The sequence below is a fragment of the Chiloscyllium punctatum genome, chromosome 30 (genome assembly GCF_047496795.1).
Source record: "Chiloscyllium punctatum isolate Juve2018m chromosome 30, sChiPun1.3, whole genome shotgun sequence".
Lineage (NCBI taxonomy): Eukaryota > Metazoa > Chordata > Chondrichthyes > Orectolobiformes > Hemiscylliidae > Chiloscyllium > Chiloscyllium punctatum.
The window spans coordinates 45,950,017-46,022,105 of NC_092768.1; the positions used below are offsets into that span (position 1 = coordinate 45,950,017).

The window sequence follows — 72,089 nt, forward strand, 5'->3', positions numbered from 1 at the left end:
TGGTACAATTCCAACATTTAAGAGGCATTTGGATGGGTATATGAATAGGAAGAGTTGGAGGGATATGGGCCAGGTGCTAGCAGGTGGGACTAGATTGGGTTGGGATATCTGGTCGGCATGGACGGGTTGGACCGAAGGGTCTGTTTCCATGCTGTACATCTCTGTGATTCTATGACTCTATGATTTTGGGAAAGGCCAAGGCTTTCAGGTAAAAACTTTTAAAGAATGCATTAAAAGACATTTCAATAAATGTACCTCCAGGTTTGGGAGTTGAATTGCCTAATAGATATGGTAAGGTCTTCAAGGGATTCAATAACAAAAATGTGAATTTTGACCAAGGGACAATGTAGATCAGCGAGAACTGGGAGTATTTCTAAGTGGGTCTTGTTAAAATTCCACATCTGGGCCAAAATTTATCGCCCATTTTTCATTGCCTTTGAAGCTGGTAGTGAGCTGCCTTCTTGAACCACTGTAGTCCATGTCCTGAAGGCAGACCCACAATGCTGTTAGTGAGGAGGTTCCAGATTTTGACCCAGTGGCACTGGAGTAATGTGAATTATTTACAAGTCAGGATGGTGAATGGTTTGGAGGGAAACTTGCAGATGGTGCTGTTCCAATGTATCTGCTGCCCTTATCCTTGTAGATCAAAGTGGATCTGGATTTGGAAGATGCTGTTTAAGGATCGTTGGTGAGTTTCTGCAGTGCATCTTGTAGACAGTACACACTGTTGCTACTGAGTGTTAGTGGTAGAGGGAGTGAATGTTTGTGGATGTGGTGCCAATACAAGTGGGCTGAATTGTTGTGGATAATGCGAAGCTTCTTGAGTGTTATTTGAGCCTTTGCAGTGCTGAGTGAGAGTTGCAACGTCAAAACAATGATCAAATGCATGCTAAAGATCCCATGACCCAATACAGTGAAAAAGGAGGGAACAATCCTTGATGTTTTGATCAAGTGGGATTCCACTATCAAAGTCACAAAAACCAGATTATCTGGTCATGAGTACATTGGTTTCAGGTGTCTAAATAATAAAGGTGATATTTTACAGCCTTTTGGACATAATATTGAGTTCAACCCCTTCACATTGTGAACCAATTCCCATTTCTTCCCTTTCTTTTCGCTTTACTCGTTACATTCTTTGTCACCATGTCCTCTCTCCCCTCCCCTCACCCCAGTGGGACTGTCTGACCTTTCCAGTCTGGCTGTTAGACACACCATTGTTCTATCATTCTCACATTCCGATCACTTAATCTGCACTATTTTCTCCACTGGCACTCTACACTCCAACAGCCCCCCTTCCCAGCTCTCCAAACTACTGCATACTACTCCACACTTCACATCAGCTCTGATGAAGAGTCATCTAGACTTGAAACATTAGCTTGCTGTCTGTCTCCATGGATGCCGTCTGACCACTCTGATCTTCACTAGCATTTGTTGTTTTCAATATAAATGCACGTCTTTCTGCTTCCTGTGAATTGGAAATTTTAAACTAATTGATGGAAAAGGCCACAGTGACACTAAGCAATATTTTCTATACAGGACTTTTACAGTAGGATCCTGAGTGTTTCTATGAATAGGGACACATCAGGCTGACTAATCAAGTAGTTCAGATTAAGATAGAAGTTAATTATTGTGAGTTGTAAATTTGTATAGAAGACTGAAACAGAACAGTAAGCAATACAACATTCATTTTAAATCAAACACTCAATCATTGAAAATAACAAAAGCATTTGAAACTAAGTCTAGATCTTTCCCAGAACATGAAATGAATCTTGGAAGAGTGTAAAGTGAATGTACCATCAAGATTGATGGTCTGAGGGAACACAGGTCTGTAAGGACTCATGGCCACTACCTCCAGGAAAGTAGTCCACCCAGAGAGGACAGTACAAAATTCCCCATGGTATTCGTCAAATACCTGGTCTGAAGAGGATCTACCTATAATTCACATCCCCAACTGAAGCAGGGTCCAATTTTACTTCACATCCATTCCTGAGAACTGGCTCACTTTACTAACACACACACACACACACACATAGGGTGAAACTCTCCGAGAATATTACAGAAAGTAATGATGTGGGAGCTGGCTGATCCCATTGTGAATGGCAGTGACCACATCTGCAGCAAGTGTTGGTTGCTGGAAGAACTCTGGCTCAGAGTTGATGATCTGGAATCTGAGCTTCAAACACTGCGGCACATTCGAGAGGGGGAGAGTTACCTGGACGCTTTGTTTCAGGAGGCAGTCACACCTGGGAGATTAAGTAATTTACATTCAGCTAGTGATCAGGGACATCAGAGTGTGACTGTAAGTGAGGCAGGTAGGGGGAACCTGAGTTCAGGAGTGCAGGAGCCTCAGCCCTTGACCTTGTCCAACAGGTATGAGATTCTTGCTCCCTATACGGATGAGGAAAAGGGCTCTGGACAGGATGACCCAGCTGACCACGGCACCATGGTGCAGAAGGCCATTCAAGAGGGGGGAGCAAAAAGACAAGTAGTTGTTATAGGAGATTCTATAATTAGGGGGACAGATAGTATCCTATGCAAGCCAGATCGGGAGTCTCGCATGGTGTGTTGCCTGCCCAGTGCCAGGGTGCAGGACATCTCTGACCGGCTTGAAAGGATATTGGAGTGGGAGGGGGAGGATCCAGTTGTTGTGGTCCATGTTGGGACTAACAACATAGGCAAAGCTAGGGTAGAGGACCTGTTTGGGGATTATCAAGCACTAGGAAGGAAATCGAAGTACAGGTCCTCAAGGGTCATAATCTCCGGATTACTGCCCGAGCCACGTGCCAATTGGCATAGGGATAAAAAAAATTAGGGAAGTAAACACGTGACTAAGGGCTTGATGTGGGAAAGAAGGATTCCATTTCATGGGGCAGTGGCATCACTCTTGGAACTGGGGAGGATCTGTAGCGTTGGGACAGTCCCCACCGAACCGATCTGGTACCAATGTTCTAGCGAAGAGGATAAATAGGGTGGTCAGTAGGACTTTAAATTTCTGAGCTGGGGGGAAGGAAAGTGAAAGTGACAGGGAGTATGGAGTTAAATGGAAAGATAAGCAGGAGGATAACATGTGTCCAGGCGGATTTAAGCTTGAGGCAGACTAGGAATGCAACAAAAAGGAAGGATAATTTAGGACATCTTATGACTTCCAATATCTCTAATGATAAGAAAGTTAGCATTAAGGCACTTTACCTGAATGCTCGTAGCATTCGTAACAAAGTAGATGAACTAACGGCACAGATCATTGTGAATGATTATGATGTGGTAGGCATCACAGAGACGTGGTTGCAGGGGGTTCAGGACTGGCAGTTAAACATCCAAGACTTACAACTTATCGAAAAGACAGGGAAGTGGGCAGAGGGTGGCCTTGTTAGTTAAGAACAAAATTAAATCTATGGCACTGAATGACATAGCGTCGGATGATGTGGAGTCTGTGTGGGTGGAATTGAGGAACCACAAAGGCAAAAAAACCATAACGAGAGTGATGTACAGACCTCCTAACAGTGGTCAGGACCAGGGACGCAACATGTACCGGGGAAATAGAAAAGGCATGTCAGAAAGGCAAGGTCACGGTGATCATGGGGGACTTCAATATGCAGGTGAACTGGGTAAATAATGTTGCCAGTGGATCCAAAGAAAGGGAATTCTTGGAATGCTTACAGGATGGCTTTTTGGAACAGCTTGTCATGGAGTCCACAAGGGAGCAGGCTATTTTGGACCTAGTGCTATGTAATGAACCAGGCTTTATAAAAGATCTTAAAGTAAGGGAACACTTAGGTAGCAGCGATCATAATATGGTAGAGTTCAGTCTGCAGTATGAAAGAGAGAAAGCAAAATCGGATGTAATGGTGTTACAGTTAAATAAAGGTAATTACGAGGGCATGAGAGAGGAACTGACAAAAATTGACTGGAAGCAGAGCCTAGCAGGGAAAACAGTAGAGCAAAAATGGCAGGTGTTTGTGGGTATAATTGAGGAAACAGTACAGAGGTTCATCCACAAGAAAAGAAAGATTATCCGGGGAGGAATTAGACAGCCATGGCTGACAAAGGAAGTCAGGAAATGTATTAAAGTAAGAGAGAGATCCTATAAAGTGGCCAAGAGCACTGGGAAATCAGAAGATTGGAAAGGCTACAAAAACAAACAGAAGATAACAAAGAGAGAAATAAGGAAGGAGAGGATCAAATATGAAGGTAGGCTAGCCAGTAATATTAGAAATGACAGTAAAAGTTTCTTCCAATACATAAGAACCAAACGACAGGCAAAAGTAGACACTGGGGCACTTTAAACTGATGCTGGAAGGCTAGTGATGGGAGATAAGGAAATAGCAGGAGAACTTAAAAAGTACTTTGTGTCAGTCTTCACAGTGGAAGACATGAGTAATATCCCAACAATTAAAGGGAGTCAGGGGGCTGAGTTGAGTATGGTTGCCATTACAAAAGAGATAGTGCTAGAAAAGGTAAAAGTTCTTAAAATTGACAAATCTCCTGGCCCCGATGGGCTACATCCTAGAGTTCTGAGGGAGGTGGCTGAGGAAATAGCGGAGGCGTTGGTTGAGATCTTACAAAAGTCACTGGAGTCAGGGAAAGTCCCGGATGATTGGAAGATCACTGTTGTAACCCCATTGTTCAAGAAAGGATCAAGACGAAGATGGAAAATTATAGGCCAATTAGCCTAACCTCGGTTGTTAGTAAAATTTTAGAATCCATCGTTAAGGATGAGGTTCCTAAATTCTTGGAAGAGCAGGGTCGGATTAGAACAAGTCAACATGGATTTAGTAAGGGGAGGTCGTGCCTGACAAACCTGTTAGAATTCTTTGAAGAGGTGACAAGTAGGTTAGACCAGCAAAACCCAGTGGATGTGGTCTATCTAGACTTCCAAAAGGCCTTTGATAAGGTGCCACACGGGAGGCTGCTGAGTAAAGTGAGGGCCCATGGTGTTCGAGATGAGCTAATGGCATGGATTGAGGATTGGCTGTCTGACACAAGGCAGAGAGTTGGGATAAGAGGTTCTTTTTCGGAATGGCAGCCGGTGACAAGCGGCGTCCCACAGGGTTCAGTATTGGGGCCGCAGCTGTTCACATTATCTATTAATGATCTGGATGAAGGGACTGGGGGCATTCTAGCGAAGTTCGCCGATGATACAAAGTTAGGTGGACAGGCAGGTAGTACTGAGGAAGTGGGCAGGCTGCAGAAGGATCCAGACAGTTTGGGAGAGTGGTCCAGGAAATGGCTGATGGAATTCAATGTGAGCAAATGCGAGGTCTTGCACTTTGGAAAAAAGAATACAAGCATGGACTACTTTCTAAACGGTGAGAAAATTCATAAAGCCAAAGTACAAAGGGATCTGGGAGTGCTAGTCGAGGATTCTCTAAAGGTAAACATGCAGGGTGAATCCGTGATTAAGAAAGCGAATGCAATATTGTCATTTATCTCAAAAGGATTGAAATATAAAAGCACCGTTGTGCTACTGAGACTTTATAAAGCTCTGGTTAGGCCCCATCTGGAGTACTGTGTCCAGTTTTGGTCCCCACACCTCAGGAGGGACATACTGGCACTGGAGCGTGTCCAGCGGAGATTCACATGGATGATCCCTGGAATGGTAGGTCTAACATATGAGGAACGGCTGAGGATCCTGGGATTGAACTCATTGGAGTTTAGACGGTTAAGGGGAGATCTAATTGAAACTTACAAGGTAATACATGGCTTGGAAAGGGTGGACGCTAGGAAATTGTTTCCATTAGGTGAGGAGACTAGGACCTGTGGGCACAGCCTTAGAATTAAAGGGGGTAAATTCAGAACAGAAATGAGGAGACATTTCTTCAGCCAGAGAGTGGTGGGCCATGGAATTCATTGTCGCAGAGTGCAGTGGAGGCTGGGACGCTAAATGTCTTCAAGGCAGAGATTGATAAATTCTTGATGTCACAAGGAATTAAGGGCTACAGGGAGAATGCGGGTAAGTGGAGTTGAAATGCCCAATAGGCATGATTAAATGGCGGAGTGGACTCAATGGGCTGAATGACCTTACTTTCACTCCTATGTCTTACGATCTTATGGTCTTATGGAAAGTAATTTCTTTAAAATCTTTAGTCTGGCTCCCAATTCCAATGGTCAGAAATTACACCGAACCTTAGTTGTACAAGTTATACAAATTGCAAGAATTTAAGCGATCACAAATCTGTTGCAGTGTCAATCACAACACTGTAGTTACCTGCAAACTGGTGATCACGTTTATCTATGGTGTTCAGTTTTAGTTTGGCACAGAAAGGATTGAGATAAATTAGTTTCACACCAAAATGACATTTAACACTGACAGCACAGGGCAGGTGGTCTTTGATGAGGTGAATAGTCACTGTCAGGTAGACTGTAAATAGAATGGGCACTATCACACTGCCTTGTTTGACACTAGTGGATTTTGAATGTTTGTTTTCAGATCTCACACTTATTACAGTTACAGTCACATCACTTCATCATGAAGCTCTTGCAGGATTGGACCGAAATTTCTTTGACATCCAAATCATCGGAGCACAATCTACACAACCTTGTGATTTACTGACTCAAATACTTTGGTCACATTGAGGAACATAATGAACAATTCCTGGTGTTGCTCTCAATATTTTTCTTGACTTTACCCAGTACAAAGACGATGTCAGAGGTTCCTTTGGCAGCTTGAAACTCAAGTCAAAGTTCTAAGTGCTGTCTGTATCACTTGATCCATGATGGGGGCTGTTGATGATAGACTGATCATCGATTTGTTCAATCAGTGATGAAAACACAGCTAGCACCATGAAATCACAAGACCCATCCATGAGTCCACAAACATTGCACTCATGTAAATCCTCTGGAGGTCAATGATGCCACGGAAGCTTCAGTGGAGACTTCACATTGACAGGGTTACTTTCCTGTGTGGATCCTCTGATGGACCAGAAGGTAAGATGACCTGGAGAATGATTTGCCACACACCTCGCATGTGAATGGTTTCTCCCCTGTGTGAATTTTCTGATGTGTGAGGAGATTAGAGGATCGGTAGAATGCAGCCCCGCAGACCTCACATCTGAAAGGTTTCTCCCCTGTATGAATCCTCTGGTGTCTCAGCAGTCTTGCTGATATTGGAAAAGCTTCATCACACACCTCACACTTAAAGGGTTTCTCACCTGTGTGGAGCCTCTGGTGGGCCATTAAGCCTGATGACCGTGTGAAAGCTTTGTCACATACCTCGCATTTGAAAAGTTTCTGCCCTGTGTGCATACGTTGGTGTACACGGAGGTACGATAATCGTGTGAATGATTTGTCACATACTTCACATGTAAATGGCTTCAGCCCAGTGTGGATGCGCTGATGTGCACGAAGGCCAGAGGACTGTGAGAATGATTTCTCACACACCTCACACGTGAAGGGTTTCTCCCCTGTGTGAATAGGTTGGTGTTCAAGGAGAGCCCATGACAACGAGAATGATTTATTGCACACCTCGCATGTGAATGGCTTCTCTCCAGTGTGAATGCGTTGGTGTGAGCGAAGATGGGATGACTGTGAGAAATACTTGTTGCATATCTCACAATTGTACGGTTTCTCCCCTGTATGGATGCGTTGGTGTGAGCGGAGATGTGAAGACTGTGCAAATGATTTGTTGCACACTTCGCAAAGGAATGGTTTCTCCCCTGTGTGAATGCGGTGATGCATCAGAAGGGTTGATGATTGTGCAAAGGCTTTGGCACACACCTCACACTTAAATGGTTTTTCTTCCATGTTGCTGTACTACACATAATCTTGTGTGTTAGAGGATTACATGAGCCTGCGGAGTCCTCCTCATACACCTCACACTTGAATAGTCTTTCATCTATAGGACTGAATCACTTGTTCATGAGGCTCGATGAGTGATTGAAGCTCTCACCACACTTGGAGCCACTCACACTTCTTCCCAGCCTCACCCTGACTGATCACCCACAGCCAAACCTGCTTAAAGTTTTGTTCTGATAGAAGACTCCACACCACCAACCAGGTTCAGATCTGACGATATGTCAAAGCTGGCGAAAGTGGGTACTGCAGATGCTGGAGATTAGAGTCAAGATTAGAAAGCTGCTCTGACCCGACCGGTTTCCAAATGATAGTCTCACTACCCAATCTTCTCTGTGTTGAGAAACGCTGCAAAGAGACTGGATGTCTTTCCACAATTGTGTAGTTGTTCCTTGGGTGATGGTCAGGATCTATCCGCAGTGTCTATCCTCTCGGTATTCTCTGCTGTAGTACAGTGCAACCCTTCTGTAAAACAGGAAAAGGAAACATGAAGTCCTCCAACTCCCTCTCCTCTTTTGCTGAAGGGGGTGTTCCACAGTAAGTGCCAATCTGCCTGTATGGGAGGGGATCAAATCCAAATCCCTTCTTTTCCCTCACTTGATTGTCACACACCCTCTGTTTCCAGCAGGGACACTGGATAGTGACCAAGAGCAGACAATGTGGCTCCTTTCTTTCCTCCACCAGAACCCCAGCCACAACAAAAGCATTGGAAAAGACCATTGGGCTGAGTGTAAAACAGGCCATAAATTTATGAGTAGCTTGAATCAAGTTGGTTAAGACCAGTTAATTCAATTGAGATTTTGAAATTTCTCCCTTGTTTTCCAGATTTCCCTGCAGGGCAGGAGGGGTTGGTGATGCTGTTTAATTCACAGGTTTTAAGCTTTTTATTTATAGAAAACTCTCACATTCCTTTTAGGTTTATTAGGGCAGGATTCAGGACTACAAGGTCAGGCAGTTATAAACTGAGAAAATTGAGGGGGCCTGTGGTAGTTGGTCAGAGCCTGTGATGCCAAAGGATTGTCTGGTGACCTCACTGTGATTTCAACCTTGTTTGGCCAGTCCCACACCAGAAGCTCCACTGTAGCTGACTGAAGGGTTCTGGTCTATCCTGGGATATTAGTTGCAAAGCACTCACTCATACTGAATGTCCTAAATACAGCTATCAGCCATAGCAACTGGACAACACTATCAAATCTACCCCCAGGCTTCTGGAAAAGGCTGAAGCCTTCAGGTAAAATTTTTTAAAGAATTAAAATATAATTCAATGAATATATTACCAGGTATGGAGGCTGAATTACTATGGTGCTGGATTAACAATACAGAAATCGAGAGTTCAAATCCACCCACGGAAAGTTACAAACACAGTGAGAAATGGGCGAATTGACCCAACTGGTCCACGCTGATGTTTATGCTTGAGTTTATATACGAGTATGTATGTGTGTGCATACATGTGTATGTGTGTGTATATTATATAAGCTTCCTCTCACCCTCTTCATCTCACCCTTGTCAGCAAATCCTTCTGTTCCTTTCTCCCCCACGTGCTTTTCTACTTTCCCCTTAAAAGGCATCTCTGCTCTTCACCTCAACTACTGCACGTTATGAAGGGGATTTTAATTAATTTTGGAATTTATCAAAATAAAAGTAACAATAATGAACAATCACTTCAAAGTCTCATAATAAGAGGAAAATCACAGAGTCCTGGAGAATCCTGACATTGTAAGATGAAGGTGATCTCAGGCCAGTGTAATCTGTAAAGTCTCTCTTACCAAGGTCTGAGGACAAGTCCCCATGTGAGGACAGCTACACTATAGGTCAAGTAGCAGTGATACTCACTGAATCGTATCAATCTGGAAACTCTCATTTTCCTCCATCACCATTCCTGGGAATGTCCCATCCAATTGGCAGGTGAGGAAGACCTCAATATAAACTCCATGGAAAACTAGCATTCCCCCTCTCAACTAAAGAATGAGTACTTCACTATGTTCTTCATTACAAGAGATGTAGGCGAAGGACAGATTCCTAAACTGGTGTCCATGAGGTGCAGTGAGCCATCAGCAGCAGCAGGAATGTATTCCACCACAATCTCACAGCTCAGCACAGCCCTCATTCCAGGATTACAATTACCAGTAGACAGACAGGTCAAGAGGAACACTGGGGTTACTTCAGAGTCAAGGTTTGAACTTAGCACATGCACTGCAAAAGGCTACATGCAGACTAAACACCAAAAGTAACAGGTAATAAACAAAACTAAACAGCTCCACAACCAACAGATCAGAACAAAGCTCTGTCATCCTATCACATTTTGTTGAGAATTGTGGATAACCACAGGAGAAGGCAGCTCCATGAACACCTCCATTCACGAGCATGGAGCCCAGCACATGAGAGTGAAACACTCCAAGAGCCCTCTTTTGAGCAGCTGGGAGAACTTCCTCCAGACCACTCCAATCCGTTCCTCCTACAGTTGAGAAGATCTAAGTTAGGAGTCTGTTGTGAATGTAAATTTTGTAAGATCACTATGCATTAAAATTTCTTTCCAAATAAAGGGGGCATGATGGCTTAGTGGTTCGCACTGCTGCCTCACAGCGCCAGGGACCCAGTTTCGATTCCAGCCTCGGGCGACTATCTGTGTGGAGTTTGCATATTCTCTCTGTGTCTGTGTGGATTTCTGCCTGGTTTTCTCCCACAGTCCAAAGAAGCACAGGTTAGGTGGATTGCCCATGCTAAATTACCCATAGTGTTCAGGGATGTGTCGGTTAGGTGCATAGCCCTGGGAAATGCAGGGTTGCAGGGATGAAGTAGAGGATGGGTCTGAATGGGATGCTCTTTGGAGGTTGGTGTGGACTTGTTGGGCTGAATGGCCAGTTTACATACTGTGGGGATCCTATAAAATACTCTCAAAAGAGCAACTTGTATGGAAGTTATATAACTCTGCCCAGCAACAGGCCAGGTGGCCTTGTTACCGTGGGGACAGGATTGAAATTGCTGAATAAGATGCACAATGATCACACTCCAAAAACGAGGGCAAGAGCAACTAGTGCCAATGGGATAGACTTTTTGTCTTTGAAATTACAGAGAGGGGGAGAGAGAGAGAGAGAGGTCTGAAAGAGAAAAACCAAGGACAAAAGCCAGTATGGTGAACAGAGGGGAGACTGTGATCTTCCTGAGGACTGCCAGGCAGAATTTGGGAGTATCTCTGGTTGAAGTTACCAAATAGGATCATTGCATGTCAAACAGCATATGCATCAAGTGTTAGACAGAGCTCAGCAATCCCACAACCAATGGATCAGATCTAAGCTCTGCAATTCTGCGACATCAGTTGTGACTGATGGTTGACATTTAAACTGGAGAAAGGGGCTCCACAAATATTACTGTCCTCAATGAGCAACATATCAGAGAAAAAAATAAGGTGAGGAGAAAGTGAGGACTGCAGATTTAGAGATTAGAGTCGAGAGTGTGGTGCTGGAAAAGCACAGCAGGACAGGTAGCATCTGAGGAGCAAGAGAATCGATGTTTCGGGCAAAAGCCTTTCATCAGGAATGAGGCTTGTGGGCCTCGGGACTGAGAGATAAATGGGAGGGGGTAGTGGGCTGGGGGGGAAGATAGCTGCGAATGCAATAGGTAGATGAAGGTGGCAGAGAAGGTGATAGGGTGGAGAGGAGGGTTGAGGGCAGAGATGGGAAAGACGATGGACAGCTCAAGAGGGCGATACCAAATTGGAGGCTTGGGACTGGGATAAGGTGGGGGGGGGTAGGGGAAATGGGGATACTGGTGAAATAATATTAATCCCGTGTGGTTGCAGAGTCCCAAGGCGGAAGACGAGGCATTTTTCCTCCAGGCAGTGGGTGGTTAGGGTTTGGCAATGGAGGAGGCCCAGGACCTGCATATCCTTGGTGAAGTGGGAGGGGAGAGTTGAAATATTTGGCCACAGGGTTGGTTGGTGTGGGTGTCCCAGAGATGTCTTCTGAAACGATCCGCAGCTTAGTGTCCTGTCTCCCCGAGGCAGAGCAGACCACACTTAACTGTACCTACCTCCACAAATGTCCTCTGTTGCACTCGGTGTGGTCTCCTCTTAATCACCACATAATCACAGTGGCTACAAGAGCAGGTCAGAAGCTAGGAATATTATGGTGAGTAACTCACCTCTTGACTCCCCAAAGTCTGTCCACCATCTACAAAGCACAAGTCAGGAGAGTGATGGAATACTCCCCAGTTGCCTGAATGGGTGCAGCTCCAGCAACACACAAGAACCTTAACTGGCACCGCATCCACAAGCATCCACCCCCTTCACAACCAATGCTTAGTAACAGCAGTGTATCCTATTTATAAGATGCACTGCAGAAATTCACAAAGACCTATAGAAGATCAAAGGCAGCAGATACATTGGAACACCACTACCTGCAAGTTCCCGTCCAAATCACTCACCATCCTGGCATGGAAATATACCATCTTTCCTTCACTGTGACTGGGTCAAGAATTCCCTCCCTAATGCTATTGTGGGTCAACCTATAGCACATGGGCTGCAGCAGTTTGATTTGAAAATATACTGCTGTTCCTTCACAGTCATTGGGTCAACATCCTGGAATTCCCTCCTTACTGGCATTGTGGGACAACCCACAGAAAGTGGACTGCAGTGATTCAAGAAAACAGCTCACCACCACCTTCTCAAGGGCAAATAGGGATGAACTATCAATGCTGGCCAGCCAGCGACACCCAAGTCCCACAAATGAATAAAATAAAAGTTCAATAAGGCAACTCAACATAATGGGTGGCACAATGGCTCACAGCGCCAGGGACCTTGGGTTCGATTCCAGCCTCGGGTGACTGCCTGTGTGGAGTTTGCACATTCTCCCCATATCTGCGTGGATTTCCTCTGGGTGCTCCAGTTTACTTCCACACCCAAAGATGTGCAGATCAGCTGAATTGGTCATGCTAAATTGCCCATAGCGTTAGGTGCATTAGTCAGGGGTAAATATAAGGTAGGGGAATGGGTCTGGGTGGGTTATTCTTCGGAGGGTTGGGATGGACTTGTTGGGCCAAATGGCCTGTTTCCATACTGTAGGGAATCCAATTTAATCATTTTTACTCGAGAAGGCAATGAATGCTTGCCAGCCAGCAATGCCCACATCCCCCTCGTGAATGTAAAAGAAAGCGGCACACCCTGCAATAATCTAAAGACTCTAGAAGATTCATCCTGTTGAGCCAAGAAGGATTCACTGGATGAGATCTCAGTTTTGGCAATCATAGAGTCATAGAGATGTACAGCATGGAAACAGACCTTTCAGTCCAACCCGTCCATGCCGACCAGATATCCCAATCCAATCTAGTCTACCTGCCAGCACCCGGCCCATATCCCTCCAAACCCTTCCTATTCATATACCCATCCAAATGCCTCTTAAATGTTGCAATTGTACCAGCCTCTGAAAACTAAAAGTGACTCAAAGTGATGATTCAGTGAAACCAGTCTAGGAAGGTAACAGCACAGTAGCAATGTCACTGGACTAATAATCCACGACCTAAACTAATGCCTCAGGGATGTGGGCTCATTTCAGATGGTGAAATATGAATTCAGTTAAAAGTCTGGAATTCAAAAGCTGGTCTAATGATGGCTATGTATTGATTGTAGCAACCTATCTAGCTGAGTAATGTCCTTTACAGAAGGAAGTCTGTCCTGCTTGGACTTCAGACTGACAGTGGCATGGTTGAATAATACTACACTCTGAAATGACCTCCTGACTCAGTTCAAGGCAGTTAAGTCTGGCCTAGCCAGTAATTCCCACATCCCAGGAATGAAAAGAATAAAGAAAAGGATATGAAGATAAATGAACCTGTTGGAAGATAAAGATGACATTACCTTGCTACCACGTTTTACAGAGAGCAGGATGTAAAGTGTAACTGTGGCAATGAAGTGTCCAATTGTGTTAAAGCAGCAAGATTTATTCTGTAGTTTAGTGTATTAGTTGCATACTAGTGTTACTCAGTTTGTTTCTGCAAAATTTGTTGGATTGACAGAGTAAAAGTCTTAAAATATGTGAGAGGTAATTTCGGTTCAAACTTTAAGATGTGCCTGGACCACAGACTGATCTATAATAAAAGACAAAACTTTTGTTTCTTTTCTAAAACATTTTGTATACTCAAAAGTAGAATAGTTTAAATTGTGCAGAATGCTGACAATTTGTGAGCAGAGTAAAAACAAACAGCCCTTGATTGATGAAACCATTAACACAGGCAGGGAAGAATGAGTCCTTGACTGATAATACTGCAGGGTGAGAGAAACAACTTTGGAGACTCTGAAGACTTTGTGATAAGGGTGCAAATCAAAGAATAATGATGTTTTTAAGAATGTGAACCTCATGGCTCGTTAGAGCCAGGAAGGGGAGGGTCTGGAGGCATTTGTTGCAGACTTTGTGATAAGGGTGTAAATCGAAGAATAATGATGTTTTTAAGAATGTGAACCTCATGGCTTGTTAGAGCCAAGGAGGGGAGGGATTTGTGCTGTATATAATGAGAAACTTTGTAAGCCTCAGCGCGCCTTTTACTCAGAAGGGTGCCCGACTCTGCAGACTTGCTAATAAAACTTTGTTTTCCTGAATTTGTCTAGAGCGATTATTAAGAAGCGATTTTCGTTTCTAACAACTTGGGGGCTCGTTGTCCGGGATCAACACTCCGGCCGCGGGGGGAGCTGAGGAAGGACATCGGAGAAGGTGCACCCTGCTGATTTCAGCAGTCCCTGATTCCTTGCTTGTCGCCCCGCGCGGCTTGAGCGAGTGATATCCGGGAGGCTCAGGAAAACAAAGGAGGGGTGTGGCCGAGGCAGTGGGGACGGTTAACGATCGAGTAATTTCGGTGCACCGAACCCAGGTAAGAAAAACTTGCGGGGACCGTGTTTCCGGACGCCTGGGTACCTACGGGGTGCCTGTGGATTTTTCTACAGAGACGTAGGACTCAGGTATCTAGAGACCGGGGCTGGCCTGTGAGGGATTTTGCAGAGACCGTGTTTGCGGAGGAACGTGTACCTACGGGGTGCCTGTGATCTGTGTCACAGAGACGTAGGACACAGGAATCCAAAGACCGGGGGTGCCTGCAAAGGAACCTGGGCGATCACGGGACCGAAGGTCCGGGAATTGGCTACATTGTGATAGATTATCACGGGAGAAATACGAAGTCCTCGGAAATGGGAAATAAGGGATCTAAGGCGATTAAGGGATGGGCTGGGGTATGTTTTGTTATTTGTAGATAGAATAAGTATAAGTAGCAGGAAATGATCTTGGAAACATATGTTGTAAAATCCATATAAGTGGGAGCTTATAAAAAATAATGGGTAAAGATGCTGCTGGGAGTTGTCCACAGACCCATCAACAGAAGCTTTCTTTGGGACAGAATAGTTCAGGGAGAAAATAAGGTGTGTAAAAAACAGGCAGTATATTTATCACTGGTGATTTTAATTTTCATGTAGATTGGGAAAATCAAGTTGCCTAAGGAAGTCAGAAGGACACTTTTCTAGAATCATATGTTCTACATCCAAATGGGAATCAAGCTATTTTGCGTCTGATAATATATACTGAGGAAGGTTTAATACATGATCACAAAGTAAAAATAAACTCTAAAGGTTACAGTGACCATAATATGATAGAAGTTAGCATTCATGTTAAGAGTAAGAAACTTGGGTTGAAAACAACTGTGCTATAAACTCGAAGAAGGTAGGCATTGTGCAGAGTTAACTGGAGTGGACTCAGAAAGAAGTTTAATAGAAAAGACAACTAATGAACAACTGCACACTTTTATGAAAATAGTTCATGACTCCCAGTTTCCTCAGTGAGGAAAAATGATTCCAGGAAGGGAATATCAAAGAATGATTAACCAAGGAAAAAAAACAGACAGAGTTGAAAGAAAAGTCATAAAAATGGAAAAGATTGTGAGAGAATCAATGTCTGGAAGGTATCAAAAAAAAACTTAAATTTTGCTGCAAACAAAAAAACATTTATGACAGCAACAGACACACAATGCATGAAAATTGGTCCTATCCACTTAATGATTCAAATGGTTAAACAAGCTTTTGGAGAACACAAAGGACATCATCTGAAAATTGGTTGTGCACGGAGAGAAATTGTATTATTGATAGCTACTGCTTGGATGTTATGCATTTTCCACCAAAGATATTTAATTGTGATTACTTTCCCCAATAATTGCATACAAATTAAGTCTGCAAAGGCTGCCAATTGCTATAACACCACCTTCTTGTGGTCTGTATGAAAATAGAATCTCTGTTGTATACTATTTATTATAAGGGAACACTGTTCCAACTACATGACAGAAAGGATAGCTGGCTTGCTTAACTGTAAGTATAACCTGTCTAAACAATAACTTCTCAGGATTAGTGACAACTGACTGAATTTCTGAATCATTCTTGTAGTGTGCAGAAAACTGAGAAAGAACTCCATTAGCAGCTAAAAGGGTGTAAACTACTCAATGTATAAAACATACAGGAAACAGTTTGCAGAAAAATTCACCATTGACACGTTTAATTGCTACCATTCAAACACCCAAACTTCAGAAATGTAGGCCATCATTTACCTAACTGTGCAAATGTCCAAATCAACTGGGTTTACAGAAGCCCCGAGAAATTCTAAAGGACTGTTGCAATTTCAGGGAGGTGGGGGGATGGAATGGTGGAGAAGAGAGACCAACTGAAAATGATATTACTTTGAAGAGAGTTAAAGTTTCAATCAACCTCTTCAATTGTTGGTCCACCAGAAGGGTCCTTTCTGACTTGTTCTGAGAATGGCCCTTCGGGCATACCTCCCTGGTAAAGTTTGGCAATGATGGGCTTGCATATTTTTTTTTCAAATCTTTCAACTGCTGCTCAAAGTCCTCCTTCTCTGCTGTTTGGTTTGCCTCCAGCCAGGAGATGGCCTGGTTACACTTTTCGATGACTTTGTTCTTATCTTCCTCACTGATCTTGCCTTTCGTTTTCTCTTCCTCCACTGAACTCTTCATGTTAAATGCGTACGACTCCAGGGAATTCTTGGCTGTAATTTTCTCACGCTGCATATCATCCTGACCTTTGTACCTCTCCGCTTCCTGCACCATCCTCTCGATCTCCTCCTTACTCAACCTGCCCTTGTTATTGGTGATGGTGATTTTGCTCTCTTTGCCAGTGCTCTTGTCCACAGCAGAGACATTCAAGATGCCATTTGCGTCAATATCAAAGGTGACCTCAATCTGTGGTACACCACGTGGCGCAGGAGGGATCCCACTGAGGTCAAATTTGCCCAAGAGAACTCCGGAGGAAAGGTCTCCTGGCTCAGACTCCGCCGCTCGACTTCCTCTTGCATAAGGTGGAGCCCGGAGATTGGGTACTTGTTAAGACCTGGAAGGCCGAAAAGCTCCAGCCGCGGTGGGAAGGACCGTTCCTGGTTCTGTTAACAACTGAAGCAGCTGTTCGGACGAAAGAAAAAGGGTGGGTCCACGCATCAAGGATAAAGGGGCCTGTTCCGCCTGAAGGAGAAAGCACTTGGACATGCGAGTAAGGGGACAAGCCGTTGGTGGTAAAACTGAAAAGACAGCAATAATGAACTCTACTTGGACTGTATTGGTGGGGATATTGATCAGTTTACTCCTGTATGTGGGGGAGGGTGAGGGGAGATGTGACAAATGTCGAACTACAGTAAGACTTGGGATTCGAATCTACTCGGGAACATTGTGTCCCATTCCTATGTGGACGATTGGTGTTACGATGTGAGTGCACGCCATGAATGTTGGGAGGGTGGAATACCCTATTATCAGGTATATAATAAAGGATACGGTGGCAAAATCCGTGGATGCCCTATAAATGACCGCTGGGTGTGTATTAGCAAAACTGGGAGGTGGGACCTATCCTCCGTGTTGCGCAGGGAACAGGTTGACAGAGTCAAGGAGACCAAGATACAGATCACTGATCGGGGGTTGGGGAAAGAGCAAGACCGTCAGGGAACGGTCGTGCTCTCTAAAGTGCCATCGGTATACGAAGAGGTAGAAGGAAAGATTGAACTCCCTGATGTTACACAAAACCTGTTTATTGATCTCACCTCTAGAATAGCCACTGTTTTAAATGTTAGCAATTGCTGGGTTTGTGGGGGGCCGCATATGTCGGAACAATGGCCGTGGACTGGTCAAAGCTTAGACATAGGGGAGTTGCTACAAACCACTTGGACCTGTGTCAACGATAGAAAAAGCCAGGGGTGGAGACTGACAAACAGCCCTGAGGGCCGGTTCTGTATTGAAGGCAAGGGGACAGTGGAGGTAGGGATTAGTCCCTGTCAGAATGTATTGGATGCAACCACGCGAGTATGGTGGCCTGAGGATATTACTTGGTACATTGCAAACCGGGATCATGGAAATTGCGTTCCATTACGTACTGATTCCTCCTCTGACGAGCTGGGGACTGATTACTGGAATTGCAGTGGTCCTAGTCCTTATGAGGGCGTCCCTGGGGTAAAGGAACTGTGGGATGATGTTGTGAGGCAGGGAGGGCCTGCTCCAGATGGCCTATTTTGGATATGCGGTAATCAGGCATACTCCAAACTACCCATGGGATGGGCTGGGGTATGCTTCCTGGGTCTAATACGACCTGCGTTCTTCCTATTACCCCGGAAGGAAGGCAACGATTTGGGAATTAAACTATTTGACTCTCTCCGTAGGTCGCCAAGGGATATCCAAGTCGGTGATTGGGGGGATGAGTGGCCACCGGCCCGGATTATTGCATACTACGGGCCAGCTACATGGGCACAGGACGGATCATGGGGATACCGTACTCCTATCTATATGTTGAATCGAATTATCAGGCTCCAAGCAGTCGTAGAGGTTATTACTAACCGGACTGCCCTGGCCCTGGAGCTGCTGGCTAAGCAGCAGGATCAGATGAGGGCTGCTATATATCAAAACCGACTTGCCTTGGATTATCTGTTGGCCTCGGAGGGGGGCGTGTGCGGGAAGTTTAACCTGACTAACTGCTGTCTAGAAATTGACGATAATGGTAAAGCGGTTTTGAAAATTTCCGATGAAATTCGGAAATTGGCCCATGTGCCAGTACAATCTTGGCGTCCTCTTAGTGGCATCGGATGGTGGGATGGTCTCCTAGCTGGTAGCTGGTGGCGCACGGTGTTGCTGGTGGTTGGGGGGGGCATGATTCTTCTTCTCGTATTACCCTGCCTAACTCCCTGTATTCAGTTTTTAATTCAGAAAAATATTTCCCGACTCCAGGCAGTGGTGGTTCCACAACATGGGACGCGTGAACTTAAAGTGATGTTGCTGCGAAAGACCAAGGATTTCCCGGGCCCTTGAGGAGGGGGGGGGGCTTATCTTGTTCAGGCACATCTTAAAAAGAGAAAAGGGTGGAATTGTGAGAGGTAATTTCGGTTCAAACTTTAAGATGTGCCTGGACCACAGACTGATCTATAATAAAAGACAAAACTTTTGTTTCTTTTCTAAAACATTTTGTATACTCAAAAGTAGAATAGTTTAAATTGTGCAGAATGCTGACAATTTGTGAGCAGAGTAAAAACAAACAGCCCTTGATTGATGAAACCATTAACACAGGCAGGGAAGAATGAGTCCTTGACTGATAATACTGCAGGGTGAGAGAAACAACTTTGGAGACTCTGAAGACTTTGTGATAAGGGTGCAAATCAAAGAATAATGATGTTTTTAAGAATGTGAACCTCATGGCTCGTTAGAGCCAAGGAGGGGAGGGATTTGTGCTGTATATAATGAGAAACTTTGTAAGCCTCAGCGCGCCTTTTACTCAGAAGGGTGCCCGACTCTGCAGACTTGCTAATAAAACTTTGTTTTCCTGAATTTGTCTAGAGCGATTATTAAGAAGCGATTTTCGTTTCTAACAAAATACAAAAATCATATCCTGCAATTTTTAAAATTGGCAACAAAGGATTCAAATCTCTTTCAAAGGTTTTCACTCTCTATAAACATTTTGCAATCCCTCTATCAACATCTGATCATTATAACCTGGTTGTTTGTGGGAGATTGTTGTGCACACCTCAGCTGCCAGGTTTCTGACATTACAACAGTGACCACTTCTAACGTACTCCACTGGCTGTTGACTTTGGAAATCAAATAGTCTTTTTTTCTTCTCTGAGGCAGTTACAGAGACAGGGTTGTCCAAGGACAGGCAACATCCAGATCCAAACAGACAGAAAGAGCTGACCATTCATAGACCACAGCATAATAACCAGCTCCCAACACACACACACACAACTCAACAAAAGGAAATCAATAAGAATCCTCAGATATTCTATACCTCCCAGATAATTACATCTCACCTCCTCATTCATTTTCAGGAATAAGACATCGACAAAACTCAGCCTGGAACTCAGAGGGAAATGCTTCCAATAAACACACTCAATATCTAACACACAGCTCCAGTCAAACAGTTCAGCACAAAGCACCGAGTAAACAGCTCTCTGAGCTGGATCTTCTCACACAGCATAAGGGACATTTCCACCCCTGATTGCCCACAGGATAGTCAGACTGCCTGAAGATTGGTGTGGATATTATGGGATACAATTTGTATAAAAGCTGCTCCTTCACTCACCATCTCCTCACTTGGTTTTCAGTCCCTATAGGAAGTGAACCAGCTCTGGAAGAGGAAGAGGAGACAATGGGCAGAGTGGGTGGACTCTCTGATTGACGTCTCTCACAGTCAATCCAAATATTTCTGGAGCAACATGAGTTTCCTGAAACTTGGGAAACTGACCGGGGAAATGGAGGTGACTTTGAGCAGCAGATCAGGTGGGGATTTAAACTGGTCACTGTCCCATCTGAATAAAACCTCACTTATTGCAGCTGCTGCCTCAGTTCCCCTGGTAAATGTTTGACAGAGATTTCTCGTGTGGGAATAGCATTCTTCATCCTCACGAACTTTCAAAGTGACATCATCAGTTTGGGATGTGTATCCTCGGATGTGTTTGACAACAGATCAGAAGAGGAAGACGCACAACATTCAAGGCACCGATGGCGTACAGTGGTGGGAACAGTGTATGTATGTACAGCAAAGCGGGACACAGGCAAGACATGTTTCTTGGATAAGAATAGCGCAGAGAGAGCGTATGGGAAAAGTGTAGAGAATGATATGAGTTCAGGGCTTGGGCTGGGGGAAGCATTAATGGATGTTTGTCTAGAGGGATTAAGGGCTTTTGCCCGAAACGTTGATTTCGCTGCTCGTTGGATGCTGCCTGAACTGCTGTGCTCTTCCAGCACCACTAATCCAGTATTTGGTTTTCAGCATCTGCAGTCATTGTTTTTACCTGGAAGGAGGAAGAGGCAGAGGCAACGAAGTGGATTGTTTCAATCTTATTTCCCTGAGCAAAGAGGTCAACAACCAGGCAGCCGAGATTTAAAGTAAACGATAGAAGGAAGGGAGAGTAGTCGAGGAGTAATTCTTTCACCCAGAGGATGGTGAGGATCTGGAAGTCACTGTCTGAAAGGGTGATTAAGGCAAAACCTGTCAACATATTTTTTTTAAATACTGATATGAACTTGAAGGAATAATATAATGGGGATAAAATAACTTCTCCACATTGACACTGTCCCATCAAGCATTCACAGAAAAGGGAGAACACAGATTAGACACATAGACAAGTTTCATCTCAACTGTTCTTGGGTGTTGGGTTAACCTAGGTCACTCACATGTGGATCAGGATGAAGATGTCCTGTATCACTAACTTTAATGTAATTGGATAGTGGTTTGGCAGCAGGACTGAGTAACTTGGGAGCCCTCCATCCGCAGCACATCTACTGATGGGAGGATGCACTGCACCTCTGTCTGCTTGGGGAATGCCAGAAATTTTCTGAGGGTGGATCTTTGCTCTGAAGTGTGGCTGTACTTGAGCCAGTAGCATTTAGAATGTTTTGGTTTTTGCTTGATATTGGGTTCCTCTGTCAAAACCCGAGAGCGTAGGTTGTTCCACACTGCAGGAACGTTGGACCCACTGTTCTCCATCAATTTCACTTCTCTTTGACACCGAGGGTGTTACACGATGCCAGAACAAAGACGATAGCAAGCCAATATAGACCTCACAATCAATGGCACAAAAATACATCATCTAGTTATTATCACATTGCAATTAATGAAAACCTTCTGCACATAAAAAATGACTGCATTTCATTCATTGTAAAGCACTTTTGTGAAAATTTGGATGTAAATATCTTTCTTTGGGAAATCTTCTGCTTCTTTTGAACAGGAAATTGTAAACCTAACATTGACACTGACATTGACCAATATATTGTGCACAGAAAATCATTGTAGAGTTCTGAGTTTTGCATTGTAATAGCCAGGGGGCAGCAACAGAAAGTTCTTTTTCTTTGGTTAAAATGAAGAAGCCACAGAAAGTGATTGGCCTGGATGGTGTCCCCAGCCATATACTTTGATCCTATGCAGCCTAGCTGGCAGGAGTATTCACTGACATCTTTAACCTCTCTTTATTTCAATCTAAAGTCCTCACCTGCTTTAAGAAGACCACCATCATCGTGGTGCCAAATTAGAATCATGCTGCTTACTCATTAACGACCATCTGGTGTCTCTGACCTCCATACTTATACAGTCATAGAGATGTACAGCATGGAAACAGACTCTTCGGTCCAACTTGACCATACCGACCAGATAACCTAATCCAATCTAGTCCCATTTGGCAGGAACAGGCCCATATCCCTCTAATCCCCTCCTATTCATATACCCATTCAGATGCCTTATACATGCTGTAATTGTACCAGCCTCCACCACTTCCTCTGGCAGCTCATTCGATACACGCACCACTCTCTGCATAAAAAAGGTTGCTCCTTAAGTCCCTTTTATATCTTTCCCCTCTTACCCTAAACCTATGCCCTCTGGTTCTGGAGACCCCACCCCAGGGAAAAGACCTTGTCTATTATCCTGTCCATGCCCCTCATGATTTTATAGACGTCTATAAGGTCACCCCTCAGCCTCTGACACTCCAGGGAAAACAACCCCAGCCTATTCAGCCTCTCTGTATAGCTCAAATTCTCCAACCCTGGCAACATCCTTGGAAATCTTTTCTGAAACCTTTCAAGTTTCACAACATCCTTCCTACAGCAGGGAGACCAGAATTGCATGCAACATTCCAAAAGTCGCCTAACCAATGTCCTGTACAGCCACAACATGACCTCCCAACTCCTGTACTCAATACTCTGACCAATAAAGGAAAGCCTACCAACACCTTCTTCACTATCCTATCTATCTGCGATTCCACTTTCAAGGAGCTATGAACCTGCACTCCAAGGTCTCTTTGTTCAGCAACAATCCCTAGGACCTTACCATTAAGTGTGTAAGTCCTGCTCTGATTTGCTTTTCCAAAATGCATCACCTCACATTTATCTAAATTAAACTTCACCTGCTACTCCTCAGTCCGTTGGCCCATCTGATCAAGATCCCATTGTAATCTGACATAACCTTCTTTGCTGTCCCTCTTATGGTTATATCCAAATCATTTCTATAAATGACGAAAAGTAGTGAACCCGTCACCGATCCTTGTGGCACACCACTGGTCACAGGCATCCAGTCTGAAAATCAACCCCCCAACACCACCCTCTGTCTTCTACCATTGAGCCAGTTCTGTATCCAAATGGCTCGTTCTCCCTGTATTCCATGAGATCTAACCTGGCCAACCAATCCCCCATGAGGAACCTTGTTGAACGCCTTGCTGAAGTCCATATCATGTCCACCGCTCTGTCCTCATCAGTCCCTTTGGTTATTTCTTCAGAAAACTCAATCAAGTTCGTGAGACATGATTTCCCACACCCTGGGGTGGGGTCTCCAGAACTAGAGGGCATAGGTTTTGGGTGAGAGGGGAAAGATATAAAATCAATCCTTGCCTTTCCAAATACATAAAAATCCTGTCCCTCAGGATTCCCTCCAACAATTTGCCTACCACCGAGGTCAGGCTCATCGGTCTATAGTTCCCTGACTTTTCCTTACCACCTTTCTTAAATTGTGGCACCAGTTTAGCCAACCTCCAGTCTTCTGGCACCTCACCTGTGACTATAGACGATAGAAATATTTCAGCGAGGGGCCCCACAATCTTTTCCCTAGCTTCCCATAGAGTTCTAGGGTACACCTGAATAGGTTCTGGAAATGTACCCATGTTTATGCAATTCAAAACATCCAGCACCTCCTCATCTGTAATATAGACAATTTTCAAGCTGTCACCATCTATGTCTCCACATTCTATATCTTCTATGTCCTTCCCCACAGTAATCACTGATGCAAAATACTTTTTGAGTATTTTTCCCATCTTCTGCAGCTCCACACATCGGCTGCCTTGCTAATCTTTGAGGGGCCCTGTTCTCTCCCTAGTTACCCCTTTGTCCTTAATGTATTTATAAAGTGCCTTTGGATTCTCCTTAACCCTATTGCCAAAGCTATCTCATGTCCCCTTCTTGCCCTCCTGACTTCCCTCTTAAGTGTACTCCTACTGCCATCATACTCTCCTCAGGATTCACTCGATCTCTCCTGTCTATACCTGACATATTCTTCCACCTTTTTCTTCACCAGAATCTCAATTTCTCCAGTCATCCAGCATTCCCTACACCTACCAGCCTTTCCTTTCACCCTAACAGGAATATACTGCTCTAGACTCTCATTTCATTTTGAAGGCTTCCCATTTTCCAACTGTCCCTTTACCTGCGAACATCTGCCCCTAGTCAGTTTTTGAAAATTCTTGCCTAATACCATCAAAATTAGTCTTCCTCCAATTTTTAATTTCAACTTTTAGATCTGGTGTATCCTTTTCCATCACTGTTTTAAAACTAACATAAGTATGGTCACTGGCCCTAAAGTGCTCCCTCACTGACAGCTCAGTCACTTGCCCTGCCTTATTTCCCGAGGGTAGATCAGGTTTTGCACCTTCTCTCGTAGGTACATCCACATACTGAATCAGAAAATTGCCTTGTACACACTTAACAAATTCCTCTCTAACCCTTAACACTATGGCAGTCCCAGCCTATGTTTGGAAAGTTAAGATCTCCTACCACAACCACCCTATTATTCTTACAGAAAACTGAAAGCTCCTTACAAATTTGTTTCTAAATTTCCTGCTGACTATTTGGGGGTCTATAGTACAATCCTAATAAGGTGATCATCCCTTTCTTAATTCTCAGTTCCACCCAAATAACTTCCTTAAATGTATTCCTAGGAATATCCTTCCTAAGTATAGCAATAATGCTATCCCTTATCAAAAACGCCACTCCCCCTCTTCTCTTGCCCCCTTTCTATCCTACTTATAGCATTTGTATCCTGGAACATTAAGCTGCCAGTCCTGCCCATCCCTGAGCCATGTTTCTGTAATTGCTATGATATCCCAGTCCCATGTTCCTAACCATGTCCTGAGTTCATCTGCCTTCCCTGTTAGGCCTCTTTCATTGTAGTAAATGCAGTTTAATTTATCAGTGCTACCTTGTTCTCTGCCTGCCCTGACTGTTTGACTCGCTCATTTTCCCAACTGTACCAGTCTCTTATTGATCTCTTTTATCACTATTTCCCTGGGTCCCATGCTCACACCTTACTAATTTAAATCCTCCTGAGCAGCTCTAGCAAATCTCCCTGCCAGTATATTAGTCCCCTGCCAATTCAGGTGCAAATCTTCCTTCTTGTACAGATTACTTCTATTCCAGAAGCGGTTCCAATGATCCAAAAAATGGAACCCTTCTCCTCTGCACCAACTCCTCAGCTACACTTTCCTCCAGCCACCAGCTCTGTCCTCCTACTTCTACCCTCACTACCTCATAGTACCGTGAGTAATCCAATTATTACTACTCCTGAGGACCTCCTTTTTAAATTCCTGCCTAACTTTCTATATTGTCCCTTCGGAGTCTCATCCTTTTCCCTTCCTATGCCCTTAGCACCAATGTGTAAAATGACCTCCTGATGGTCCCTCTCCCCTTTGAGGACATTCTGCACCCTCTCTGAGATATCCTTGATTCTAGGGAGGCAACACACCATTCTGATTTTCACTGCTGGCCACAGAAACTTCTGTCTGTGCCTCTGACTAGAGAGTCCCCTAACACAATCGATTGCTTGGAATCTGATGTACCCTTCATTACATTCAAGCATGTCTCAATATTAAAAACTTGGCTGTTCATGCTAAATTCCCCTGAGAGTCCATCACCCCCTATATTTTCCAAAGTAGCATACTTGTTTGAAATGGGATAGCCACAGAAGACATTACCTGCCTACCCCTTCTACTTTGCCCGGAGTTAACCCATCTAACTGACTGTATCTGCGGCTTTTCTACCTTCCTATAACTGCCATCCATCATACCTCCTAGCTCTTGTAAATTCCTCATTACCTCTATCTGTTGCTCCAACCAGTCCATGCAATGTAATAGGATTTGCAACCAAAGATACTTCCTACAGACATAATCATCAGTAACATGGAAACTCTCCCTCAACTCCTACATCTGACAGGAAGAGCACATCACTCTACTAAAGGCCATATTTGTTCCTTCATAGTCTACAGACCCAGAAAATAGCACCATCTTTTTGCTTTAAAAACAGTGCCCCAGAATAACTTAGTACTTATGGTTTATATTTTTAAAAATTAATCAAGAGACATATCTCAATAAAACATATGATCAAGAAAGAACCCACTCTACTCATTATTGTAGACTTACAACAAGGTTACACATTAAAAACTATGCACTTATCTGTTCCTATGCTGTGAGCTGTCCCAAAAAGGTTCCTCCAAGGTCAACTATAATTTTTGCTGTTGTTAATTTTTGCATAGGTACACTCCGATGTGCAGAGATACATGGGGTAAAGGCAGTAACGGTGCAGACTCACTGCTGTGTCAGTTAGCAGTGTAGATTTCTTTCTCTCTCTCTCTCCCTCACTGACCATGTGCTCGCTGCCTTTTGTCTGTCTTTCTCCCTTTTAAAAGTGCTGTTGTTTTGACTTTTTTCCCCCAAAGTTCCAAAACAATGCAATAGCATATAAAACAGTAATTGCTGCTCCTGGAATTCAAGGAAACCACCTCAAAAAAAGGAGCAGCTCTTACAGCCACAACTTTTCCCATCCTCCATCTTGGATTACCCAGAGGTTAGTCATGGCTCTCTTCAACTCCAACCGACCATATTGCCTTGATCTTCTGCAATTCATCTATGGCACAACAGGTCTATGGGAGGTGTCATCTCTGTGGCCCTACACTCATCTCTGGAAAATCTGGATAACAAGGATACCTAAGTCAGACTCCTACTTATTGTCTACTGTTCCAGCTTCAACACCATAATTTCAAACAAATTAATCTTTAAACTCCAAGACCTGATCTCGTTTCCCCCTCTGTAACTGGATCCTCGACTTCCTGACCCATAGACTACAATAAGATTTTTGGATCTGAAATTAGCGAGCTGAAAGAAGACAAAGGGTGGTTGTAGATGGGAAATATTCATCCTGGAGTCCAGTTACTAGTGGGGTACCACAAGGATCTGTTTTGGGGTCACTGCTGTTTGTCATTAACATAAATGACCTGGATAAGGCCATAGAAGGATGGATTAGTCAATTTGTGGAGGACACTGTGGGACATAGGTAAAGCAGTGTTACTTCTGTAATCATAATTACTTATGCAAGGTAAATGAACTCACACCCGTGTATAATTGTTTCAGCCAAGAGCTGAGTCAACAAGAATGAAAACTGTGTGAAGGAAATATATACTTGTTTTTGTATTAGCTAAAATGTGCATGCAAGAATGAAATGTGCCTGCAAACAATGGTAGATGTTACAGACAAATAGATAAGGTGCTGTGAGGGGAGGGGGTTCAGCTAGATATGCCTTTACAAACAGTAGTTATAAGCATCTATTTCCCGCTTCTGCAAAAACGAGAACAAACCACAATCAAGAAGTCATGAGGTCATAAGGTCATAACAAGGAAGGGAAACAGATGGTAGTGAAGGAGGATATACCTAACAATGGACCACAGCAGGATGTGGTCATATGGCCTTGTGAGGCCAGAAATAAGCATTTTGTCACAGACAAGGCCGGATAAGGCAAGAGATAAACAAGAGTAATGGGCGCTGGTCTTAGAGAAGTGGGAGATGTAAACAGGGGAGGAGCAATGGGAGGAAAGAATAGGTTCGAATTACATAAATATTGTGTACTAGTTTAATTCAATGTGTAGACAGTAGACACCACACCCCTCTTGCAAGAGTGAAATAAATGATACTACTGATTCAGATCTTGTCTCGGACTGAAATTATTGAAGTGAGTGAGCTTCGTTTCCCACAATTGGGGGCTTGTCCAGGATATTCTTCCATCGCCGGGGGGAGTGGCTGGCCCTGGACCCTGGAAGATGCGTCCCGTTCCCAATTGAGGAGCAGTCTCATGTCCTGTTTTGGTCCGCTCCCTTGAGCGACTGGTACGAATTCCCAAAAGAGAGACATCTGAATCAGACAGTGAAAGGAGGTCGATAGAAAATACGGCAAAAAGGGGCCAGGCAACTCTGTGCACAGACCAAGGTAAGAAAATTGACTTTTAAGTACTGCCTTGGTGGCCGGGATTGAGTTTTAGTAGTTAATAAGGAACTAACAAAGGAACTCAATCTGGGCTGTGCCGAGGGTAAGGAAAAAGCCTCCGGGAAAACAAAAGAAAAAGGCAATGGAAATGGAGGTGGGGTCCATGACAACATCCCTCCAGAAAGTCCATTGGGCAGGATGTTGTGGAATTGGAAAAATAATACTTGTACAAGGGAAAAAGATAGGAAAAAGATGATTAAATATTGTTGCTTTGTATCGACTAAGGAATCCATTCTTCGTCCTGCCGTCTTCTGGCCAAAGTACGGGCCGGACGAAGACTGGGCTTGTCAATATTTGAATTTATATGTCAATGAAAAACAGCCTTACAGTCAGGAGGAATCAGATTGTGCTTCAAGTCGGAAGGGCTAGTAGCTCAAGGGCTACTGCGGGTACACCTTGTAACTAAATCATGGCCAGACATCCAGAAAAATATTGAAAAGATAGAGGGGTGAAGCGAGGAGCACCTAGAGGTGTTGTTGCGGGAAGCTCAGAAACTGTCTGTGTGATATGGTGTGTGAGAGAGAGAGACAGAAAGAAACGAGCCATACAGCTGGTAGAAAGTTTAACCCTTTGTGATTCGGTTTGAATGTACATTTGTTTGTTGGTGATTGAGTGTTTCTGCTTTTTTCCCTGGAGCTTGAGATCCAGGACTGTTTTGAATCTGATTTTTATTATGGAAATTTAACATGATTTCTTTTAAGGTTAAGGATTCTATATTGATTATGAAATAAAATGATAACTCCAGTTCTTTTTATAGGTCATGACTGCCTTACTATCAGTTTCTAACTAATCTCTTTTATCCTTACATAAAAGTGATTTACAGAGGACAGTTGAAGTTTCAGTTCAACATTAGATTGTAATATAAAAAAAAGATCCTATGGTTAATATCTGTGACCTTGGATTCGGCCATTATTCATGCGATAGAAGGTTTTTTTTTTCTAACTTGAATAGATAAATCCTTTTAAGGCAGCTCCGATTATTTCACAACCTATAATATTGTAATTGAGCAATGACTGATCAGGACTACTTAAGAAACATAATTTTGGATTTAAATTAAGGGACTAAAACTGGGTAATTATAGTGGATTTCAAAGTTGGGAACTGTATGCATTTTACATTTTAAATATTGAATACTGAATAAATGAATTTATAATGTATAAATATATATTTACAAGTTAGGAACAGGCTTTAAAGTTAGACAAGCATAAATTAGTAAATTGATATTTGAAGTTATTGGGAGCAAGAAATATTGCAATATTTCTTAAATAAAATTCAATGTCTAAACAAAACATTGGGTGATGAAGAACATCTATGAGGTGGCCCTAAAGCTGTTCAATTGGTTAAATCGGGTCAGCAATTGATCTGGCAACGTAACATGAGAAGTAGAAACAAAAGGCAAAAAATAATGATAGCTATAGTTGATGAGGTAATAAAGACAAGGGACAAAACTAAAAGGAGAAAGAAACCGGAATGGTCGGGGAGGAGATGTTAAGGGATCTGGTGGACAGGAACAAGGATCGAAGTGGAAATCCCCACAGGTGGGATGTTATTACTGTGGAAAGACAGGACACTTTAAAAGAGAGTGTCCAGATCTGAAAAAGGAAGCAAAGGCGGTGTCGTTTATGAACCTTGATGAAGAATAGAGGTGTCAGGAGTTCCTGCCCCCGGGGACCAACCAGGAATCCTTGATAAATTTAAAGATGGGACTTTATAAAGAGGATGCACTTTTCCTAGTTGATATGGGGGCAGCAAGATCATCCTTGAAATGTAAGCCCAAGGCAGTGGAAACGAAAGAGTTAATTGGATTATGGCGATAGTTTTGTGAGAGGCACGAAGAATCAGTTTTGCACACATGACAAGACACTGTCACCAAATTGGGGATTGAATTAACTGCAAATGGTGCTATGGAATCTGTTGAGGTTCTTAAAAATGAATGTGCTCGAGCAAAACAATTACAGCAAGAGAATGAAAAACACCTTTGACCACAAGTCCATCAGGAAGTGGTCAGCACGTAGCGTCCTTGAGACCCTTCGGGAAAAGGAGAGGGCGGATCCTGTCGAGCGGTTCCCTGAGCAGACTGTCAAAGCCATTTGGCAGAATGCCTCATCGCCAGAACTTTCCAACAAGCACCAAGACGTGGCTTGGCTGGTGGTGAGAAGGGCTCTGCCTGTGAGATCCTTTATGCACGCCCGGACTCTCTGCCGCACCGCACGCTGCCCTCGAAGTGGCTGCGGGGGGGACGAGACTGTCACACACCTCCTTCTGGAATGTGCCTATGCAGAGGAAGTCTGGAGAGGAATGCAGTGGTGCTTGTCGAGGTTCGTCCCGAGCAGCGCCGTGACGCGGGACTCCGTGCTCTACGGCCTGTTCCCCGGGACTCACACCGAGACGAACATTAACTGCGCCTGGAGGATCATCAACTCGGTGAAGGACGCTCTCTGGGCGGTCCGAAACCTGTTGATCTTCCAGCTGAAGGAGTTGACCCCGACCGAGTGTTGCAGACTGGCACATTCCAAGGTCCAAGACTACGTGTTGAGGGACGCGCTGAAGCTTGGGGCAGCTGCCGCCAAGGCGCGGTGGGGAAAGACCACTGTGTAAGATCGGCCTGCCGAAAGAAGAACAAGGGGCCCATACAGACGTTTTTTTGGGCTCTGCTGATGCCTCAGCCAAATATATGTATATATACAAGATTGAAAAAATGCACAGGATTGTAAAGGACAGAATAAAGTCGAATCTGTGTTTGTAAATATGGACATATGTATGGCATGATCCAATGTACAGACCATCAAATCATTTATGAATAAAGTATATTTTTGAAATAAAAAAAAAAGAGAATGAGAAGTCACAAGTGACTGGTAAACAAACAGAACTGCGCAATTACAGTTTTAAAATGTTTTGGTCATTTGTTGCGTTTCATAGAACATAGAACATAGAAAAATACAGCGCAGTACAGGCCCTTCGGCCCTCGATGTTGCGCCGACCGAAGCCTACCTAACCTACACTAGCCCAATAACCTCCATATGCCTATCCAATGCCCGCTTAAATGACCATAAAGAGGGAGAGTCCACCACTGATACTGGCAGGGCATTCCATGAACTCACAACCCGCTGAGTAAAGAATCTACCCCTAACATCTGTCCTATACCAACCTCCCCTTAATTTAAAGCTGTGTCCCCTAGTAACAGCTGACTCCATACGCGGAAAAAGGTTCTCACTATCAACCCTATCTAAACCCCTAATCATCTTGTACACCTCTATCAAATCGCCCCTAAACCTTCTTTTCTCCAATGAGAACAGCCCCAAGTGCCTCAGCCTCTCCTCATATGATCTTCAAACCCTGAATTACAGATAATGATTTTTATATTTATATAGTATATAATTAATAATTAATATTTATAATAAATCGATTGTGCTAGCCTGAATCAAGATTAATTGGCAGGATCCCTTCACACATTCCTAGTGACCTGTCATATTGATTCATGGTTAATTTAAAACATGAATGCATGAATTCACTGTTAATTAAAGAATGGAAAGCTACATTACTGGCTGATGAGGTAACTAAAGAAGCAGCTCTGAATCCACAGGAAGCAGTGGTTTATTCCCTAATACCTACTGTCCAGGTCCTCGGGAAGCTCCTATCTCTGGCCACTGCCAACCCCAGAAATTAAAGATTTGTTGTAAAAGAAGTATATACTGGGCTTATCCTCCTCTTTGTCTTTCTTCAGGAAACAGGGTTTATTGGCACAGACTCCGCCCCTTGAATGTGCTGTTCATCCAATTCGACCGGGAGATTGGGTCTTCGTAAAATCATGGACAGAGACTAAATTACAACCGGACTGGGAAGGGCCATACCAGGCTCTTCTGACTCCTGAAACAGTGATAAGAATGGTGGGGAAAGGCTGGACTCACTACATTCAGATCAAAGGGCCAGTGGAATCTCCAGTTGAGGAAGAAATCTGGACAACCGAATCAACGCAAGAACCACTGAAACTCAGGTTAAAGAAACTTTAAGTAACTGATTATACGGTGGTGATGCGAGCACAGGATTATTTCTGTGGGATTGTATATTAAGTCTTTTAGTGCTCCAACACCATTTTTAGAATGCTGGGGATGCTTTAGGGTTATGATACAAGCTCTCTTAATATTGGGATTTTGTCAAACATTATTTTCATATGTGTTATTAACGGTTCCTGAGTCTGATAATCCACAAGTAATAGACCTGATGCATGTCGCTTAGTAAATTGTGGGGATGTAGATAATCAGAGACAGTACCACAGCTCAGAGATACATCTTAAGTCCTTTGAGGATGGTCTCGGGGATGGTACTTGGTATAATGGTCTCGTCACAGTACACTGGGCCCCCTTCCGACCAGCTCGCGATTGTCCCGATAAAAAGTGTAACCCAATATACCTAATGATAAAGAAAACCACATGGCACGAAGCAATTCTGGGGGGGGGGGCACCTGTCAGGTACAATTAAATGAAATATTTGGGATAGAAATGAAAACAATCGGGAAGGATTTCTTGGGCTGTTGTGTTCAAATTAGCGTAGGACAGGGAAAACGGGCAGAACCACTGGACAATAAGGTACAACCTTTCACCCTTCCCGATGACCTTAAAGTAGCACAAACTATAGAGGTGAAGGACTTGAAACAGACCATCAAAATAGAAACTGGATATGGGGATGCAAATGCCTGGGTTGAATGGGTAAAGTGTTCTGTAAAAAGTCTGAACAAGAGCAATTGCTATGCATGTGCCTCCGGTAGGCCAGTGGCCCAGGTGGTTCCCTTTCCGCTCGGGTGGAAGCGAGACAGGAAGGGCATGAAATGTATGATAGCCCTGTATCAGGATAAGACTGCATGGAATGATAGCAACTTTACCTCCCTATTTCTGATGTTCCTCCCTTGGAGAAGAAAGACTTAAAAGCACCCCCCTATGTTTTCAGCCACAGTTGGAACTCACACGTCATGTGTGCGTAGACGAGGTACAACTCGGTCCAGAGACATGGGGGAGCTGAAATTATGTACAGAGATTAAGAATGTCACCGAAACGGACAAGGGAGGGAACTACTCAGGACTAAAGGTTTCCCAAGCGGATCTGTGGTGGTACTGTGGAGGAAAAATATTGAGACCCACCCTACCTCCAGATTGGAGAGGGATATGTGCAATTGTACAATTGGCAATTCCATTTACCCTGGCATTTGAGAAGGAAAAGATAGTAGAGAAAAAGGGAAGGAGTAAGAGATCACTGTTAGACACTTCATTTGATGACAGGATTTATCTCGATTCTGTAGGAGTCCCTAGGGGGGTACCTGATGAGTTCAAGGCTTGCAACCAGATTGTGGCCGGCTTTGAGTCAGCTCTCTTCTGGTGGGTAACAATTAATAAAAATGTAGATTGGATAAATTACATTTTATATAATTAACAGTGATTTATAAATTATACAAGAGATGCGGTTAAAGGAATATCAGAACAGCTTGATGCGACAAGTAGCATGGCATGCGAAAACAGAATGGCCCTTGATATGATTCTAGTGGAAGAAGTGTGTGTATATGTGAGATGTTAGGAGGAAGCTTTTGTACCTTTATTCCTCATAACAATGCGCCTGATGGTTCAATTACTCGGGCCTTAAGGGGATTGACTACCTTAGCAGAGGAACTGGCTGAGAAATCAGGATTATATGCATCACTCATGGGATGGCTTGAATCATGGTTTGGAAAATGGAAGGGGGTGGTCGTCCCCATCCTTACTTCCCTGATAGTAGTAGCCGGGGTATAGGTAGCCATTGGCTGTTGCATCATACCCTGTATACGATGACTCACTCAAAGACTGATTGAGATGGCCTTAATGAAACAAATATCCCTAAAGAGCAATTGGAGAAAAGGGCTCTACCTGTTGAACAATGAAGGAATAAGTGGCCTTGGGGAGATTTCCAAAATAAATTAAATTTTGGGTAAGATGCTCATCAATTTGGAAGTGATATATAAGAAACATGCAGAAGGTAACAAATGGTAATTAAAGAAAAAGGGGAAAATTGTGGGATATAGGTAAAGTAATGTTACTTCTGTAATCATAATTACTTATGCAAGGTAAATGAACTCACACCAGTGTATATCTGTTTCAGCTAAGAGCTGAGTCAACAAGAATGAAAACTACGTGAAGGAAATACATAATTGTTTTTGTATTAGCTAAAATGTGCATGCAAGAATGAAATGTGCCTGCAAACAATGGTAGATGTTACAGACAAATAGATAAGGTGCTGTGAGGGGAGGGGGTTCAGCTAGATATGCCTGTACAAACAGCAGTTATAAGTATCTGTTTCCTGCTTCTGCAAGAACAAGAACAAACCACAATCAAGAAGTCATTAGGTCATAAGGTCATAATAAGGAAGAGAAACAGATGGCAGTGAAGGAGGATATACCTAACAATGGACCACAGCAGGATGTGGTCATATGGCCTTGTGAGGCCAGAAATAAGCATTTTGTCACAGACAAGGCCGGATAATGCAAGAGATCAACAAGAGTAATGGGCGCCGGTCTTAGAGAGGTGGGAGATGCAAAGAGGGGAGGAGCAATGGGAGGAGAGAATAGGAACGAATTACATAAATATTGTGTACTAGTTGAATTCAGTGTGTGTGTGTGACTGCCTTTGTACACAGTAGACACCACACCCCTCTTGCAAGAGCGAAATAAATGACACTACTGATTCAAATCTTGTCTCGGACTGAAATTATTCAAGTGACTGAGCTTCGTTTCTCACAACACTAAGGTCAGTTGAGTTGTGGATAGTGATGAAGGATGTTGTAGGTTACAGAGAGACATAGATAAGCTACAGAGCTGGGCTGAGAGGTGGCAAATGGAGTTTAATGCAGAAAAGTGTGAGGTGGTCACTTTGGAAGGAGTAACAGGGATGCAGAGTACTGGGCTAATGGTAAGATTCTTGGTAGTGTAGATGAGCAGAGAGATCTCGGTGTCTAGGCACATAGATCCATGAAAGTTGCCACCAGGTTAATAGGGTTGTTAAGAAGGCATGCAGTGTGTTAGCTTTTATTGGGAGAGGGATTGAGTTTCGGAATCATACGGTCAGGCTGCAACTGCACAAAACTCTGGTGCAGCTACATTTGAAGTATTGCGTACAGTTCTGGCCACTGCATTGTAGGAAGGATGTGGAAGCTTTGGAAAGGGTTCAGAGGAGATTTACTAGGAAGTTGCCTGGTTTGGAGGGAAGGTCTTACGAGGAAAGGCTTAGAGACTTAAGGCTGTTTTCGCTAGAGAGGAGAAGGTTGATGGGTCATTTAGTTGAGTTATATAAGATAATCAGAGGGTTAGATAGGTTGGTCAGCGAGAGCCTTTTTCCTTGGACGGTGATGGCTAACATGAGGGCACATAGCTATAAATTGAGGGATGATAGATATAGGACAGATGTCAGAGGTAGTTTCTTTACTTAGAGAGTGGTGGGGCATGAAGTGCACTGCCTGCAACAATAGTAGACTCGCTAACTTTAAGGGCATTTAAATGGTCATTGGATAGGCATATGGATGAGAATGGAATAGTGTAGGTTAGATGGGCTTCAGATTGGTTCTATAGATCGGCGCTGTGAGAAACAAAGCCCACTCACTTCAATAATTTCAGTCTGAGACAAGATCTGAATCAGTAGTGTCATTTATTTTACACTTGCAAGTGGGTGTGATGTCCAGTGCCTATAAGGTAGAGGACATACACACACCAAGTTCAATACATACATAATATTTATATGATTTGATGTCTATTGTTTTACACTGCTCCCTCCCCTGCTTACATCGTCCACTTCCCTAAGACCGGCCCCCATTACCCCTGTTTGCCTCTTGCCTTATCCGGCCTTGTCTGTGATAAAATGCTTATTTCTGGTCTCACAAGGCTATTTGACCTTACCCTGCTATAGGTCATTGTTAGGCATATCCTTTCTTCATCATTATCTACCCCCTTCATCTGTGCCTTTCCCGAGGCCGTTCTGATCCCTATGACCCTTTTAATTGGGGTTTGTTCCTGTGTTTTTGTAAAAGTGGGAAGCAGATGTTTATACCTACTGTTTCTACAGGCGTATCTAGCTTAACTTCATCCTCTCACAACATCTTATCTATTTGCCCATCGTGCCTACTATTGTTCTTTGGCACATTTCATTCTGACATACAATTTTAGCTAATACAAAAACAATTCTACATTTCCTCTACATCGTTTCCATTCTTGTTGACTCAGCTCTTGACTAAAACAATTACCCACTGGTGTGAGTTCACCTCCTTTGTAAAATGGAATTGCAGAAGTAACACTAATCCACCTATATCCCACAGCGCAACATCGATGGCTGAAGGGCCTGTACTGCTTTTATGTTCTCTGTTCTATAATCATTAAGACTACTTGTCAAGACTGCATACTCAGCAGTGAGAGTGTAAGTGCTGGAAAGAAGATGGTGGCAGTTCTCCTGGCAGAATGGAGAAGGATATTAACTTTTTTCCTGTGGTGTTGGGCATTTCTACAGAAAACTAAGATTGCACTGAATTGGGTGACATCCTTGGATCAGGCTGGCATGGTTTATTGTTGTAGTCTCCACGGCTGGTGCTAAGGAAAGAGGATGTGCCTCCTATCCAGCCTTTCCTCAAAATGGAGTGTACTTTCAGTTACAATTTAACTGTAACAGAGCTCCTTAAGGAAGGGAATTCTTTGTACAGCCAATTTTTAAAAATCCACATTAATGTATTATACTCTGTAATTCATGTAAAACAACTCTGAGACATGTTATTTTAAATATTTTGTGACTATCTGCTTTCTGTTTCTTTCCCTCAACAAGTGCGTGTGCCAGTGAATTTGTGATGTGATCCATACAGCCTCACCCTTAATGGCTTTTTGAACACAGTAATAAATTCTACTTTGTTTTAACTCTAAATAATTTACTGTTGGCTGTTTTTAAATTGGATTTCACAAACAGGATTTGGGAAAACCATAATCTCAATTTTAAACACGGAAAAGGGAATAAGGCAAAACAATTAGAATCCACATCCATTACGGACAAACAACTGTAAGGAAATTCAATTCATTGCTCCCTCTTGTTTATGACAGTGGACATTGAGGGAGAAGATCAGGGAGAAGTCAGATTCTCCTCCATTTCACCAGTCAGTTTCCCAAGCCTCAGGAAGCTCATGTTGCTCCAGAAATATTTCAGCAGCAAGATGGTAGCAGAGTAAGAAGCTCCAGCCAGATCCCCTCTTCCTTTCTTGTTCTCTTTTATTTCTCTCTTCTCTCCCCCTTCTGCATTTGTGGAATGGAGGAGCAGGCGAGTCCCGTTGGCGAATCCTAGAGCAGCAGCCAGCGTGTGGAAGCAGTCTGGACCAGAGGACGGCATGTGGGGAAACAGTCCCAGAGCACCAGCCGTTGAGTGGCGGCAGTCCTGGAATTTACCTTGAAGCAGCTGAGAGCCGGTACAGAATGGACTGGAGGCTTGGAGCGGAGCTAGGACAGTTGTTGGACTGGGATCTGATGCGTGCGGTCAGACCATGTCTGGACACCCCTGCGCTGCTGCAATATAATGTTTATTGGAAATGTTTTTATCTGAATGTAATGTCAGTCCTTTGACTATGTCTTATTTTTAACTTATTCTTTAAATAATATGAAGTAATGCAGCTTGTTTTTATTCCACTTTTGTATCAAAGATTTGGATCTAAGTACTTGTACCTAAGATGGGCCCATAAGAGCAGCCATTGTAAGACTTTTCACTGTAACTGCTGTACTTGAGTACACGTGACAATAACTGGATATTATATATTCTACTCTATTCGAAATATTTGGATTGACTGTGAGAGACGTCAATCAGAAAGCCCACCCACTCTGCCCATTGTCTCCTCTTCCTCTTCCAGAGCTGGTTCACTTCCTACATGGATTGAAAACCAAGTGAGGAGATGGTGAGTGAAGGAGCAGCTTTTATACAAATTGTATCCCATAATATCCACACCAATCTTCAGGCAGTCTGACTATCCTGTGGGTAATCAGGGGTGGAAATGTCCCTTATGCTGTGTGAGAAGATCTAGCTGAGAGAGCTGTTTACTCGGTGCTTTGTGCTGAACTGTTTGACTGGAGCTGTGTGTTGGATATTGAGTGTGTTTATTGGAAGCATTTCCCTCTGATTTCCAGGCTGAGATTTGTTGATGGTTCATTCCTGAATATGAGAAAGTGAAATGTCATTGTCTGGGAGGTGTAGTGTGTCTGAAGCTTCTTACTCATTTCCAAATGTTGAGTTCTGTGTGTTTGTTGGGACCAGGTTATTATCCTGTGAACTGTAATTGATTCAATTTCTCTAATCGAAAATTGCCCTATTAGAAAACTGACGACAGCTGCCTCTTCAGGAACAGTACATTGGACTCAGGCTGTGACACTTAATGTCTCAAGCATGTCCCACCATTCAGTGAGATCATGGTGCATCTGTCATCAATCTCCTTATTCCTGCACTTTTGCCATATCCCTTCAAACCTTCAGTGAACAAAAAAAAAATCAATCTCACATTTAAAAAGCATTATTAATCACCTTCATTGTTACAACATGACTCCCCTCCAGGATAGGTGGAATATTAACCTGGACCTTCTGGCTTTGTGGTAGAGACACTTCCCACATGCCACCAGACTGCTATTTAATCCCAGATTGAATGTCAGCATTTAACTCAGTGTCAGTTGGGGTTTGTGAAAGTGAGTTCCAATCTTCTCTAACTCTTTGTGTTTCCCCATTTCACTCCTGAAATGAGTGCCTCTAATTTTTAGACAGTGCTACTGGTCCAAGATTCCACAGTGAAAATACTTGCCCTTCATTCAACTGATCTCTACCTCATAATATTTCAAAATCTTTGACTGATTATCCCTAAACTTTAAATGCTATGAAATATAATGCTAGTTGTTTAATCCCTCTTTGTAATGTAAGCAGTCCTGAGACCATTTGAGTAAACTCGTCTTTTTCTGAGTGGCAGCAGTGACTTGTGGGGTACGGATCAGTGCTTGGACAGTATACATTAATGACTTTTATGAGGAAAGTAAATGAAATACTGTATATCCAGATTTGCACATGATCTGTGAGGAGTATGCTGAAATGCTTCAGTGTGATGTAGACAAGATGAGTGAGTGGGCAATGCATAGCAGATTAAGTGTAATGTGGGGATAAATGGGAGGTTGTCCACTTTAGAAACAAAAATGGAAAGACAGATTGTTATCTGAATAGCAACAGATTGGGAAAGGGGAGATACAATGAGACCTGCATGTCCTTATATATCAGTCACTGAAAGTAATCCTTGGGGGTACTGCAGGTGGTGAAGAAGGCAAAAGATGTGTTGAAAGTGAGAGAATTGGAGTGCAGGAGCAGGGGTGTCTTATTGCAATTGTACAGGGCCTTGCTGAGACCACGTCTGGAGTATTGTTTGCAGTTTTGCTCTCCTTATTTGAAGAAGGATGTTCTGATTATGGAAAGAGTAGTAAACAAAGGTTTACCAGACTGATTCCTGGGAGGGCAGGACTGATGTATGAAGAGAGGTTTGGTTGGTTAGGGCTATATTCATGAAGGATACACAAGAATGAGGGGGATGTCTTTGAAACCTATAAAATTGTCACATTTCTAGACAGGATAAATGTAGGAAGGATGTTCCCAATGACCAGGGACCACAATCTTAGGATATGGTGTCAGCCATTTATAGAATCATAGAGATGTACAGCATGGAAACAGATCCTTCGGTCCAACTCGTCCATGCCAACCAGATATCCCAACCTAATCTAGTTTCACTTGCCATCACCCGACCCATATCCCTCCAAACCCTTCCTATTCGTATAACCATCCAGATGCCTTTTAAATGTTGCAATTGTACCAGCCTCCACCACTTCTTCTGGAAGCTTATTCCATACATGTACCACCCTCTGCATGAAAAAGTTGCCCCTTAGGTCTCTTTTATATCTTTCCCCTCTCACCCTAAACCTATGTCCTCTAGTTCTGGACTCCCCCACCCCAGGGAAAGGACTTTTGTCTATTTATCCTATCCATGCCCCTCATGATTTTACAAATCTCTATAAGGTCACCCCTCAGCCTCCGATGCTCCAGGGAAAACAGCCCCAGCCTATTCAGCCTTTCCCTTTAGCTCAAATCCTCCAACCCTGGCAACATCCTTTTAAATCTTTTCCGATCTCTTTCAAGTTTCACAACATCCTTCCGATTGGAAGGAGACCAGAATTGCACAGAATATTCCAATTAGGACTGAGATAAGGAGAAATTTCTTCACCCAGAGAGCAGTGAACCTGTGGAATTCTCTGCCACAGAAAGCAGCTGAAGCCAAAAGATAGAATATTTTCAAGAAGGAATTAGGCATTTCTTCGGACTAAAGGCATCAAAAAAAATGGAGGGGAAAGTGGGAACAGAGTACTGAGTTTGTTGATCAGTCATGATCATATTGAATAAAGTAGCTAGCTATATTTGACTTAGACTTCATTACTTTCACCCTTACTCCAACCCCCACCATGAACCTTCGACTCTCTATTTCACTGCCTCTCTCAGCATTTTGCGAATCCGGGTTTTACTTCTTAATACTCTCTCCTGGTTCCCATGCACTTGTGGAGTTAGTTTCAAGCCTTCCCGCTAGCACAAGCAAAATACAGAACAAGAAACTCAGCTGTGTTCAGGTGTAATCTGTCTCGCTTGTACAGATACCATTTTTCCCAGATCCGAGGATTAGATAGGGTAGACAGTGAAAGTCTTTTTCCTAGGATGATGACGTCAGCTTGTACAAGGGTGCATAACTATTTAAGACAGATGTCAGAGGCAGGTTCTTTACGCAGAGAGTGGTAAGGGTGTGGAATGCACTATCTGCTAATGTAGTCAACTCAGCCACGTTAGGGAGATTTAAACAATCCTTAGATAAGCACATGGATGATGATGGGATAATGTAGGGGGACAAGCTGAGAATAGTTCACAGGGTGGCGCAACATCGAAGGCTGAAGGGCCTGCTCTGCGCTATATTGTTCTATGTTCTATCCAGTCCCAGAAATCAAATACGTCCCTTCTGCACTTTCTTTCTGCCACATACGCACTTGGACATAGCATTGGGAGTAATCTGGAGATTACATTTGTGGTCCTTCTGGCTAACATTTTCCTAGCTCCCTAAATTTTGATCGGAAACCCACATCCCCTTCCTACCTAGGTGACGTGGAACAGTCTGTAGCTGAGGAGTCAGGTGCTTCAGCAAAGGAGGAGAGGGAGTTCGGGGAAATCATGTTTCATTTTCCTGTTTTACAGAAGGACTGCACTGTACTACAGCAGATAACACAGAGAGGGTAGATCCTGAACATCACCAAAGGAACAACTGCACAACTGTGGGAAGACATCCAGTCCTTTCAGAGCATTGTTCAACACAGAGAAGGTTAGGCAGTGAAACCATCATCTGGAAACCGGTTGGGGAGCTTTGACACATCATCAGATCTATAACTGGTGATTGGTGTGCAGCCTTCCATCAGAACCAACCGATCTGAAAGTTCGGCTGTGGGTGATCGGTCAGGGTGAGGCTGGGAAGAAGTGTGAGTGGCTCCAAGTGTGGTGAGAGCTTCAATCATTCATGGAGCCTCATGAACCACTGACTCATCCCAACATGTGAGAGATTGTTCGACAGTGAGGTGTGTGAGGAGAGCTCTACAGACTCCGAACATTCCCCCAGATCCAGGTGTATCTATTGTACAATCTGTTAGCAGAAGGGAAGCTGCATGGAAGAGAAACCCTTCAAGTGTGAAGTATGTCACCAAGGTTTTGCACGATCAGCAACACTCAGAAATCACCACCGTATTCACACTGGAGAGAAACCTTTTAAGTGTGAAGTGTGTAACAAAGGCTTTGCACAATTATCAGGCCTCGTGAATCACCGGGCAATCCACACGGGTCAGAAACCCTTCATCTGCAAGGTATGTGACAAATCATTCTTGCAGTCATCAACCCTCCGCCGACACCAACGTAGTCACACTGGAGAGAAACCTTTTATGTGTGAGGTGTGTGAGAAATCATTCTCCCAATCAGGGATCCTCCGCACACACCAACGCATCCACACGGGAGAGAAACTCTTCAAGTGTCAGGTGTGTGAAAAATCATTCTCAGACTCATCAAGACTCCTGCTTCATCACAGGATTCACACAGGGGAGAAACCATTTGTATGTGATGTGTGTGATAAATCTTTCACACAGTCATCTACGCTCCATAAACACCAACGCATTCACACAGGGGAGAGACCGTTTAGGTGTGAGGTGTGTAACAAGTCGTTCTCACGGTCACAAAATCTCCGTGCACACCGACGTATTCACACAGGAGAGAAACCGTTCAGGTGTGATGTATGTCACCAGGATTTTGCACAATTGTCAGGCCTCGTGAATCATCGGCCTGTTCACACAGGGGAGAAGCCCTTTACATGCGAGGTATGCGCTAAGTCATTCCCGCAATCATCAACCCTCCTCGTGCACCAACGCATTCACACTGGGGAGAAACCGTTCAAGTGTGAGGTGTGTGAGAAAACATTCTCAAGGGCATCGTACCTACTACTCCATCGGAGGGTTCATACAGGGGAGAAGCCCTTCACATGTGAGGTGTGTGATAAATCGTTCTCACAGTCATCGACCCTCCGCAAGCACCAACGTGTTCACACAAGGGAGAAACTGTTCAGGTGTTAGACGTGTAACAAATCATTCTCAATGTTAGTAAAAATACATCTGCTTGGAGGAGACACCATTCCCTTGTCCAACAAATTATCCTCAAAGTCATGGAACTTAATGCTCATTGAACTTTGTGAGGATTGTGATAAACCTTTTATTATGATTCTAATCCTCCATATCACCACAGGCTGTTCTTGGGGAGACATTTTCTACTTATGATGTTTTGACATGGCTTGCACACTAATATGGTCGCACATTAGTGCACTCAAAGGGTGGGAAGGAAACAGCAATGCAAGTGGAGGACCCACAAGGGACCACCGAAATTCTTACCATTCTGTAATCTGAGTGTGAAGTCTCAGTCTCATTGTGCAGGATGTTCAGTGGGACTGAGACACAGAATTAAAAGCAGCTTTCACTCCCATCAAATAACGATTTATCACACACCTCACATGTGAATAAATAACCAGTGCTGAGGGATTATGATGTCAACAATGGAGTCACCCTGCAGTGTGATGTTAGGACTTGGAGTAACCCCCAGGCAAGTGAGGACAACTCGCTGTGTTTGTATCCAGAGTGTTTACACAAACTGAACAACACTAAACAGACTGAGAAACAGAGTCTGGATATTGTTTTTCCTTGTGAATTTTGGGAAAGAGGAAAAGAGAAGGTAGTATCTGACCAAAAGACAATTCGAGTATGTTTTTCAAATCACTTTGATCCCCTCCAAAGCATCTGCAAAGGATATTTCTTCATGGATAGAGATATCGCTGGGAAGTGAAGGACAAGCTAGGGAAGCAGATGTACATCACTGATGTGCTGTCTGGAGCTGCACTCTCTGAAGGAAGTTAATACCAGTGTGAAATACCAGTATTCCAAATTCAACAAGCAGCAGCAGCATGACATGCTCTGGAAATCATCAACTCACTCATTCATTGTTGAATATCTGAAGGCACACTTCAGTCATCATGACATTCCTGATCAGTGAGAATTACCTCAATTCACGAGTGAAGAATTCAGACACTTCCTGAATGATTGGGAAACTCACCTTTACACGATCTCCAGTCAAATAGGCTAACACAGTGGTAGAAATTACCAAAAGAATTATCAAAAAATTTACTTCATCCAGTTGAGATGCGTATAAGGCAATCTTAGAGAGAAGAAACAGATCACCTGAAGGCATGGACAGTTATCTGGTCCAACGATTAATGTCACACCTCACTCAGGAACTCTTCCAATAATTAAAATATGATCAAGACTGGAAGGAGTAACAGGAGTAAGTGACACCATTAAGTGAAACATAAGCGAATGTCACTTTGATAAAGATACCAAATCATTGTCAGAGCTGACTGTGGGAAAGCATGTCAGAGTGCAAACATTCATTGCACTTGATAAAAATTAGATCCTTTGGCAACTTGAAAGCTGCAGAGAGAAATTGTCAGCTTGATCATACATGGGGAAAGTGATAGCCAGATCTGTCACCACAAATATACACATCTACATGCAAGCAGAAAGTCAGCTCCTCTACAGGAGACAACTGATGAGGCAGAGCTAATTTCACCAATGGAGCAAAGAACTGAATGATTTTCTGTCCTGGAAGACAACCATTCCCCCAAAAAAACATAAAAATCAGCAGTGACAATTATCACAACAACACTTGCAATGGCAATAATATTCTAAAGAGTTAATGTCACCTCAGGAACCAGTAGATACTGAATGAACAGCGAATAACAACAAACATGAGTACAACAAGAAGACCATAATACTTTAAAGATTGAATGCAGTGCATGGTTTGCATAGACAAAAATCAGAACAGACTAGAAAGAACAATCTTTTCTTCATGTGTGATAATTTTCTTTATTGACTATATATGTGCAGTAACTTGCAACCAATAGTCCATGCAACTTGTTAACAATTGATTTATGAAATGGGGAATGTTTGGATCAATACTTTTTATACTTAGCTTGTCATGTTCATGTGACATTGATGTCATTGCAAGTAAAGGTTTGAGAGTGATCCAAGTTTAAACACCATATGGAAAATTGAGAAGTGGCTATTAGTGGGAATAGGAGTAGGGGGAGTGCTGGTGGTGATGAGGAGTGTTCTATGACAAAAGGAAAAGCCAGCCAGCATCCAGCCTCGTTTCTGAAGAAGAGCCATCTTGAGCTGAAATGTGAACTCTGTTTCTCAACTTAGGTGTGTTAGAAACAAAATCAATAAAATTTAGACGAGACCATCAAAACTGGAAACAAGACAATTTATTCTACGATCTTGCAAGAAAGGGCATCAAATGTCGAAGCAAATGAGCAATGAATATTCAAACTAATACACAGTTATACTTTTGAGCTGCGTGAAGTCACCTCTTCTGATTCCTGATTCCTACATTACCCAATCAACTTTATTCTCTGACTAACTTATAATCTGGTCTTATTATTTCCCCGCCTTCCCCAAGTTGGCGACCCTTCCCTCTGTAAGTGCTGACATAAGGAAGATTCTGCTAAACTTGGATCTTGATGTTCCTTTCACTTTATCCGTTTTACTTGTAACATCTTCCATTGTTCATAGGTACATTTCATTCTTGAACATACGTTTTAACAATGTATCTTTTCATGCCTGGTTTATGCGTTTCAGCTGTCTCAGCTATTTTGCTGAGACTATTATTTTAAAACATTATGATGAAAGAATTATTTGCTTTAATAATTCTGCACTAAAGTTAGTATTTAATTATCCACAATTATTCATTAAAGCTAAAGACACACTTCGCCAATGCTTGCTTAACTGATATTTTTCTTGTACCTATTTTTCTGCACATACACTCTCTTGCTTTTCTATTTCTGCAAAAACAACACACTTCCCCATTTCTTACAACTCCCCCATTTCTTTAACCATTTGTTGTTTTTGCAATTTTATTTTCTGCCCTCTTTTCACCCTATATTGCCAAGGTTCACAATCTAGCCATTTCTGTCCTTCTAAGTCTGTCTTTTTTCAAACTCTAGGAGTAATCTGCTACTCTCTCTTTCTTGCACTTGTGCTATTGTCATGACCATTATTGATTGTTGTCCTCCCAAAGACATTACCAGCTTAGTCATTATCCATTTTAACACATTAAACCCTATCAATAGACCTACTATTATTAGTAATACATAAATGCCTAAATTAACTAACCATTTTCCCAAACCAGTCAGTCCCCAGTTGCGCCCCCCCCCTCCCCATCCTTCATCTTTCAGAGTTCATCCCCAATTTCTCTTATATTGCTTATCTTTTTCTTTACTATTTCTGCCTTATCTTCCACTATGGAAGAGGTGTCTGGGATGGAGGTGCAACATTCCTTACCAATCAGAGCACAGATTCCCCCTTTTTCAGCCAAAAGATAGTCTAAAGCCATTCGATTCTGTAAAGCTGTTAGTCTTGTGGCAATCATTTCGGTGGTTATGGCCGATATTTGGGATTGAGTTTCTTCCATCGCGCCGGTGGTATCATTAATTAAATTTTCAAGGGCGGCCGCCAGTTTCTGTATTTCCACCCCTGCCCTTGTAGTGCCGTAGTTTGGGAATAGTGTCCACAACAAGACGGTCTCCTTCAGAGACCTCTCGGTTCTTACGTCTTATTCTCCCTTCCTTTCTCAGGTTGGGCTCATGTTTTTCTATTCGGAGGTGAGGGACTATATAAGCGAGGTAACAGCAGACACTCCAGCCTTTCTGGTTTTGAGTCAGTGTTTCATCAACTTCATAACATACATGTATTTCTACACATTTGGTCACGCGAACATATTTTTCCCCGGGAACAAATGGATTGGCCTTCAGACCGCATACCCAATATGTTCCATTTAATATTCGAGGAGTGGTCGTGGCTGTAGCTTGGTTGGTGTAGACGCAAGATGATCTTCCTAATTGGAAGGGTGCGGTGTCATTCTGATTACAGAAACAGGTGGTATTCACTGTTCCTTTCGGTGGGGATACCCTAAGGCTATTGATAACACCCTGAGTTTTCAGGGCTGGCCTTGGGAACCATCCCACAAAGTTATATTTGCTTCTTTCAGATTTCCACATTGTATTATTTGAGCCCGAGTCAAATTGTGGTCCATCATACACTTCTTTTTTGATGAGCGGTATTACCAAGGTGGAGATTCCAGATTCGCCACGGTGTGGAATTTCTGCACATACCCAACAGTTGGCAAGTCCCTCTTGTTTTGCATAATTTTGGCATAATGTAGTGAAGTGATTTTTTTCGCTTCCTTGAACAGTTAATACTACTAACATTACAATACTATACCAGTATTCACCCATCTCTGAACCCTGCTTACCGCCCTGTCTTAATCTTTTAGGCGCCAGGGAGAAGTGAGTCCACGCAACCCTTACAATCAATACGGTAAGAGAGTGAAAGAGTCTTTTATCTTAGTTCATTCCTTCTTTCTCAGGTTAATTTTCAGTGGGTTGTCTGTAGGATGGGCGTGCCACTCCACCAATGAGGTGTTCACAGGACCTTTGACACGAGTGTGATGACTAGGCCCTTTCTCAGCAGTCCGGATAGCTGTCTCAGTAGTCAGGAGAGTTAGCAATGGTCCCTCCCAGCTCGGGTGGAGTTTGGTACCTTTCCAAGTCTTAATCAGGACCCAATCACCCAGCTGTATACGGTGTGCTGAAAATTCGAGCGGCGGTGTCTGTACCAAAAAGCCTTTATTTCTAAGAATAGATAATGAAGAGCCAAGTGCTACAATATAATTTTTCAAAAACTTGTCATTAAACTCAGCTGTAGGCACCTCTCCTTTCCCTCCTAGGAATGGTAGCCCAAACATCATTTCATAAGGAGAAAGGCCGATATCACGCCTTGGGGTAGTCTGAATGTGTAATAGCACAATAGGTAAACATTTGGTCCATGGTAATCGAGTCTCTAGGACTAGTTTAGATAATTGCTTCTTTATGGTCTGATTCATTCGTTCCACCCGCCCAGTGGAGGGTGGGTGCCAAGGAGTGTGGAACTCCCAAGAAATCTCTAATCTTGCCATTACTTCTTGCAAGATATTAGAAGTGAAATGGCTACCTTGGTCTGAGTCTATACTTTCCACTATTCCATATCATGGGATGATATGTTCGAGGAGGGTTTTCACCATTCCTTTTGAGGTGGCTGATGACATTGGGAAAACTTCCACCCACCTGGTTAAATGGTCTACTAGTACGAACAGGTACTTCTATTTTCCCACCGGGGTAGTTCGGTGTAATCTACCTGTAAACTTTGGAAGGGTCTCAACCCTGGGTTTCTTCCTCCTTTGAGCTCTTCCCTTACTTTTTTTTAATTGATCTTTTGACAAGTTATACATTCTGCGCATATCTGTTTCGCCAACGTATATATTCCCTTACATCCATATTTTCTTAATACTGTGTCACACATGGCTTGGGAACCCCAATGACTACCCTGGTATAAGGTGGCTAAGATGTTTCTCATGACTGGTTTACTCAGTAATTCCCTCCCATCCGGGAGGATCCACCCTCCTTCAGTTGTCTTAGTAGCTCCTATTTCTTGGAACTCTTTTTCCTCTTCTTCTGTGTATATGGGGTTCACGGGAGAAGACTCAACTAAGGGTGTAAGAATCTGTATCCTTGTTACTGAATGGTTCATAGCTGCTTCTTTGGCTATCTCGTCTGCTAGCCGGTTTCCCTTTGCTTCTAGAGTGTTCCCCTTCTGATGTCCAGGTACATGGACTATAGCTATTTCCCGGGGTAATTTCAAACTTTTCAATATTTGTCCTATTAATTCTTCATGTACTAATTCTTTTCTACGACTATTGATTAGTCCCCATTCTTGCCATATCTTTCTGAAGTTATGGACTACCCCATAGGCATACTTGGAGTCAGTGTAAATTGTCCCATCCCGTTTCTCCAAGTGTTTTAAAGCTCGGTTTAATGTGTACAATTCACAGGTCTGGGCTGACCATGTGTTAGGCAGCCGGTCTGCCTCCACCGTTTGGTTTTTGTTACCGTCCACTACTGTATATCCATTGTGTCTTTTTCCTTCCACTACTCTTGATGACCCATCTATAAACAATCTATCCCAGTCACGTAAAGGTAGATCTCTCAGATCCTGTCTAATTTTGGTTTGATATTCCATGATATCTAAACAGTCGTGCTCTAATTCTCGTTTGTCCAGAGGTTCTCCCTTCCAAAGAAAGGTAGCTGGTGTCTGTTGCTAACACGAGGTCATCTTTCTCCATCAGGATGGCCTTGTATTTTAGAATTCACGAATCTGTCAACCATCTTCCTGCTTTTTGGTTTAACACAGTTCTGACTTGGTGGGGAGTGCTAACTACTAGCGCTCCTCCGAAAATAAGTTTCTGGCTTTCTTCTACCAATATGGCAGTTGTTGCAACTGTCTGTATATATTCAGGCCATCCCCTTGAAACAGGATTTTGGACAGGAAGGCTATGGGCTGTTTCTTTCCCCCTCCTTTCTGAGTTAATACTCTTAAGGCTGCTCCATCGTTTACTGTCACAAAAAGGTGAAATGGTTTCTCTAGGGAAGGGAGGGCCAATACTGGAGCTTGTGTTAGACTATGCTTCAACTCACATAACCCTTCCTTTTCCTCTTCTGTCCAGTACAGTCCTTCGTGTTCTGATTCTGTCAGTTTGTAATATAACCCCTTTGTTTTCTGGACATCGGCTTCTATCCATAATCTGCAATAACCCATCAGCCCCAGGAACTTTCCTAATTCTCGTTTGGTATTCAGGAGAGGCAATTCTACTATCCCTTGAATTCTTTCGGGGTTAATGCGTCTAGTTCCCTCGCTAATAAGGTGTCCTAAATATTTCACCTCTTTTTCTGCATATTGCAATTTATTCCTAGATACTCTTAAACCCTGTTGCTCTAAGAAATTCAACAATCCATTGGTAGCTGAACTTACATCATTTCTCTTTTGTTCTGACACAAGTAGATCATCTACATATTGCAACAGTGACGTCTCCCGGGGCACTTTATATTGTTCTCGGACTTGTTCCAGTACTTGCCCGAATAAGTTAGGTGATTCTGTGAATCCCTGGGAAGTACCGTCCATCGGAACTGTTGTTTTCTGCCTGTGTATGGGTTTTCCCATTCAAAAGCGAACATGTTGTGGCTCTCTGGGGCTAAAGGACATGTCCAGAATGCATCATTTAAATCTATTACACTAAACCAGTGGTGGTTACACGGTATCCTACTAAAAAGGGTGTATGGATTGGGCACCACTGGGTGCTGTGTCCGGACCAGTCGGTTCACTAATCTGAGATCTTGTACCAATCAGTAAATTCCATCTGGTTTCCGGACGGGTAGTATTGGGGTATTAAAGGATGACGTACATGGTTCTAATAGCCCTTCTTTTACTAGAGAGTCTATTACCGGTTGTAAACCCTTGCGCCCCTCTAATGAAACTGGATATTGTTTAAGCCTTACTGTTTTATTCTCTTGTGACAGTGTAATTACAATGGGATTAACGTTTAGATGACCTGTGTTCCCGTTTCTCGCCCACACGTTAGGGTTTATCTGTTCTTCATCACTGGTCCTTAATTTATTTATTGTTACAGTTATTGAACTATCTCTACTCCAATCTTCAAGTTTAACAAAATTATTAAATCCATACCCAATCCCGACATCAGGAATATATAGTAGTTGTCCTGTCACTTCTTCGTTATTTCCCCTTATTAGGGTCGGCTCGAAAATGGGCACTAAGAATCCTTCGCCTTTTACTCCAGAAAGTCTGAGACTCTTATTAGTTAATTTAACACCGCTCGGTCTAAAACCGAGGGATGACCGTGCCGCTCCCGTATCTACCAAAAACACTGCCTCCTCCCCTTCAGCTCCTACCTTTAGATTTATCAAGGGTTCCCGGTGGGTCTCAGGAGGAAGGAACCTCTGACTCCCCTATTCTTCATCAAAAGTCATCAATAATACTGCTTCTCTTTGTCGTCCTAACTTTGGACATTGCCTTTTAAAATGTCCTGTTTTTCCGCAGTAATAACATCCTGCCAGTTGCTTTCTTCCCCACCATCTGTTCTCTGTCTCTCTTGTTCTCCCCTGTTGTTCTCTGATTCTAACTTTCTCATCGTAATTTCCTCAACCGCTGCAATCATTATTTTAGCTTTCTGTTTTTGTTTCTCGTCCTCTCTTTTCACATATACTTTCTGTGCCTCACAAAACAAATCTTCCATCTGTTTTTCACTCCATCCTTCTAATTTCTGTAACTTCTTTTGTATGTCCGGCCATGATTTAGTCACAAACTGGACCTTTAAGAGTCCCTGTGCTACCGGATCATCGGGATTCATTCCCGAATATTTTCTAGTGGCTTCTTTTAGTCTCTGTAAAAAGGCTGACAGGGCTTCCTCCTTCTCCTGTCTTACTTCAAAGGCTTTAAAAAAATTCTGAGATTTAGGTGCTGCTTCTCTAATACCTAAAATAACCATTTCTCGAAAGTCTCTCATTTCTCCTCTATCATGTTCATCCATGCCCTGCCAACAGGGGTCCACACCGGGAAATTTGTTTTCTGCTGGTATTACTCCTTCACCCACCAGGTGTCTCTTTTCCCATTCCCTCAGGGCAACTCTTCTTATCGTACCCCTTTCTTCCCCTGAGAATATCGTCCCCAGAATGCTCATCAGTTCGCCCCATGTATACAAATTCGGCCCCAAGAATTGGTCCAACTGTTCCACCAATCCTATGGGGTCTTCAATCAAGCGTTTCATTTCTTTTTTAAAGGACCTAACTTCACTGCTAGTTAGTGGTGCATTGACATATCCGATTTCACCATTACCAATGGGTACTTCTCTAAGGGGATATATTTGTGTCACTGCCCCGCCTATGTCCCCCTCTTCCCTCCTTTTCACTGCTGATCTAGTCTTAATCGGACTCGGGGGAAGGTCTTCAAGTTCCGGGTAAGAAAGGTCTTAAAAGATTTATCCGGGCGACCGGGGTAGGCAGCGCTACTTGCTGCCAGTCGGATATATCCAGGGAACCGGGGTTCTGGGCGACTGGGTTAGGCGAATCCGGTCGACCAGGGTAGGCAACGGTAATTGCTGCCAGCTGGATATATCCAGGGAATTGCTGTGGGACAGGACGCGCTGCGATATATCCGGGAATCCGGGGAACCAGGGTTCTGGGCGACCTTTTTCAAGTTCTTGTACTGGGGATGGCGCTGTGGGAGAGGGAAAAGACGACAACGGACCATTACTGTCGTTGTTGTAAGGGGGGGGTAAACTTGACAATGGGAAACCTTCATTTCCTCATCACCTTCTTCTGACTTTTTCAAAACAAGGATTTTCGGACTCCCTATCCAACAGGCGGCATAGTTAGATTCTTTACAGGAGTATTTTTGTTTCTTATTTACATATATATTTAAATCTTGACATAGCCAATCTTCATCTGACCCATACTTAGGCCAAAATATACTTGGAGTTTTAATGCCTTCCTTTGTCCGGACAAAACAACAAAAGTTTATCATTTCTTTTTTATCCTTTCCTCGCGTCCGAGGATTGTACTTCCAATTACTTAAAATTTTTCCTGAAGTACTGTCCGTTGGGATGTGGTCCTCGGACGTCCTTCCAAAGTCTCCTTCTAAACTTAACTTACTATTTTTATTCCCCATTTCTTTATGTAAGTTAGTTAACCTTACTGAGGTCTGGTGTCACCTTCTTCCACACCCACTTCAGGGTCCTGACCTTCGCGTGGGGGATTTCCCCTCTTAACAACCGGTCTAAAGCTGGGTGATTGAATCAGGTAGAAACCTTACTCGTCAGATTAATCTAGCCAATTAAGCACTTTATTTATATGTTGCCAATTCCCCGTAATTCTCGTACGTCCCCGACCACCAAGGCAATACTTAAAGGTCACTTTTCTTACCTTGGTCTGTGCACAAGAGTTACCTGGTCGAATCAGCGCGCCCTGTCCCGTGGCAATACCTGGCAACCACTACCGTTGCCTATCCCAGTCGCTTACTCGACCAAACCTCCCGCTGCCTGTCAGCGCGCCCTGTCCTGCAGTAATTCCCCGAATATATCCTATTGGCAGCAATTACCGCTGCCTACCCTGGTCGACCGGAGTCGCCTAACCCGGTTGCCCAGAACCCCGGTTCCCCGGATATATTGCAGCGCATCCTGTCCCACAGCAATTCTCCGGATATATCCAACTGGCAGCAATTACCGCTGCCTACCCTGGTCGACCGGATTCGCCTAACCCGGTCGCCCAGAACCCCGGTTCCCCAGATTCCCAGATATATCTGACTGGCAGCAAACACTGCTGCCTACCCCGGTCGCCCGGATAAATCTTTTAAGACCTTTCTTACCCGGGTCAAAGTCACCCGACCGAACCCGCCACGTCTGCCCGTCTTGTTTCCAGGATCTCTCAGTCCGGATCACACCCTCCCAAAGCCGCGACGGCAACAAGAACTAGAGATCGCCGAAATCAGCTATTTCCTCAACCATTCCCTGTGGCAGGAAGTTCGACATTCCCATCATTCTCTTGGTGATGAAGTTTGTCCTGAGTTTTTTTCTTGGACTTTGTATTCACTATCTTATATTGATGGATTCTGCTTTTGAGTTCCTGCACCTAAGTAGAAACATCTTCTTCCTATTTATCCCCCAACATTCTTAATTTTATACTTCATTATTTAATTAGTCATTCTTCAGCCTGTCATTACTGAGGTGAAGGTGCTGGCCTGTTCAGTCTTTTCTTGGAATTAGAATCTCTTCATTCTCATCCAAATCAATGGTTTTTACATGTTCTCCACTTTATTGATATCCTTTATCAATATGAAGATCAGAACTGCGTGCAAGGATCTAGGCAATTTCAACAGAACTATTCTGTTTTTCAAGTTTCTTGTTAAATGGACCATGGTACGGTTGTGTAATATTTTGTTTTTTGAAGTGAACTTTTCTAAATTATGGTGTAATGAACAAGACTTAACTTATTAAATTGTACTGTTTAAAGTTTATTGGTGTAAAGTCTTAATTTGCATGTGAAATAGGGTGTAATTGATCAAGTCTTCAAGTTGGTATTTCATTCAGTGTGAATACTATGATATAAATTTAAGAAATAAATGCGTGTGTGTCAAGGTTTACAGGTTGGACTCACATTGCAGCTTTGCTGTACTGTGTGTTGAGCACTTAGCATAAAATAAAAGCCATGACTGATACTGTTTGGCTAGAAGAATGATCTTCAGATCAGTCTTGAGTCAAAAGAGTACAGATTTCGGGGACATTGTTGTGGAGAGGCCTCCTCCCTCATTCTTCTAAACTCCAGTGAATAGAATCCTCACTGACTCAGTCAGTCCTCATATGTTAGTCCTGCAGCTCAGGAATCAATTCAGTAAATTTTTGTTGCATGACTTCTTTGGCAAAAATATCCTTCCTCAGGTAAGGAGACCAAAACTACACATAATATTCCAGGTGTGGCCTCACCAATGATGTGTACAATTGCAGCAAGACATGTTTGTTCCTGCCTTTGAATCATTTCACTATGAACATCAACATACAGTTTGCCTTCTTTACTATCTGCAGCACTTACTGCTTACTTTCATTGACTGGTACAAAAGGACACAATACAGGCATACAGCATAGAAACAGACCATTTAGGCCAACCAGTCCATGCTGACCATAATCCTAAAGTAACCCAGACATAATTGTCTGCACTTGACCCATATCCCTCCAAACATTTCCTATTCATGTTCTTAACGAGTACCCGCATCCACCCTCTGGAAGATCATTCTACACAGTCTGTGTAAAAAAAATTACCAGTCATGTCTTTTTAAAATCTTCTCCTCTCATCTTAAGGAAACTACCATTTATATTATCTATACCTCTCATGATTTTATAAATCTCTGTAAGGTCACCCTTGACCTCTGTCAAACACCAGGTATTGAACATTCTACTCTCTCAATTTCCAGGCATCCAAATAACATCTTTTTGCTACTATTTGCTCACATTTACCAATATTATACTGCATCTGCCATGCATTTGCCCATTCACTCAGCCTGTCCAAATCAGAATGCAGCTTCTCTATATACTCCTGAAAGCTCAGCCTTCTATTCAGCTTTGTGCCATCTACAAATTTTGCTATATTTAGTTTCCTCATCAAAGTAATTAACAGATAGCTGGGGTTTGAGTTCAGATCCCTGCCATTCAGTAAAGGATCTATTTATTTGTGGGTGGCATGGTGGCACAGTGGTTAGCACTGCTGTCTCACAGCGCCAGAGACACAGGTTCAACTCCTGCCTCAGGCGACTGACTGTGTGGAGTTTGCACATTCTCCCCGTGTCTGTGTGGGTTTCCTCCGGGTGCTCTGGTTTCCTCCCACAATCACAAAGATGTGAGTTGGCTATGCTAAATTGCCTGTAGTGTTAGGTAAGGGGTAAATGTAGGCGTATGGGTGGGTTGCGCTTCGGCGGGTTGGTGTGGACTTGTTGGGCCGAAGGGCCTGTTTCCACACTGTAATGTAATCTAATCTACTTTTTATTTCCTCTCTGGCAGCCAATTTTCTATCAATGTCAGGATAGAACATCTAATCCTATGAGCTTTAATTTAACTCATTACTCGCTTAGGGGAGACTTAATTAAAAACGTTCTGAAAGTTCAAATAAACCACATGCACTGGTTCTTCTGATCAACTCTACTAGTTACATCCTCAAATGATCACAGTACTTCTAATAAGCATGATTCCCTTTTTCTAAATCGAGGAAATCACACTTATTTGACAGGCCTCTATATGCACAATAGGTCGAACAGCTCCCTATGCATAGTATCACTTCTGTGATTTAATGAGGTAAATCCACAGTGCTGTGAGAGAGGGAACTGAGACAGCAGCTTCGATAAGTGAGGTTTTATTCAGATGACACAATGACAAGTTTAAATCCCCACTTGATCTGCTGCTCAAAGTCACCTCCATTTCCCCGGTCAGTTTCCCAAGTTTCAGGAAACTCATGTTGCTCCAGAAATATTTGGATTGACTGTGAGAGACGTCAATCAGAGTCCACCCACTCTGCCCATTGTCTCCTCTTCCTCTTCCAGAGCTGGTTCACTTCCTATAGGGACTGAAAACCAAGTGAAGAGATGGTGAGTGAAGGAGCAGCTTTTATACAAATTGTATCCCATAATATCCACACCAATCTTCAGGCAGTCTGACTATCCTGTGGGTAATCAGAGGTGGAAATGTCCCTTATGCTGTGTGAGAAGATCCAGCTGAGAGAGCTGTTTACTCGGTGCTTTGTGCTGAACTGTTTGACTGGAGCTGTGTGTTGGATGTTGAGTGTGTTTATTGGAAGCATTTCCCTCTGATTTCCAGGCTGAGTTTTGTTGATGGCTCATTCCAGAATATGAGAAGTTGAGGTGTAATTATCTGGGAGGTGCAGAGGGTCTGAGAATTCTTATTGATTTCCTGTTTTTGAGTTCTCTGTGTGTTGGAAGCTGGTTATTATTCTGTGCATTGTAAATAGTCAGTTCATTGTGATTATTAGGATCTAAATGTTTCTTGTCTTTTCAAATTGCTCCAAGACATCCAACTGAAATTTCGCTATAACCTGCTCAGAAAAGGAAACAATTTTTTTATATGAGGAGTCTTTTCATGGTCAAAGCACGTAATGTCCAGTGAAGCATCGTCAAGTGTGATCGTTATTTAATGCCGACAGTCAATATGTGTACAACAATGTGATAATGACTGGGTAACTATCTGTCTTTCATCGTTTTAATTAGCCCCAGTGTTAACTTTTCTTCATTGTCTTGCAATACAAAATTTGAGTATTGCTGAAGGCAGACATATTTTGGGTCGTATAATGGAGCAGCAGAAGGTCATTCGATCCTTTGAGCTGCTTGACCATTGAATATGATCATGGTTGATCATCTATCTCTGAGCCCTGTTCATGCTTTCTCCCAGACCTTTAGTCCTTTTAGCCCTGAGTACTGCATTTTCCTCCTTCCTGAAAGTATTGCGTTTTTGCCTCAGTGCCCTTCTGTGGCAGATAATTCCAGAGGCTCACCAGTCTCTAGGTGAAGAAATTGCTCCTCATCTCAGTCCTAAATGGCATCCCAAAATCCTTAGAGACTGACCCCAATTCTGGATGCCATGGACATCGGGAACAGACTTCCTGCATTTACCCTGTCTACTCCTGTTAGCACTTTATAGATTTTTAGTAGATGTTCCCTCATCCTTCTAAATTCCAGTGAGTATAGTTCTAAGCAATCCACTATCTCTTCCTATATCAGTTTTGCTTTCTGAGAAATCAGGCTGGTAAACCTTTGTCGCACTTCTTCCATAGCCAGAACCTACTTCTTCAAGTAAGGAGACCCAAACTGGCAACAGTATTCCAGGCATGGTCTCACCCTGGCCCTGTTCAGTTATGGCAAGACATCTCAGTTCGTGTACTTGAATGTTCTCATTATTAAGTCCAACATAGCATTTACCTTCTCACTACCTGCCTGCTCACTTTAAGCAATTTATATACAAGGACACTCAGTTGCTGTACCTCCCCCTTTCTCAATTTATCACCATTTGGATAATAATCTACCTTTTTTTTGCAACCAAAATGGATAGCCTCATCATCTCCCTTGCCACTTCCTCAATCAACATCATCACATTCACAATCCTTGGGTACTGATCCTGTGTTCAGAGAGGTCTAGAAAATTTCTATCAATAGCTTCACAATTTGGCCCTTACCTCTCTCAGCAATCTAGGATACACCCCATTTGGGCCTTCTTTACCTGGAATGCTGCCAGTCATTTTAGCATCTTTTCTTTATCTATCACTTTACAGCTTAATGGCTGAACACCTTCACTTTCAAATGGGCCATTGTCGCCATTTTCAAATTTGATAAAGTGGAAGCATTTAGTACCTCTGCAATATTCTTTGCTTCAATGAGCAGTTTACCCTGCTTGTTTGTTGTGGTCTCCCAACCCTTCACCAATTTTTTAACTGTTGATATGTTTGAAGAACAGCATGGTGGCTCGGTGGTTAGCACTGCTGCTTCACAGCACCAGGGATCTGGGTTCGATTCCAACCTTGGGCCACTGTCTGTGTGGAGTTTGCACATTCTCCCTGTGTCTGTGTGGGTTTCCTCCGATGATTTAGTTTCCTCCCACAGTCCAAAGATGTTCAGGTTAGGTGAATTGGCCATGCTAAATTGCCCATAGTCTTGGGTGCATTAGTCAGAGGTAAATGTGTAAGGGAATGAGTCTGGTTAGGTTATTCTTCGGAAGTTCGGTGCGGACTTGATGGGCCAAATGGCCTGTTTCCACACTGTAGGTAATCTAATCTAGAACCAAACATTTGTTTTGGTATGCATCATATGCCTCTTTTTCATCCTATTTTCTCATCAGTATCCTTAGTCATCTAAGCTTTGGATACCCTGTATTTATTTCTCCATGAGTACATACTAGCTTGCACTAGTACTCTCTCTTTTGACAGTCTCTCATTTTTCAGCTACTGTTTTATCCACCAAAATGCTGTTCCACTCAACCTTCTCCAGTTTAACTTTAGGGGCGGCACGGTGGCTCAGTGGTTAGCACTGCTACCTCACAGCACCAGGATCCCAGGTTCAATCCAGCCTCGGGTGACTGTCTGTGTGGAGTTTGCACGTTCTCCCCGTGTCTGTGTAGGTTTCCTCCAGGTGCTCTGGCTTTCTCCCACAGTCCAAAGATGTGCATGAATTGGCCATGCTAAATTGCCCAGCGTGCTAGGTGCATTAGTCAGAGGGAAATGGGTCAGGGTGGGTTGCTCTTCAGAAGGTTGGTGTGGACTGGTTGGGCCAAAGGGCCTGTTTCAGCACTGTAGGGAATCTAATCTAAAACCTCCAAAAATCCCCCCAAAAACCCCCAAAATCTGCCCTTCTCCAGTCTAATTTCTATCCTTTTCCAACTTAATAGTGAACCTTATTATATTGTGATAACTGTTTTCCAAATACTGTGCCATTCTCAGGTTCCCCACTCAGCCTGCCTCATTTCCTAGGACGAGATCCAGCAAAATCTCCTCTGGCAGGACTGGAAGTGTACTATTCCAGAAACTACTCCTGCCGGAATTTCTCCCTTCTGTGCCCCACATTCTACCTTTTTTTTTCCCTAGTCTATCCCCAGGAAATTGAAATTACCAACTATCGCCTACTTGACCTGCAGGTTTCCATAACCTGCTGACAAATGCTGTCTTCTAGCTTCTCCCCACTATTTGGAGGTCTATAATAAATACTCAACAATGTCATCGCTCCCTTCCTGTTTCTCAGCTCCAACCAGACAGATTCTAATTCAGGAACTGCATCTTGGTCAAGGGCTATGAAACTATCTTTGACCAAGACTGCTACACCTCTTCCCTTTTTACTCACTCTGTTTCTGCTAAAAATACTAGAGACCAGGATAGAATATCGAACTGTACAGCACAGGGATGAGCCCTTTGGCCTATGATGTTATGCTGAAAATGACCCCAAATTAAACTAATGCCTTCTACCTGGGCTTGGTCCATATTCCTCCATTCCTTGCATATTCATGCGCTTATTTAAAAGTCTCTTAACCACCCCTATTATATTTGCCTCCTCCATTACCCCGAGCAGCACGTTCCTGAGGGGTACTTGCCTTTCACCACTTGCCCCTCACATCTTCTTTGAACTGTCCCTTGTCACCTTAAACTGCCCCCTAGTATTAGACATTTCAACTCCTGGGGAAAAAGATTCTGACCATCAATTCTATCTATGCAACTCATAATTTTATACACTTCTGTCAAGTCTCCCCGCAGCCTCTGTCAGTCCAGAGAAAACAACCCGAATTTCTCTCACTCTCCTTACAGCTCATACCCTCTAATCCAGGCAGCATCTTGGTAAACCTCTTCTGCACCCTCTCCAAAGCTACCACATCCTTTAATATGTAATGTGGCAACTAGAATTGAACACAATACTCTTAAGTGTGGTCTAACCAAAGTCTTATAAAGCTACAACATAACATCCTGACTCTTGTATTCATTTCCCAGATAATAAAGGTAAGCATGCCATTCACCTTCTTTACTACCCTATCTACTTGTGTGGCCACTTTCAGGGAGCTATGGACTTGAACCCTCTGTACATCAATGCTGTTCAGGGCCCTGCCACTAACTGTGTACTTTTCCTTAACATTTGATCTCCCAAAGTGCAGCATCTCACACTTACCCAGATTAAACTCTATCTGCCATTTCTCCATCCATACTGCAGCTGATCTATATCCTTTGACAACCTTCTACACTATCCAAACTCCATCAATTGTTTTATTTTCCCATCTATATTTTCATCCAAATCATACATATATACAGCAGGGGTCCCAGAATGGATTCATGTGGAACACTACTGTTCATGGACCTCCAGTCAGAAAAACATATCCTCTGCCTTCTATGGACAAGCTTCTGAATCCACGAGGCCAAGTCACCATGGATCCAATGCATCTTAATCTTCTGGATGAGCCTATCATGATGGACCTTGTCAAAAGCATTACTAAAATCCATGTAGACAACATCCACTGCTCTACTCTCATTGATCACCTTTGTCACCTCCTCAAAAAATTCAATCAGTTTAGTAAGACATGACCTGCCCTGCACAAAGCCATGCTGACTGTCCCTCATTAGTTTTTCCAAATGTTAAGTATTCAGTTCTATTTTGCCTTGAGCCAAATTTTTGTCACAGCCACTATGTCATATTCCCCTGGAACAATTTCTGCTTCCAGTTCCCCAATTCTATTTAATATATTCCCTGTATCTACAAATTACAATTTTACCCTGCTCTTAGCTCTTCCTTTCCTATCAGAAGCCAACCATTTCTTTGTTCACTGTCAAAACTGAAGGCTTCTGTCACTTCCTTATCAGCATTCACCATTTTTTCTCTTTTGGCATCTCTGGTACTTCCAAACTAGGCCCATTTGTCAATCCACCCTTCTGCCTTGCAAGTTTAAATCTACCCCCAGTACAGTATTTACTCTGTCAGCCAGGAGATTCATTCCATTTCTGCTTAGGTGAATCCTATCTTTTGTAAGCAGCTTTCCCCATTCCCAAAAGTGATCCCAATGTCCAAAAATTAAAATCCCCCATTTACACTGTCTCTCAAGCAACACATTTACTTCTCTCATCTGTCTTTGCCTAAATGATGAAGCTCATAGTACAGATAATATTTCTGTCCTTTAGGGAAGGAAAACTGCTGTCCTTGACTAATCTGGCACATGTGACTCCAGACCCACAGCCAATGTGGTTGACTCTTAATTGTCCTTGGTGTAATTAGGGAGGGGCAATAAATACTGGCCTAACCAGTGAAATCCTCATCCCATGAATGAATAAAAAAAGTTACTGCCCTTTCAGTCATGTGATTCAGCCAGTTCCTTAACTCCTAAAACTGATCCTGCAAGACCTCCAAGCTATTCCTTCCTATGTCATTGGTTTCTACATGAACCACAACCACTTCCCAAAATTTATCCAGCCATTTGTTATGTCTCGAACCCATGCACCCGGGAAACAAAATACCATACTAGACTCAGAATCTCAGCTGCAAGCTAAACAGTGTTTCTCAAACTATGAAGTCACCCACTACTGCTACCTTTTTAATTTGCCTAGCAGCGTCTCTCTTTTTTTAAAGAGTGGCCTTGGGCAATATTGCCATGTGTTTTTTCCTCAAGTCATCCACTCCTGACTTAGTCATATTGCTCACTAAGTAAGCATTTAAAATTTCCTACATGTTGGACAGCTCCAAGGGGTTAGCTGGACCTGCTATCTCTTTTCTTTTTGGTGAGTGGTCACCTACTCTCCTGCCAAGGGTCTGTTCAATTTCAGCAGGAGACCCCTGTTCCTGTAGTTGAATGTTCTATAGTCCTTTTTTCCTGCTTGTCACATTGTGGAATGACCATCCTCTGACATAACTGTTCCAGAAATCTCTCTCCTTCTTGTATGGTGCTTTGTGTGGAGAGTTGCTGCTCCAAATCAGCCACATGTCGTTCAAGGACTGCTAACGTCTGGCACTTCATACAGATATGGCTGTCCTGGATGGCTTGTGGATCCAAAACCTCCCACAGTTTACATGCCCCATACTTTACAATCTTTCCCAGAATCCCTGCCATCTTTATTAGTCTGGGTGATGCACACTGCTGAGGAATTGCTGTTTCTTAGCCACAAATGCATTTTTTTAACAGCCTTTTTTTTGTTGTTCAAGGAGGAGGAAGATAGGGAAGCAAAGTAATGTTTGTGGCTTCACCGTTCTTTAACCCTGGGACCTTCGCATTTCCCTTCTCATTTGTGGTGAGTGAGTTGACTTCTCCCAGAATCTTCAATTGTTTCACACTACCACCCTCTGGATGCTCACCCTCCTAATGCTGGGTGCTGGGTTCTCCAGTCTTTTTCTCAGTTTTCTGGTTGCCAAATGTTTCTCTATCCTTGTTAGTACATTATTCCAAATGCCATGAGGTTTATAGAATCATAGAATGCAGAAGAGACCCTTTGGCCAACCAAACCTATACCAGCAAAACTCAAACTATACTAAATCGACAGTCATCCTACATTTTAGCACTAGACACATAGCTCTGAATGTTATGACATTTCAAGTCAGCTAACTGCATTTTAAAGGTTGTGAAGTTACCTACCTCAACTACCGTCCCAGATAGTGCATCCTCTGGGTGAAAAACATTTTTATCAAAAAACCTCTAAACCTTTTGCTATTCACTTAAAATAATGCTCCCTTGTTAACCCTTTGACTCAGGGCAACAGTTGTTTTCTATTCACCTGTTCATGTCCCTCATAATCTTATACAACTCATCAGGTTCCCCTCAATCTTCTTTGCTCCAAAGAAAATAACTCAAACCTATGCAGCCTCTTTTCATAGTTAAAGCTTTCCATTACAGGCAACAGCTTGGTGAATTTCCTCTGCAGGCCCTCCAGTGTAATCATATTTCTTATAGTGCACATAGTACTTCAGCTGAGGTCAAACCAAGTCCTGTACAGCTCCAATAAAGCCTCCCTGCTCTTATAATCTCTGCTTGAACTGATAGATATCTTGAAACCAGCCTGTTGTGATATTATTATACATCTCTGAGCAGGTGGGACTTAAACATGAATCTCCTGGTACAGAGGCAGGGATTCTACCACTGTCCTACAAAAGTCCTTGCCTGATCTGATTTTGGCAAGTGTCCCATATGCCTTCTTAACTGTTAATCTCTCCTGTCACCTTCAGGGATCTGTGGATAAGCGTCCCAGGATCCCTCTTCCTAATGTCTTGCCACTTATTGAGTACTCACACAATGTATCACCTCACATTTGTCAGGATTATGTTCCATCTGCCACTGATCTGCCCATTTCACCAATCCTTTTACATGCTCCCATGAGTTAACACTTTCCTCTTCACTGTCAACCACCAGCCAATATTTGAATTCTCTGCAAACTTAAACCTCCCTCATTCTCAGCTACATTGTTTATATATCTCAGAAACAATAAGGTGCCCAGCACTGATTGCTGCGGTATTTTACTGTACACCAGACTCCAATCATATCACGACCTTCTGCCACCACGCTCTGTCTCCTGCTACTGATTTTGGATCTATTTTGCCAAGTAACCCTGGACCCCATGTGCTTTTACCCTTTTTATCAGTCTCCCATGTGAGACCTTGTCAGAGGCTTTGATGAAATCCATATAAGTTACATCAACTGCACTACCTTCATCTCCACACTTGGTCACCACTTTGAAAAATTCAACTGAATTTGTTTGGCATGACCTCCCTCTGGCTATCCTGATCAAACCTTGCCTGTCCAAGTGAAGACAAATTCTGACTTTCAGAATCTTCCCAATAATTTCGCTAACACTAATGTGAGACTCCCTGGTCTGTAATTCCCTGGTTTATCTTGAAAAGTAGAGCTACATTAGCTGTCTTGCAGTCAGCTGGCACCTCCCCTGTGGCTGGAGAGGACTTAAAAATTTGGATCAATGCTGCTGCAATTTCCTTCCTTGTCTCCGCCACAGAAACCTAGGAATCATATCATCCAAACCAGGAAGTGTCCACTGTTAAATCCCGTGATGGTACTGGGCCTTTAAGAAAGATTTGTTCTGTGCTGTTTCTCTTGCTGAGAAGTGTTTCCACACTGGTTCCAAAATGCCTGCTCAGAGAGATTGGGTAAACAGCTTTGGGCTCCTTAATTTCTTTTTTAAAAGAAGCACGAGTGGATGGAGTAAGGCTTTCACAGACCCAGGGTTTCAGTTGGGCTTTGGAGTTGATGGTTGAAGCTAATAATTATAGCTCTCTCTCTGCAGCAAATAACTTGAGTTCTGTCTCTGCTGCTAGATTGTTTCTTCTGGTGTTACTTTTCTCTGGACTGGAGGAGATAGCACATGAGGAAAATCTGTTTTGCTGAATTTGCCTTTGCTGTGGGTACGTTTATGGGATGCTGCTATATTGTAACATTTGATGATTAATAGTTAAATATTATTTTAAGTAGTTCATTCGAGTTAAAGTTATGCCAATTCTTCTTTGTTTCTATCTTAATTATGTTGTAAGAATAAAATGTGTTTTTGCTGAAGACCCAGTGGTGGACCAATCAAATCTGTGAGGTGATGCATTGGAAGGCCACGTACAGGTGGAAATTATTCAGTGAATGGCAGAACCCTTAGGAGTATTGATATGCAGAGGGATCTGGGTGTGCAGGTCCCAGACCACTGAAGGTGGCAGCACAGGTAGATAAGATAGTAAAAAAGGCCTATGGCATGTTTGCCTTCATCAGAAGAGGCATTGAGTATAAGGCAAGTTATGTTGCAGCTTTATAGAAATTTAGTTAGGCCATATGTGGACTTTATGTACAGTTTTGGTCACCACACTACCAAAAGGATGTGAATGCTTTGGAGAGGATACAAATAAAGGGTTACCAGGATGTTGCCCAGGGGATTTTAGCTATGAAGAAAGGTTGGATTGACTGGCTTTCTTTTCACTGGAACACAGGAGGTTGAGGGGCAATCTTATCGAAGTTTATAAGATTGTGAATAGTACGGATAGAGCGGAAAGTAGAGGCTTTTCCCAGAGTGGAGCAGTCAATTAATAGGGGACACAGGTTCAAGGTGGGGGGGCGGGGGGGAATGAACTGCCAGAGGAGGTTGTAGATGCAACACAATAGCAGCAGACAAGAAGCACCTGGACGAATACATGAATAGGAAGGGAATAGAGGGATATGGATCCTGCATGTGAAGACAGTTTTAGTATGGAAGGGCAAAACGTATAGGTGGAGACTTGAAGGGCCGAAGTGCCTGTTACGTGGAATCACATCTGGAACAAAGTGCCTTACACTTGCCTTTAAATAAAATAAAACATTAGGCTCTAGCCTATCTCCTTGATATATTTTGAGGGGGTTTGGGCTGGTCCATAACAATCTGCAAGAATACCTCCTCACTTGTTATATCAATCTGCTACAGAATCACACAGTCCACCTTTCCAAATTCTGTCCCTATATCCTCCTCCTCCCAAGTGAAAATAGATATGAAAGACAACTTTAACAGCTTTACAGGTTTAGTTTTACAAGCCAATCTTTTTGTGGGACTTAACAAAACCATCCTGAAAGTCCAAGTAATAAATATCTACCTACTCTCTTTCTAAACTCTACTAACTATATTGTCACAAAATTCCAGTAGATCTGTCAAACAATTTCTTTTTCATAAGACCATGCTGTTATCTGACACTGTTTTCCAAGTGCTCTGTTCGTAAATCTTTTATAAAGGACTCGAGCATTTTCCCCACTAGCAATGTCAGACTAGGTGGTCTATAATTCCCTGTTTTCTCTTCAACTCATTTTTTTTTAAAGTACTGGGTTATGTTAGTTACCCCCCAATCCAAAGGAACTGTTCCAGAGTCTATGCAACCTTGAAAGATGACCAGCAATGCATCTACTATTTCTAGGGCCACTTCTAGGATGTAGCTTATCAGGTCCCTGGGAATTTATAGCAGTCATTCTCATCAATTTCAGCAACACCATTTCCATAGCAGTACTGACTTCCTTCAGTTCTTCTTTCTCATGAGCCACTGTGTTCTCCAACATTTTTGGGACATTATGTCATCACCAAGGAGAACACAAATAACCAAGTTACATATTAATCGGTTTGCCAACTCTTTGTTCCTCATTAAAACGTTCCCATTTCTGACTATAAGGAACTTACATTTGTCTTCACTAATTTACATGTACAGAAACTTTTACAATCAGTTTGTACGGTCTCTGCAAGCTTACTCTGATAATCTATTCTCCCCCTCTTAATCAATCTTTTTTGTTCTCCTTTGCTGAAGTCTAAACAGTCCCAATCCTCAGTTCTACTGCTTCTTTCAAGCAGTCTTTTATGCCCCTTCTTTAACTATCCTTAATTTCCATGTTTGCCATGGTCAAGCCACCTTTCCCATTTTATTTTGAAGCTTACCATCTTGCTATTAGGCAGCATGGTAGCTCAGTGGTTAGCAGTGCTGATTCACAGCACCAGGGACTAGCCTCAGGAGACTGTCTGTATGGATTTTGCATGTTCTGTTCATGTTGGGATGCAGTGGGGTGCCACAGGGATCTTTGTACCTTATTATTTGTGATATTCATAAATGATGAAGATGAGAAAATGGGGAGAGTGATATGTAAGTTTTCAGATGACACAAAGATTGGCTGGGAAGTCGACAGTGAGGAGGAAAAATGCGCTAAGTTATAGGAGGCGAAAAATGGATTGGTTTGCAAATGACACAAAAATAGGTGGAGGGACAGTGTTGAGGAAGCAGAAGTCTGCAAAAGAATTTAGTCATGCTAGGACAGTGGGCAAAGAAATGGTAGATGGTATACAGTATTGTAAAGTATGAGGTTATCTACTTTGGTTGAAAGAATAGAAGTTCGAGTATTTGCTAAACAGGGAAAGGCTTTGGAAATCCAAACAGCAAAGGGACTTGGAAGTCCTAGTTCAGGATTCTCTTAAAGTTAACATGCAGTTTCAGTTGGCAGTTCAGAAAACGAATGCAATGTTAGCATTCATTTCAAGGGGTCTAGAAAACAGGAACAGAAATGTATTGCCAAGGCTGTATGAGGCTCTGGTCAGAACGCATTTGGAAATAGATTTGGGCCCTAAGGAAAGGTGTAGAGGGGATTTAAGGAAAATATTTTTTTACCCAGAGCATGGTGGGGGCCCAGAATGCACTGCCTGGGAAGGTAGTTGAGACAGTAAACCTCACAATCTTTGAAAAGTACTTGGATGAGCACTTGAACTGCCATAACATTCAAGACTAATGAGACTAGTATATTTTTGTCTGTACATATTCAAAGGGCCAGAAGTCCTTTTCTTTACTGCGTGATTCTATGAATTCACTCATTCCATGTATCAATCTTGTAAATGAATTTCTGAACTGCCTCCAATGCATTACATTCCTCCTTTAATAAATACACCAAACTGCACACAATATTTGAGATATAGTCTCCTCAATCCCCTGTATAACTGAATCATATCATCTTTATTTTCATGTTAAATTCTTCTTGTCATAAAAGATAGAATTCCATTAACCCTCTCAACTAAATGCCATACTTGCTTATCAATGTTTTGTGACTCATGCACTGGAATAAAACTAAGTCTTTCTGCACCTCAGAATTCTCCATTTAAGTAATATTCTGTTTTTTTTATTCTGCCTGACAATATTATTTTCCCACATTATACTCCATCAATTAGATTTTTTGCCCACTCACTCAACTTATCTGTATGCAACCTTGTTATTTCCTCTTCACAACACACTTTCTTAAATTTCTTTGTGTCATCTGCGCAGTGATGCTGGGCAGATGTTGATGCCTTCCTTGAGTGGTACATTGGTGAACAGGTTAACAATCTCAAATGAGCACATGGACACTGCATTGCTATCAATGTACTAGTCTTGTATTAGCTTCCCAAAACTGAATAAAACATTTGCTGTTATGTGAAAACTTGCTCAAAAGTTTAGCAACTCACCTAACCATTTGACCAGATCATGCTGTGCAGAACCATCTGTGAGTACGATAAGGCACAAACGGATGTCTCTATAATGTGACTTGGGCTGTCCATACATATACCGATGCAGTAAGGATGAATCCTATAATACACATCACCTGATAGCTCATTGCTTTTACTTAAGACTGAAAAATGTTTTTAGCTAGTGATACAGTCTTCCAGCATAGAAACAGATCCTTCGGTCTAACTTGTCTGTGCTGACCAGACATCCTATTCTGATCTAGTCCCATTTGCCAGCTTTTGGCCCATATCCCTCTTAAACCCTTCCTATTTATAAAACGATCCAGATGTCTTTTAAATGTTGTTATTGTATCAGCCTCCTCTACTTCGTCTGCCAGCTTGTTCCATCCTCGCACCACCCTCTGCATGAAGAAGTTACCCCTTATGTCTTTATTAAATCTTTTCCCTCTTACCTTAAACCTTTGCCCTCCAGTTTTGCACATGATTATCAGATATGACTGAATATTGGTTGCTTTGATTGTAATACATATTTCTCCTGGGATGGCTGTAGAATGAATGGCAGTGAGGAATCTGCTTGTTGTGAGGAAGAGAAAGAGATGTAAGGGCATAATTATTATAACAGCATCCCAGGAAAGGAGCCACCTCTGGGAGGGATTTGGATCCCTATAAGTTGTCCTGTCATAACAGGCTGGTTTAACTTTGAACAATTCATCCAAGAGTTGACTCAAGTAAATTTTAAAGGTAAATGATATTCAAAACAACTTCAGCTTCTGAAATCTTGTACATGAGAACTAGGAGGAGGAGAAGGCAATTCAGTCCCTCAAACCTGCTCCACTATTTAATATGATCACGGCTAACCTCATCTCGGCCTCAACCCCACTTCGCTGACTGCTTGCCATAACCCTTCAATCTGTTACTAATTAAAATCCTGTTGATCTCCTCCTTAAATTTACTCAATGTCCCAGTGCCCATAGTACTGTGGGTTAGCAATTTCCAGAGATTCTCAAACCTTTGAGGAAAGTAATACCTCTTTTCTAAATCTTCCATCCTTATCCTAAAACTATGACCTCTTGTTCTATATTGTCCCACAAAACTTTCTCAACCCCCTTTAGTATCTTTTATACCTCCATTAGATCCCGTCTTATTCCTCTGAACTCTGGTAAGTATAAGCCTAAACCACTCAATCTCTACTCATAAAAAAAGCCTTTCATCTCTGGAATTAATTGAGTGAACCTTCTCTGAATTTCCTCCAATGCAATTATATCCATGTTGGGGGACCAAAACTGTACCCAGTACTGAAGATGAGATCTCACCAATGCCTTGTACAATTGAAAAACACTTGCCTATTTTTATACTCCGTCCCTTTAGCAATAAATACCAAAATTCTATTTGCCTTCCTTATTACCTGCTGTACCTACATCCTAGTTTTCTGAAATTCATGCACAAGGATGCCCAGATCCCACTGTACCAAAGCTCTCTAAAGTTTCTCTCTACTTAGATAATAAGTTTCCTTTGTATTCCTGTGATCAAATTGGAAAATCTCACATTTATCCACATAAACATAATTTGCCAAATTTTGGCCCATTCACCTAACCTAACCATATCCATTTGTGAAGTGTTCGAGTAAGGCTGTCCAGTCGTGCTAAGCAGCAGGTCAAATGCAAACAAATTTGGACCTGTCATTACAAATGGGATACATTTTGTTAATGATAACACCCTTGTTAAGGATAACTATTCCTGACCCTTCATTGTGTTTACTGATTTGCATATCCAGGTTGTCCTTGAGGCATTGCACCTCTGACAGACATTCAGATTGAATGCAAAAATGTGGCAAGTCATTCAGATTCTCAAAACATGAGCACTCGATCAGTGAGGCATACTTTCAAGAATTCACTATCTTCAGTGGATGCTCATTGTGAGAGATAGCTGGCAGCTGAAAATGTGTTGCTGAAAAAGTGCAGCAGGTCAGGCAGCATCCAAGGAACAGGAGAATCGACATTTCGGGCATAAGCCCTTCTTCAGGATAGCTGGCAGCAAAGGACAAGTTCAAATACAACAAAAAGGTGTTTCATTTGATATAGACGAAGGGCTGTTGAATTTGAAACCATAAATAAGGACAAACATTTGGTTTTAAGACCATAAGACCATAAGACATAGGAGTGGAAGTAAGGCCATTCGGTCCATCGAGTCCACTCCGCCATTCAATCATGGCTGATGCGCATTTCAGCTCCACTTGCCAGCGTTCTCCCCGTAGCCCTTAATTCCTCTAGACAACAAGAACCTATCAATCTCGGCCTTGAAGACATTTAGCGTCCCGGCTTCCACTGCACTCCGTGACAATGAATTCAACAGGCCCACCACTCTCTGGCTGAAGAAATGTCTCCGCATTTCCGTTCTGAAATGACCCCCTCTAATTCTAAGGCTGTGTCCACGGGTCCTAGTCTCCTCGCCTAACAGAAACAATTTTCTAGCATCCACCTTTTCAAAGCCATGTATTATTTTGTACGTCTCTATTAGATCTCCCCTTAATCTTCTAAACTCCAACGAATACAACCCCAGTATCCTCAGCCGTTCCTCATATGCTAGACCTGTCATTCCAGGGATCATCCGTGTGAATCTCCGCTGGACACGTTCCAGTGCCAGTATGTCCTTCCTGAGGTGTGGGGACCAAAACTGGACACAGTACTCCAAATGGGGCCTAACCAGAGCTTTATAAAGTCTTAGTAGTACATCTCTGCTTTTATATTCCAACCCTCTTGAGATAAGAGACAACATTGCATTCGCTTTCTTAATCACAGACTCAACCTGCATGTTTACCTTTAGAGAATCCTCGACTAGCACTCCCAGATCCCTTTGTGCTTTGGCTTTATTAATTTTCTCACCATTTAGAAAGTAGTCCATGCTTTTATTCTTTTTGCCAAAGTGCAAGACCTCGCACTTGCTCACGTTAAATTCCATCAGCCATTTCCTGGACCACTCTCCCAACCTGTCTAGATCCTTCTGTAGCCTCCCCACTTCCTCAGTACTACCTGCCTGTCTACCTAACTTTGTATCATCGGCAAACTTCGCTAGAATGCCCCCGGTTCCCTCATCCAAATCATTAATATATAATGCGAACAGCTGTGGCCCCAGCACCGAACCCTGCGGGACACCGCTCGTCACCGGCTGCCATTCTGAAAAAGAACCTTTTATCCCAACTCTCTGCCTTCTGTTAGATAGCCAATCCTCAATCCATCCCAGCAGCTCACCTCGAACACCATGGGCCCTCACCTTGCTCAGCAGCCTCCCGTGTGGCACCTTATCAAAGGCCTTTTGAAAGTCCAGATAGACCACATCCACTGGGTTCCCCTGGTCTAACCTACTTGTTACCTCTTCAAAAAATTCCAACAGATTTGTCAGGCATGACCTCCCTTTACTAAATCCATGTTGACTTGTTCTAATCAGACTCTGCTCTTCCAAGAATTTAGAAACCTCATCCTTAATGATGGATTCTAGAATTTTACCAACAACCGAGGTTAAGCTGATTGGCCTATAATTTTCCATCTTTTGCCTTGATCCTTTCTTGAACAAGGGGGTTACTACAGCCATCTTCCAATCGTCCGGGACCTTTCCTGACTCCAGTGACTCTTGAAAGATCTCAACCAATGCCTCTGCTATTTCCTCAGCAACCTCTCTCAGAACTCTAGGGTGTATCCCATCGGGGCCAGGAGATTTATCAATTTTAAGACTTTTTAACTTTTCTAGCACTATCTCTTTCGTAATGGCAACCATACTCAACTCAGCCCGGTGACACCCTTTAATTTTTGGGATATTACTCCTGTCTTCCACTGTGAAAACTGACGCAAAGTACTTGTTTTCTGACAGTACAAGGTCAGAGAGATGTATTAAATGTTTGGTGGTGTCATTAGTTACGTTGCCAAACCACTTCCACTTAAATGAATCCACGTATAGATACGTTTGAAACTGGTACCTTTTATGTTGCTGACGTCTATTAAAGCAATGCATTGGTGTAAAGGGATCATTTTTGATAAATGGAGGAAATTTGCAACTTTCAAACTCTAGTGAGGCACAAAATAAATGAGTAACCCTATTACTAATCTGTTCAATCTCATCTTGCTTGACCAATCATTGGATTGTGTTTCATTTTAGCA

General features: G+C 42.9%; 1 protein-coding gene and 2 pseudogenes across 1 annotated transcript; 1 reads left to right on the plus strand and 2 right to left on the minus strand.

Annotated features, from left to right (window-relative positions):
- Positions 1 to 6,822: 6,822 nt before the first annotated feature.
- LOC140455591 (uncharacterized) lies at positions 6,823 to 20,577 on the minus strand (annotated as a pseudogene).
- Positions 14,310 to 19,107, plus strand: LOC140455594 (endogenous retrovirus group 3 member 1 Env polyprotein-like). Its single transcript, XM_072550507.1, has 2 exons — positions 14,310 to 14,646; positions 17,065 to 19,107. Exon 2 carries the CDS (start codon positions 17,440 to 17,442, stop codon positions 19,105 to 19,107), a length of 1,668 nt encoding a protein of 555 aa, XP_072406608.1. The 5' UTR covers positions 14,310 to 14,646; positions 17,065 to 17,439.
- On the minus strand, positions 16,424 to 17,148 carry LOC140455592 (heat shock 70 kDa protein-like; annotated as a pseudogene).
- Positions 20,578 to 72,089: the final 51,512 nt, after the last annotated feature.

Coding starts and splice junctions, on each gene's coding strand:
- LOC140455594 (XM_072550507.1), top strand. CDS start 17,440: ATGTCGAACTACAGTAAGACTTGGGATTCGAATCTACTCGGGAACATT.